This window comes from Podarcis melisellensis (assembly GCF_964234715.1).
Source record: "Podarcis melisellensis genome assembly, chromosome: Z".
NCBI classification, from domain to species: Eukaryota; Metazoa; Chordata; class Lepidosauria; order Squamata; family Lacertidae; genus Podarcis; species Podarcis melisellensis.
The window spans coordinates 18,860,237-18,921,184 of record NC_138547.1 but is presented as its reverse complement, the minus strand read 5'-3'; the positions used below and the strand labels follow the sequence as shown (position 1 = coordinate 18,921,184).

At 46.6% G+C, this 60,948-nt stretch overlaps 1 protein-coding gene across 3 annotated transcripts; it reads right to left on the bottom strand.

Annotated features, from left to right (window-relative positions):
• Positions 1-7,588: 7,588 nt before the first annotated feature.
• LOC309362265 (gamma-aminobutyric acid receptor subunit alpha-3-like) lies at positions 7,589-50,296 on the bottom strand. Of its 3 annotated transcripts, none has more exons than XM_081897882.1 (10): positions 49,905-50,296; positions 39,720-39,850; positions 36,355-36,479; positions 32,036-32,103; positions 20,816-21,036; positions 19,846-19,928; positions 17,794-17,928; positions 16,570-16,722; positions 15,637-15,848; positions 7,589-14,281 (listed from the first exon to the last, which is right to left on the bottom strand). In XM_081897882.1, exons 2-10 carry the CDS (start codon positions 39,806-39,808, stop codon positions 13,916-13,918), a joined length of 1,452 nt encoding a protein of 483 aa, XP_081754008.1. In that variant the 5' UTR covers positions 39,809-39,850; positions 49,905-50,296; the 3' UTR covers positions 7,589-13,915. The 3 variants fall into 3 exon arrangements, with proteins under 3 accessions (XP_081754008.1, XP_081754009.1, XP_081754010.1); XM_081897883.1 differs by lacking the exon at positions 49,905-50,296 and adding an exon at positions 48,852-49,116; XM_081897884.1 differs by lacking the exon at positions 49,905-50,296 and adding an exon at positions 48,601-48,815.
• Between the last annotated feature and the right edge of the window lie 10,652 nt (positions 50,297-60,948).

Sequence of the window (60,948 nt, the reverse complement as noted above, 5' to 3'; positions counted from 1 at the left end):
GGATTAGGTCCTTCCATCTCAGGCTGCCTTGTCCAACCCTAATTCCCTACCAGGCGAAATCACTCTTCAATTCAGTACTGTACAGTCCAAGAAAGAAAATAGCAGGCTGTTTTCTGTTAAAATATGAATTTTATTTGTTTGCTTCAGTTGGGTTTTGAGTGTGTGTGGAGTGAGTGCCAGAGTGATGTTTTTGGGCAAAGGAGGGGCTGCACGATCATCTGAAGTCACGTGTTCTTTGGGAAGCAGAGGATGAGGAGGAGAAGGCTCCAGTTGGAAAGATCTTCATCCACCTTTTCTGATTCACCTCAAGCATTCCATTGGGTTGTCATCATTAGTAGCAGTAGTATTTCATCCGCTCCTGCATATATTTTTTTAAACATTTTAATTGCTTTAACTTATTGAAAAAGCTAGTAGCTGGTGGGGAGGGGGGATGCAAGACTGCAAATCCTGCCAGTTAAATCCAACTGTACAAGTCAACAGCAAATGCTGAAAAATACAATTCATAAATACAAACAGGCATTTAAATGTGGGCACCAAAAGTGCTCAGAACACCAATCTCAGACAGGAGAGAAAGAAATCACAGTTTTCATGAGTACATCCCTTAAGACGGCAGCTAACAGCCAGTTCAGTAAAGAAAATACAACAAAATTAAGGAAATGTATCTTTTTTTCCCCCTAGTCACAAATTATTTACAGATGTGGTCTGAGGAGTAGTCAGAGGATTGTCATGCATTCAGCTGCTGCTGGCTCGCTTCTCTCTCTTAGCTGAGGAAAGACAGTCCCATAAGATGAGAGAGGAAACAAGAGGATGCCAGAAGGGAGCAGGTGCAACATAAGGCAGAGTTGGATCGGGACCTCCAGGATGTCCTGGCTGCCATGTTGATATGGATTGCCTTGGTGTTTCCTTGCTGGGCACCTTCAAAACTGCAGCTCATCGCTGGCAAAAGGCTGCACTGTGCATTGCCTCTGATGAGCCTGCAATGGCAGCTCCTCTTTCCCCAATAATTCCTCCTCTGAAGGCTGTGCTAAAGGACTGCCAACACCAGTATACTACACTGGATACAAGGGTGGGGTGGGAGTTGCTTAAGGCCCCATGGGTTGCATTCAGCATGCCAAGATCTCAGCGCCATATTTAGGCCAGTGCAGGCAGTTTTCCCTGCACAGGGTGTCGAGCTGAGGAGGTTAATAATAATGCCTATATTTATACAGGGATCTACTGAGAAAATCCATAAAAAGCAACTGCACCAAAAGGAATTATTGTGAAAATAAGTAATGGGGTGTGTGTGCCATATTACTAATGTCCACCCCACAATACCTTTTCGTTCCCTTGGACTCTGCCCCCTTTTCTTGAAATATTTTAGTCACACAGAGTGAGGAAGAGGAGTAAGTTGCCACTGGCTAGCTCAGGTAAGAGCCTTAGTTAAGCACAACCACCAAGGCCTGATCTGTTTCTGACGCTTAACATATTCTTTTTAAAAATTGGTTTTCACAAGATCAGACTCTGCACTTTGAATTTGTAACCTTCCATGCTCACTTAGGGATTTATTTTATTTTTAAGCTGGCAAACTCCAAGGTTACACCATCCATCTTTCATATAAAAGAAAAAAGGTAGTACACTGTGAGAATCCAACTAACTCCTACTCAGAGTAGACCCACTACTCTGTAGATGGGAATAGCTAAATAAAGTCCATTGATTTGAATACACCTTCACTAAGAAGGAGTTATGCTGGATATAACCCACAGTCAGTGCACTGCAATTTTCTTCTTCTTCTTCTACTACTACTACTACTACTACTACTACTACTACTACTACTATTAGTGTGAGAAAGAGGTGGAAAGAGTGACAAAGGCAAGGTCCAAAAGCAGATTCTTATTGAGGGAGAATACTGATTTCAAGGTGGCAGGGTACTGAAGATCAAACACTCCCTAGGAAGAATAACAGAGCTTGCTCTATCCAGGCATACATTCCACCATCAGTTTTATGGATTCCATAAATTACTGGCCGGGTCAGAATAATGGGAGCAGAACATGATAAAAGGGAGGAAGCTGGATGTTGCAAGCAGAGCCTTCCAAGGATCCTTAGAATATAAAAACATAAGGTAAGCCTGTTGGATCAGGCCAAAGGCGGCCCATCTGGTCCAGCATCCTGTTCTCACAATGAGCAGCCAATAGGAAATCTGAAACAGGACATGAGCACAGGGCCAGCCAGCCCATGAGGTATGAGTGAAGCAGCCACTTTGGGCAGCAGAAGCTGAATAAATGGTGTCCCTCCCACCAGTGGAGAAGCAGCACTGGTAGCTACACTGGATTCTGGCAAGATCTCACCAAAATCTTGTGAGATCTTGCAACAACTCTAGGATAGCTGAGACTCTTAATCTCAGGGTTGTGGATTTGAGCCCCATGTTGGGCAAAAGATTCCTGTATTGCAGGGGGTTGGGCTAGATGACACTTGTGGGTCCTTCCAACTCTACAATATGATTCTAAGAGCACACCAGAAACTTCTGCTGCTGCTAGTACCACATCTCTGACAGTGGTTGGGTGGGAAGTTCTTCTGCTTCCCAGGTAAGGGCAGTGGGGTGGCATGGCCAAACATTATCATTTCACCCCAAGGGGTGAAATACACTGCCCCTGCCTGATTGCAACACAACTCTCCCCTTCTGGAGTTTCCAACAACTGGTAGTAAGAAGGATTACTGCCTCAGACTGGAAAGGCAGAGCACAGCTAGTAACCACTAATAGCCTCATCCTCCATGAATTCTTATCTTCTTTTACAGCCATCCAAGTTGGTGGTCATCCCTGCCTCCTGTGGGAGGGCATTCCATAACACACAACTAGGGCTGTCTTAAGCATATGTCTTAAGCACTGGGGTGCAAAGATCTGCCTGGTGTCTGTCCCCCCCGGTTGCCCAGTCCCAGGTGCACAGGAGGGCGGAGCCAGCTGGCCGCCTCAGCATCTCGCAGGCTAGGTCACCCCTGAACTTGCGGTGCAGAGCCACCCACAGCATAAGAGCCCACTGCAGCGCTCCGACCGATGAGCAGGCTCTTCCCTGGATTCAACTTTCGGGCCCTGGACTCTTGGCCTGGCACCCCTGAGAGCCTGCACCTGGGTGCCTCACACCCCTAGCACCTAAGGGTAAGACGGCCCTGCATACAACCAAAGAGGAAGGATATGAACCTCGGCCCATGATGAGAAGAAACTTGACATGGATTATGGGGCGTGAGAAGCTGATCCTCTGAGAATCCTAGCATGAAACGCTTCTGATCAGAGAAAGAAAGGAACACAGAAACAAGGCTACATTTGAACAAGGTTGTTTAGCCCAGCACACTGCCTCCCCCCATGAGACATGATCTTTATGAACTGCCCCATGAACTCACCACACTTGCACCTGGATCAGAGGGTGCCACAAGTATGGGATGAACACAGGCTGGGGTAAGAATAATTCAGAAATCAAACAGACTGGTTTCCAGAATTTTCTTGTAATGTAGCACTTTATAGGAAGAGTTTGCTAAGTTTGTATACCACCCTTCATCCAATGATCACAGGGTGGTTCACGACATAAAAATACAAGACAAGAACACAAAACACAGAAATGGAATTGAAACCAAAACAAATCAATAACTCCCCTCTGACAAACACATTTAAAAGGCCATAAGTTGTTAATCAGCTGAAGAGCTGGTTATAGAGAAACATTTTTTTATCCTATGTCTATTGATAGGCAATGAGGATGCCTGGCAAACCTCCCTGGGGAGAGCATTCCCCAAACAGGGAGCCACTGCAGAAAAGGCCCTCTCTCATCTTGCTGCTCTCCGGATATCTTGTGGAGGGGGCACACAAAGAAGGACCTCAGATGATGGTCACAGGGTTTGTGTTGGTTCATATAGGGCAGGGGTCAGCAAACTTTTTCAGCAGGGGGCTGGTCCACTGTCTCTCAGATCTTGTGGGGGGCCGGACTATATTTTGAAGGGGGAAAATGAATGAATTCCTATGACCCGCAAATAACCTAGAGATGCATTTTAAATAAAAGGACACATTCAACTCATGTAAAAACACACTGATTCCCAGACCTTCCGCAGGCTGGATTAAGAAGGCGATTGGGCTGCATCCGGCCCCTGGGCCTTAGTTTGCCTACCCATGATATAGGGAGAGACAGTCCTGGAGGTATTGTGGTCCTGAGCCATTTAAGGCTTTATAGGTCAAAACCAGCACTTTGCATTGAGCCTGGAAACTAATTGGCAGCCAGTGCAGTCGATGGGCCAGGATTGGCGTTATATGCTCAAACTGCCTTGCCCCAGTGAGCAACCTGACTGCTGAATTCTGCACCAGCTGAAGTTTCTGAACCTCCAGCCCAGGTAAGATTTTGAAGGCTTGGGGAGTGAGAAACTACCCTTTTTATGGCCAAACAACCACTTCCTACCCTTCTTAGACGTGAAGCGTAGAATACTTAGGCAGCAATTTTCACCTGCTAGGATTTCTGCTGTGCCTTGAGGGTTTTTGAAAGTCACGTTGTGTTCCCAGCTAGGACTACCAGAGAGCAGCATCAGTGGAAAGGGTGACCCTCCCAGGCAACAGATTTTATTGACAGGTGCCAGCTGCTCCACCCAACCCTACCCCACCGTGTCATTGGCCCAGGAAGCAAACCGCTATTGAACCATGACTGCAAATATGGTTCTTTTCTCCTCTGCTTTTCCTGCTGCCAAAAGTAGGGCCCTGTGTTTTCATTGCTCCATTCTAATTTCAGATTTTGTAGATTTACTACACAAACACACAGGGAAAGCATTCCAAAAAGCCTGACATTTCCCCAGCCACAAAGACAAAGCACTTTCTTTCCCCCTGCCTGCACCACCCCCAAGCCAGCTGGTAGCGTTTGGCTGCCTGAGAAATAACAAGGTCAAACATTAAATATTTATACCTTGCAGTTATCAATATCATACCAAGTCATGGCCTCCTTCCAGAACACCACCTGTCACCATTTAGCTTCACATTCACAGAGCGGGTGTATAAGCTTTCATGAATGTTGCTGCTGCCGTTGCCAGCACCCCAGGCCAGAGGCAAAAATTAAGACATCTTTGTTACCTTAGAGGCAGCAGCCACTAGAAAGGCCACCTCAGCATGGACTCTTAGTCTTTATGCTGAATGGGTATAGGTGGCTTGGTGCTATGACTGACGCTCCCAGCAAAAATTTACTTGCTTTGGAAGGTGGGCTACTCTTTACTGTAGGGTAACCAGCTTCATATAACCAGTCAAATTAGTGCATGAACCATAGAGGAAGCTGTCCTGCCAGGCTTAACCAATGACATTTCCATACACCCTGGGAAGAAATCGTTAACCAAGTCCTTTGTGCACTCTCTCTCTCTCTCTTTCTCTGTGGAATTCAGTTCTAGAGGTCATAGAACCATAGAATCATAGAATCTTAGAGTTGGAAGGCATCCCAAGGATCATCTAGTCCAACCCCCTGCAATGCAGGAATCTCAGCTAAAGCATCCATGGCAGGTGGCCATTCAAGCTAAGTAAGCTCCCTCCTCCATGTGACAGCCCTTAAGATATTTGAAGATGGCTATCATATCTCCTCTCAGTCTCCTCTTTTCTAGGCTAAACATATCCAGCTCCTTCAAGCACTCCTCATAAGGCTTAGTTTCCGGATCATCTTGGTTGCCCTCCTCTGCACACATTCCAGCTTGTCAACATCCTTCTTAAATTGTGGTGCCCAGAATTGAACACAGTATTCCAAGTGTGGTCTGACTAAGGCAAAATAGAGTGATACTATTATTTTCCTTGATCTGGACACTGTACTTATGATGATGCAGCCTAGAATAGCATTAGGTTTGTTTGTTTTTTGCCGCTACATCACACTGTTGACTCATGTTAAGCTTGTGGTCCATCAAGACCCTGAGATCTTTTTAACATGCACTGCTGGGAAGCCAGGTGTCCCCCATCCTATATTTGTGCATCTTGTTCTTTCTGCCTAAGGGCATAACCTTACATTTGTCCTTATTGAAATTCATTTTCTTAGCTTGCACCCAGTTCTCCAAGGTCATTTTGAATTCTGATTCTGTCTTCTATGGCATTAGCTACCCCTCCCAGCTTGGTGTCATTTGTGAATTTGATGAGCATCCCCTCAATTATTTCATCCAATTTGTTTATACAGACATTGAACAACAACGGGCCCAGGACAGAACCCTGCAGCACCCCACTTGTCCCTTTTTTCCAGGATGGCAAGGAACCATGAATAGTACTCTATGGGTTCAGTTAGTCAACAGCTACAAATGCACCTAACCTACCTTGTTCCAGTGGCGTAGCGTGGGGGGTGCAGGGGGGGCCGTCCGCACCGGGCGCAACATCTGGGGGTTAGGGTTAGGGGGCACAAATCCATGGGTTAGGGGGCGCAAATCCATGGGTTAGGGGGCACAAATTACTTGCCTTGCCCCGGGTGCTGACAACCCACGCTACGCCACTGCCTTGTTCAACACACATTTTACCTCACAAGGATATCAGACCTGTTCGTGAGGTCTGGTCACAAGTTCCCAGGATCTGCTCTGAGCTACGTTTGACTGCTGCTGGTTGCTAACTCCTCCCTCAGCCCGGCTTTCTCTCAGCTGTAACTCCTCCCCATCAGATCCTGTGTTCCCACAGAGCAATCAACCACACACACCCTCAGGCTCCAAAAGACACACCCTCACTCTCTTCAGTCTCCCCCAGCAAACCTTGTCCTTGATTGCAAGGTTTGGTCGCAAGCTCCCAGGTCTGAGCTGGTCTTTTACCAGCCTGTTTTGCTTCAGACCAGTCCGCCCATGCAATGTTTTACTGCCCGTGAATCTTTTCCTGACTGCTGTATGGAAAAGCACATAAAACTGACTTTTGAAACTTTTAAAAGGGGACAATTTGGGGGTTCACTGGATTAGCACATTTAAAAGGTTTTACAGCGTATATTTCCATGATTTTCTCTGCTGCATGTTTTGCAATGCTAAATCTCTGCTGGAGCTCTCTCACCAAAGAGTACTTGCCTCAAACTTGAGTCTTAGCTGCCAGGATTCCAACATTTACATATTCCTTTCTTTAAGCCTCCTTGTTTTTGTCTTTTTCATTTGATCTACAGTCTATTCCTGGCCCTCTTTCTTGCCCCTTGCCCCTTCCTCACCACTCTGTTGTTTCCCCACCACTCTGTTGCCCTTCTGTTGCTTCCATATCACAATAGAGCCTCACTTCTAATTCTTGCAATCTTAGAAATAAGCTGTCCCCCCTCCCTCTCTTTAACTTTGATTTTAGCTGTTTTTATGAAGAAGTGGTTTGGAATTTATGGCACGTTCTACACTCAGAGCTCCCTTTCATGGGCCTCTTACATATACACTCCATCTTCATGTGAGTGTGTGTAAACCAGAGTTGTCTTAATGATTTGACATCTTCATAACAGGAATAAGGAATAAGAGGAGAGGTCCTCTTGTGGATCAGGAATTGGTTAAGTAGCAAGAAGCAGAGAACCTCCTCCTTGCTCTGCACACCAACTCATGGCTCCTCCTTAGGGTTGGCTTGCTTTATGTTGGAGTGACCCAAATGTTGTGGTGGTACCCCAGATTCCTTTTTGTCTTTCTTCACTCTGTGTCCTCCTCATAACCCTCTCTGCTCTTCTAAGTCTTCTTGTTTTTCGGACCATGCCATATCATCAATCATACCCCTCCCTGTCATTCCATTCCATTCGCTCTTATGCTTCATGCAAAGATAGGCTGATCCCCTTCAAAAGCCCGATAACTGATTGGGCAGCAGACATAAGGAAGTCAGGTGGGTTACTGAAGTAATCTATTTGCAAAAATAGAAGTCAGGCTGGAGCTTTCCATCTCTTCCCACTTCTCTCTCTTTCATGATAGGCAAAGAAACTGCTCCAAGAATGCCAGGCCAGGCAGCAGCTGCCTGAGCTGCTGTCTTTGCTGGATCGCTCTCAAAAAGCCAGAACTCCAAAGAGCATTTGCCAACTCTACCCAACTGGCTCATCTGAGCTGCTCCCCCCCCCCCCAAAAAAAAAACAAAGCACAATCCAGGAACTGCTGTTACAGAAGAAGACATGCAAGGCTTTAGGGGGCACCACAGGCTTAGCATTCTCAGTGACTCCAACCTCTCCATGAGACTCTCAGGAGCTTCCCCAAAAATGTACCCTGGGGTGCTGCATCAAAGAGACAGAAGAGACTGGGGCTTTTCCTTCCCCCTGCCACGCTTTAAGCTCTACACTGGATGCAGAGCAGCTGACTCACTGGGCCTCTGAAGCAAAGCAAAACTCCAACCTGAGGATCACATTTGCCATTTCAGCTTATGCACTGCGATGCCTAATGAGATTTCCTGAATGCCTTTGGTTGTTTATCTCATATGTTTGCACAATAATTTAGAATGGTGATACATTAAGCAGACATCAAAGGAAATGTATGGCAGTCAGATCTGTAGGTGGCAGTTACATGGCTAAGAGAGTGAAGAGGCTCAGGAATTCACATATCCTGCCTCAGAATGGATCACAAGGATGTCCATCTGCATCCAAGCAGAACCTGTTGCTTATCAACCCTCCAGGCAGGTTGCTGGTGATCTAAGACTCCTTTATGTAACGCCTTCTCCCCAGAGATTACATTTTGCATTACAGTTTCTTTGTTCCCATGAGGTTTCTGGAGGTGGGTTGCTTTTATGGGATGATATTTATTGGGTTTTGTATATGCAAACCAGCCTTGCTGGGCTGGACAGCCCTTTTCCACTGAGGAAGACTTCACCCCAAGGACTGGGTCTCTATTTCCCCTGTATTTTCATGAAATGGGCTTTTTACCAGGACTTAGTTGGAAGCCAGTGGCCTCCTTTGGGGGTGGGGAGCAATATCCATCTAGATCAGGGCGGCCCAACTTTCCATACTAAGTGGGCCACAAAAATACTTCAACACAAAACCTGCAGGCCACACACTGCCTTGTGTGGAAGGGGGGAATGAAGCCAAAATTTGACACCCACAAGCCTGCCTTCCCAAAACTGGCTAAGTGAGGTGCTGGGCTTTGGGGAGGAGGCATGAGGCTCTAGCAGGGTACCAGATCCTGCCCATCTTCTTCCCAAAGCTGGGAAGGTGCTAAGTAGGCTCTGGGAAGGAAGGAGGAGGACTCTGTCAGAGCCCTCATACCTTCTTCCCAAAGCCCAGCACCTCACCTTGCTTACCTGACTTTGGGAGGGCTGAGGGGAAGGGGTCAAATGTTGCTGAGGGCCACCAAAAAAAAAAAGGCCTCAGGGGCCACATTTTGGACTACCCTGATCTAGATGGTCTATTAAAATAGAATGCATATCCCATGTGCCTCCCTCCAAATGAATCATCCTACAATCAGAGAGAGAGGGAGAGGGAGAATAAGGATGCTGGAGAATAAGGATGCTGGCATTCTAATCTATTCTATTTTGTGCCAGATTGTGGATGCACATTTCAGGGTGAAAATAATGATTGTAGTGTGGATGAGAAGCAGGACTCCCACCTGAAAGAATGTGCCAATGTGCCTCTGATTAACACCTGTGCTTCCTAATCCAGCAAGTACTGCAGGTGTAGAGAACACCTTTCATCTATGGAGCTTTCTGCACAGGATGAAGGAGACTCTGGTCTATCTGCAAGCCACCAGTCTGAGTTTGTGGCAAACATTATTTCCAGATATTTTAAGACCCAAAACTTCCCATGAGAGGTCCAGGTGAGGTCTCTCAAGCTTTTGTCCTACTCAGTCATTGCCTTGGGCAGGCGCACACCCTGCCTGCATCAACTGTGCAGTTTTGAAAATAATTCAGTTACGAATTTATGCCATTCCCAAGGACAACTTCTTTCAGGCTCTTTTAACTCTGCTAAACCTGCTGCCTCAAGATGCTCTTCCTTGACATTCTTTTTTGCTCTCTACATCAGATTAAGTTTGGCACATTGAGAGGTGTGGGTTCAAGATTAGAGTTTCTTTAAAAACACAGTTCAAGCATGCAGTTCTGGCAGGACAATGTGAACCCAAAAGGAAAGTGCCTTGGAAGAAAAGAGAAGTGTAGCAAAGAGAGGGTGAGTCTAGTCACTGTCGCACCAGTAAATTATGCAAAATGAAGGCCTTTCTTTGTGCTTGTCCTATGAGACAGGCCATGGTTATTATGGCCATTCTGCAGTTGGGTAAAGGGATGCTGATTATAGAATCAGGCTTACCCAGCTTTGATGCTCCAGTACAAGCCCTTGGCTGGTGTTAAGCCAAGGCTTGACAGGGCTGCACAAAGCTCTGGGGCTGCTCTGAGTAGCAGGAAAAAATGGGGGAAAGTGACACGGGATGGGGGGAGAAAATAGCATCCTTCTCTGATATTTAGATTTATAAGTAGTGGCTTCAAAAACAATTCTCCCCCTACTATTCTCAAGGATTTTCACAGTGATACGATTTTGTAAAGACTTGATATTATTTTGTATAAAAAACAAAATAATAATAAAATAAAATGGCTTTTCAAATTTTCAAAAAAAACCTTCAATAGTTGCACCACAATACATCACACAAGACGTGACAAGCTGAACATTTTAAGCCCCAACAAAAGGGAAATTGAAAAGCACCAGGATTTCCCTGAGAGTTGCTTGATGCATATTGATTCAAAACAAAAACAAAACCCTTTTCAAGACCAACATTCTTCTTATAAGGGGAGAAATTCCTCATTCTACTCTAAATTGGGCTGGGGCTTCCAGGGGAAGCGAGAGACTCTGGTTGCCTTGGACAGCTCCTCTCAGAGACAGTAAAGAAGGTGGTGGTAGCATTTGAGAATTTGCCATGTGCAGCTCTCTTCTGTCCATTCCCATTTTCTTCTCTCTTTAAGGAATCCCACCTACATCGGCACACAGGTCCAGGCGGGGAGAGAAGGCTTGCTTCCATGAATGCCACAAAGGACACCCAGCAGCAGATACCCATCATGGCAAGGATGTGAATGAGTGAGTGAGTGAGTAAGTGAGTGAGTGAGTGGCTGCTCTCTTCCTGAGATATATGAAGTCTTGTGGAGGCCAATGGTATGTGCATATGTGTGTGTGCAATATGAGATAACCAGCCTCATATACCCAACATGATTAAGTCTAATTATTGCATGAAGGGGTTAAGAACATAGAGTAACCTGTCTATCAGGAAGCTCAACATGTGAGGAGATCTGAGCTGGTTGTTGCAGCTCAAACTGCATGGCTCTTACAAGCCACTCTTGATTAATTTAGGAACTTTTACCACTTAGTAACTAAGCCAAGTCTCCTAGCCCTTGTGGAAAAGCACATGAATGTGACCTTTAGAGAGTGTGTAAGTAAACCATTTTTAGCTTCTCAAATGTGTGAGAAGGTAGGGAAAGAGAGAAGTATTGGAACTCACAAGGGCATATGTTAAAGGTCTACAACCCTTATGTTTTTTAAATCTCTGCTGGGGGTCCCTCACCAAAGAGTACTAGCCCCAAACTTGGATCATGGCATCCAGGAATTCTATTTTTCCTACCTATATCTTCCCCCCTGAATGAACATGCAAATGAACACAACACCCCCAGTGTCTTTGCCCACTGCTGCCAAGCAAAGACCAGCACTCCGACTTCCTATTTCTCCTCTTTGTCCAACAGTTCAGTTCCTTAGAGGGACAAGCAGCTGAGAAATTTCCATCCCCTCCCAAACCTCAGCCTGCCAAGACAGAAGAGGCTGACTAGCCTTCTGGCTTCCTCCAAACTAGGCCCATTTTCATGAGGTGGTTGAAGTAATATCCCAACACAACATTTTAAAAGAAGCATTTCTCATGCTCCCAAATGTCAAGATATTGTAACAATCCACAGGGATCATTATATTCACAAAGAATGAAAGTAGAAATGCAGATGATAATCCACTCCTTCACACAAACCATTGAGGGGGCTAGAAACCCTTTGGGGCACAGTGTGCACATTTGTCCCAGCACCTCACCCCGAACACAACCAAAGAGGGAAGCGGGGGGGGGGGTGATGATGAAAGAATGAGAACTGCAGGAAGGGTCAACTCTGCCCCACCTCCCTTTAAAAACAAAATCTAGAAATCCAAGTCCAGAAAAATGGCAGATAACTAACACACCGGTGCCTCTGAATCAGGCAGTGCAGAACTACAAAATCCATTGTTTGGAAAGAGAGGTTTTGAAAGCATCTCCAAGGAAACCAAGGGATGCCAAGACAGTGCAGAGAGTGGGATAAACCTATTCCTACTGCTGTCAGCACCTGTAGCTCAGGCTCACTCTTAAACAAGGTTATTTAAACTTGCCAGTTTCTGAGAACAGAACCTGCACAAACTCCATGGCTGTCCTGACTGTTTGCAGGCCAAATTTGCATCACCTTGCATCTATCCCTTCTGCTGCCCATGGTGGCCATCACCACCCCATGGCATTGTTCTCCAGAACAGGAACATCTTTCTCCTTGAGCAGGTATGAGGAGTCTGTGGTAAATAGCATTGCAGACAAAATAAAAATTCATGTGTTGCTAGACAAACAAAGGGTTAAGACACATGGAGACGGGGCATTCTGTGAAGTCATATCCCCTGCTCTCCTAGGTGGGGGAAAGTAACAAAAGGAAAATAATCCTTACTACTTACTCCCAAAAGTTCAGGTTGTTGTTTTCCTTTACCATGTAACTAAAGAGAGAAATGCTTCTCTGTGCTTTCCTGGACAGATTCCATTATTTATCTCAACCATTTATTTTGTAATTGAAAAAATATATTCTGCCTGTCTTATTTCACTGCTGCTTACTGCTGAATCGAGTCTGAGACATTATGAAAGTAAACAATATTTTTATTCTTCCATGACAGACTTCTTTGTTATTCTTTTGTTTATACGGATAAAAGGGGGAAGGTCCAGTCAGCTAGAACACCCTGGACAATTATTAAGGTTAAGCAACCTTATCCCAGAAGTTTCCACATTTTATACCACAAAGGGATGGTAATTTTAAACTCTGCTAACCAGACGATAAACTCACACAAGTGAGCACGAGCAAGGATAAATAATGAAGAATATCTCATCCTATGCTCCAAACCCATCTAACACCCCACAGGCTTACTTTTGTTCAGGGGTTATAAAGTTTGACTCAGCAAACTAGCCACCCATAATTTGTGGTTGCCACCAGTCCCCTCCCCACTGGTAGGCACGGAGAACAGGGTCATCTCTCATTTGTGTGGGGTGTGGAAAAGGAAAGAGGGTCTGGTTGCTTTTCCCTACTTAAAAACTGCAGAGGGAAGGAGACACCCAGGGCAGGAGGGATCTGTGTGGTTCTGGGAGGCCTCATAATCAGAGGGTGGGGTGCACTGTTCCCTATCCCCCAAATCCACCCAATATTTTCAAACTACGACTCCCAACATCACTGCTTGCTGGAGCTGATAGGAGTTGCAGTTCAGCAACATCTGAAGGGCCACAATTTCCGACCCCCATCACTGGAGGAAAGAAGCACAGCAGAAGAGGAACCACCAAGACAAACTCACCAAGGGATGAGAAAGGTGACCACTGGAGACACCAGGGCAGACCATCAGAGGTCACTAGAAGGGAAAACGAAGCTGCCCTGCATTCCTCAGCAGAATTTAGCATGAAATGAACTGGGAATGAAGCCAGCTCCCATTAGCGTGGGGCAAGCAGGGGACTCTGGGGAGAAGGATGTCAGACTCACCACGCGGGAGGCACCACTTTTCTATTACACGTCCTCTCAACACATACCTCCACACACCTCCACAACAACAACGAAATAGAAGAGACCAAACAAGTAACAAATGAAAAGTTCTTGGGGTTATCCTTGTAAAAAATCACAGTTTGATTTGCATGGGGAGAAGGAATAAGTCAGCTGATAAAATTAATAAGAAGATAAAATTAATATAGAACCAGCCGGGGGACAAAGGAGCCCCCACAGAGACTCCTCTGCCTGGGCCACATGGACAGATGGAAGAGGGGTGAGGGGCTTGCTTCATTCCTTGGGGATCATGCCCTTGATAGCCGACTCCCGGTTGACGTACGTCGCCCAGTACACCATGTTGAAAATGGTGAACAAGACCGGAAAGACGATGCGGGACATTTTGTCTACCTTGCTGACACTGTTGTAGGTCTTCTTGTTCTCAGGGGGCTTCTCTTCCAACCGGGCCACCTTTGGGGGCGCAGCAGCAGCAGCAGCAGCAGCAGCAGCAGCAGCTGTGACAGGTGTGGCTGTAGTTGCTGATGCGCTCTTGGCAATGGTGGGCAGGCCTGGCTCCTTGGTGATGTTGAGGGCATACGTTGTGCCAACAATGTTGTAGGTGTTATTGGTCTTCTTTGCCAGCATGACGGGCTCTTTTTTCTGAGGAGGAATGAAAAAGTCTTTGGAAACCAGCCCAGAAACAGCTCCCAGAAACACTTGCTACTGCAGAAATAAAAGGCTTGCAAAAAAACAACAACCAGATGAACTTGGTGCAATTCAAAAATGCACCACGTCAAACCTGGATCAGAGGGAAGGGGAGCATCTGCTTTGCATGCAGAAGGTATCAGGTTCAATCCCCAATGGCATCTCCAGGCAGGGATGGGAGAGATCCCCAGCCTGATACCCTGAAGGGTATTGTCAGTGTATGCAATGCTGAGTCAGATGAACCAACTGTCTGACTCAGTATAAAGCAGCTTCCAATGTTCCTAGAGTAAACCACATTGTGAGCTGCAAATGCTACAAGTCCTTGCCAAACATGGCATCTCCAACAGGAAATTTATGGCCAGTGAAATCTCAAATCATGTACGTGTGCTGCCTCACACCACAGGGAATCTGCAGGTAGGGCTCTTCTCTTCTCTCCCCCTCCCCCCTTTTAGAACAGGAGCAGTATCTATGTGATTTCTCAACCCCTTTATACAGCAGGTCATCTGTGTAATTCCAGGTGACATTTAACACATTGCAGGGCTTGAGATCATCTCCACTGATGTGGGAAGCCAACTGGCCTTTCACAGGTGAAAAAATGCTTCTGGGTTATAGTTATTCTCAGAGCTCCTTTGGTGATGCGTAAAAGCCATACAGGATAAGCAAAGGGGGGATAAGGGGCAGCAGCAGCAATGGACTCCCTCTTTCTTTCTTTCTTTCTTTCTTTCTTTCTTTCTTTCTTTCTTTCTCTCTCTCTCTCTCTCTCTCTCTCTCTCTCTCTCTCTCTCTCTCTCTCTCTCCTCCCTCCCTCCCTCCCTCCCTCCCTCCCTCCCTCCCTCCTTCATTCCCTCCCTCTCTGGGCTGCAAAACATTGATGTTTAGCTCTGTTTGGAGTAAGGCAGAGGTTCTCAAACTTTTGGGGGCCAATCCCCCCTTCGTTCCATGAACTTACCCCCAGTGCCCCCTTCCCTACAAAAGCACTATTCAGAATAGCAGTTTGCCTAACACACTAAGGAAGATAACAACACCATATAAGTCAAAACAGTGACAATTAATTGCACATTTATTCAAAATCCAATTAAAACCTTTTCATTTAATTAATTCAACAAAACTGATGAACTTGATCCAGTGATAGCAGCTGATAGTCATTTACTCCTCCTGCACCCCCTGCTACCCCCTAGGGAATCCCACCCCCCAGGGTGTGCTACCACCCACTTTGGGATCAACCAAAGTAAGGTTTCAATGCCTCTTCTTGTACGTCAGGTTCTGATTGCTCTCCCTCTTTGCTTCTCTCCAATGACTCCCTCTCTCACCTTCAATTCCTGGGCCTCCAGAACCTTCTTGCCATCCCAGGACCAGCTGCGTTTAGTGAAGTAGTTGACGGCAGCAAACTCAATCAGTGCAGAGAACACAAAGGCATAACAGACAGCCATGAACCAGTCCATGGCCGTTGCGTATGCCACTTTGGGCAAGGAGTTTCTTGCACTGATGCTCAGGGTGGTCATGGTCAGGACCGTGGTGACTCCTGTGGGAACAAAACCAGAAGAGGCACTGCTGAAATGGGGCCACAGGAGGTTTTCTCCCTCTTGAGGGCAGTGGGGGATCCATTGAACCTCCTTGGGCTGCTTTGTCACAGCAGCCACTGCCCTGGATGCGCCAAGAAAAGGTGGAAGGAGCCAGTGCCGCACCTGAGCACAATCCCATTGTCAACACCAGGTGAGCTGTGTCTAATTATACAATTATGTTGCAGAATTAAATTAGCAAGACATTTAAAATAGGGCGATGGGGAAACTGTAAGGGCCCTCCAGATGATGGACTACAAATCCCATCATCATCACTATCCCTGACCATTAGCCACTCTGGCTGCTGGGAGTTGGAGTGCAGCAGCATCTAAATGGAACCCACCGGTTAGCCACCCCTGATTTAAAGAAGAGCTGGTTCAGCATCTTGTTGTCACAGCAGCCAACTGGATCCCTGCCTGCAGTTCACAGCAACTGATAATCAGAAGCACTACTGCCTCTGACAGTGGAGGTAGGACATAGCCATCATGGCTAGCAGATATTCCTGGGGGGAAACCTCAGAGTTTAAGCCTTATGCAAATGTCTGTCATCAACATGAAGGGAGTGTGGCTGACAGGCAAGAAGGTCCCTGCTGCTGCTGCTTCTCTCCAGCACCAGTCTTGATGCTCTCCCCGTCTCCCTGTTTCCTCCAGTCAGCCCTCAGACCATCCTCCATCAGAAACTCACCAAACACTGTCCGTGCTGGAACACTCTCTCTGTTGAGCCAGAAAGAGACTTGGGAGAGGATGACTGTCATGATGCAGGGTAAGTAGGTCTGGATCACAAAATACCCAATCTTACGCTTAAGGTGGAAGTAAGTGGTCATCACAATGTAGGTTCCTGCAGTGATATGGAGGGGTGGGGGGTAGAGAGGGATACAAGGGGTTTTTTATTTGCCTTTTTTCTTTTCTTTTCTTTTTTTTTGCATCCTTGCCAGTAAACAGGATTGTTGAGATACAGCCTGCAATGGAAAGCAATCGTTTTTGTTTATATTTATTAAATTTGTCAAGGCAGCTTACAACCAGACAAACAAACAAACAAACAAACACTCCATATAGATTAAACCCCACATACATTAAAAGCAAGGGGAGGGAATACATTTAAAGCATCCCACCCACTTCTTAAAGGTCACAGATAGTTAAAGGCCAAAGGCCTGATTGAAGAGGAAAGTTTTTGCCTGGCGCCTGAAGATATGTAAGGAAGGAGGAAGGTGGGCCTCCCTGGGGAGAGTACTGCACAAGCAGGGAGCCACCACTGAAAAGGGCCGTTCTTGCACTGCCACCCTCCTCAGGGTTGGCCCACCCAGGAAGCAAGGTAAGGGGACCACCTTGAGGGGATCTACAGATCCGACCTCCAAGGAATGCATCACCAACTGCTGCCACCACCACTGCCTTTGCCACTGTGGCACCAATGGCTGTGGCATGCTCCTTGGAAGCTGGATCTGCTTCCTCCTTGGCAGCACCTTCCCCAATGCCACCTCTATAGTGGCCTATTTGTGAATAGGAGGGGCTGCAAAACAATGCACATAAAAACTGACCCTGCCATTTTCACCTGAGACCATTCTCTGAGTGCCCCATCTGTGGGAGGTCCAGAGAGTAGGGACAGAAGAATTGGGAGTTTTCAGTTGTAGCCCCCCGCCCCCCACTTGTGCAATGCTATCCCCAGGGAGGATTACCTGAAGCCATCATTACATAGCTTTAGGTGCTAGGCAAAAAAAGCCCCGATTCCTCTTTTACCAGGGCTTGGGCTTTTTAGTATTGTAAGCCTCGTTAAACAAGTGAGATGTTTAGTCCTGCCTTTGCGGTTGCTGCTCATCATGGGGAATCATAGAATTGTAGAGTTGGAAGGGATGCCCAAGGGTCATGTAGTCCGACACCCTGCAGGAAACCATCCAAGGAGGCTCTCCATTACCTGTGCTGGATTCAATGGAGTCTCTCCCCACATTGTGGCCAAGGAGGTCATACTGATTCAGGCGGGAGCCTTCCTCGGCCACCTCCACTTTCCCATGGGTCCAGGTATAGATCACCTCTGTCTTGGTGTAAGCATCTGTGGAGAAAGCAGAAAGGATGGGATGGAAGAGGTTTAGCTACACCCTGGCAGCTCCTGCCCAATGAGGAACATCTCCAAAATGGTGCCCAGAATGGCTTCCAAAGGTCAACCCCAACTCCAGGAAAAGAGACACCCATTAGAAAGCTGTATCTGGCACAGAGACGCCTGACTGAAACCCTGCACTCCCTCAAGGTGTGGGAGGGAAGGAGGCTGCCACCTAGGATCTTCCATGCCCTAGGTGGTTCCATGCCCTAGGTGGTTCCATGCCCTAGGTGGTGGTTCCAGTGGCTTCCATTGGCCTCTCCGATAACCAGGCTACTGGACCACTGGAGATATTTCTGGACTGCATCCCATGCTGAAGCATCAGTGGGCACTCAAGTTAGCCAAAGCAGGTGGAAAATATTAAGCCCACACTCAGAGGCTTGTCGCAGAAGGCAACCTCAGTGGGGGCCTGCAGGCACTGTGACAGCACCTCCTTTCCATGGGGCTCTGAAGCAGCAGAAGCAGCAATTGGATAGGACCTGCCCACTTGGGAGGTTCAGTTGTGCTACTCATGTGTTGCTCCAATTAGACCTGGCTGCTCATGGCAGACAAACAGAGGCCACAAAAGCAGCCATCTGTGGCCAAATGGAGACCCAAGGAGAGGCATCTAAGGCACCATGTCAAAGAGATACCAGATGTTTGCCAGGCTGGCCACACCTGTGGGAACCAGACTCTTGGCTCGACACACCACACAGTGAAGCTGGCAGTGGGCTACCTCTGTCTACTAAATATACTTCCACTGGTTCAGCAGAGGGGAGCAGGGGGCGTGTCATAGGGCCACCAGGTCCAAGAGATCTCAGAACCAGTATGGCAAAGCAACATTGATCCCCTTTCCATTTTTTTTAAAATAATATTTATTATTTAAAATAATATTTATTACATTGATCCCATTTCCATATCATGTGCCAAGGAAATCTTCCCCTAGCTGGTTGATCAAATATTGATTTGGGTTCAATTTATTATTATCATTATTAAACAAAGCACAACATTTGCAGTTATTTGATGCTTTCCTTTAGACTGGTCTGTATGCATGTGAGCTTGTGATTTCTTATACTGCAGGGCATAGAGAGACATGTGAAATAATAGGGAGTGGGAGGCACTGTGGTCTAAACCACTGAGCGTCTTGGGCTTGCCAAGTGGAAGGTCAGCGACTCAGATCCATGGGATGGGGTGAGCTCCCAATGCTCTGTCCCAGCTCCTGCCCACCTAGCAGTTCAAAAGCACACCAGTGCAAGTAGATAAATAGGTACCACTGCGGCGGGAAGGTAAATGGTGTTTCTGTGCGCTCTGGTTTCCATCACGGTGTACCGTAGTACCAGAAGTGGTTTATCATGCTGGCCACATGACCTGGAAAACTGTCTGTGGACAAACGCCGGCTCCCTCAGCCTGAAGCAAGATGAGCACCGCACTTCATAGTTGCCTTTGACTGGACTTAACCGTCGAGGGGTCCTTTACCTTTACCTTACCTTACATGTGAAATAATTGTTTTAGATGATGATGAGTGGATTACAAGAATTCAAAAATACAATATTAGAAAGAATTAAGACAATTAAGGGGAGCATGGTATTCTACAGGAAGGGGTTTTTCTAGAGACTGCTGTCCTACAATCAATTTTCACCCAATTCTGTATAAGGTGGAGATGTAAACCACAAAGTTCTTTTATCTGTAAGGAAAATATTACCTTAAAATGACAGCTTCACTTTGGAAGGCCACTTTGAAAACAGAGGTTCATAGCAACGCAGGATGTCGCATAAGCTCACACTCTCAGGGATGTTTGCTCACCTGATAACTAGCCTGCCAAGGACCCGTACCTGCTGCCTTCAAGCCAAGAATGCAAGGAGACTTTGCTTGTGCTGTCAGGAAAGTACTTACAGCTCCCAAACTTCAGTGGACAGGCATGCACATCCATTGGGAAGTCCTCCAGGTGCATCGGACACTCCGCATGAATGGTCAATCTACAAGAAACAATGACCACTGCCAATGGAATATCCAGGTGTTAAACCAACCCTGTTCTCCCACAGCAAGCAAGGAGTTTCCTAGGCAAACTCTTGGCCAAATGGACATTTCCTGAGAGCGAGTTGTGCTCCTGTAGCCCACTGCTTTCTGAAATGATCACTGTAATCCAAATGTTCACATCCACACATTTCCATGGGGGATTGCAATGCATACTCTTAAAGCTGCATAAGCAGCACATGCTTCTCCCAGCACAAAGGGACACAAAAGCATTGCAGGATTGGGAGTCATTAAACTGCAAAAAAAATACCAAGGACATTCTGCTGAAGCTTTATTCCTTGTGAGTTGGAGTGACAAGTCTTCTACAAGACCAAGGGAGGAGGAGATGGACTGAACCAGGGGTTTTGAACAACATCCTGCAAATCATTAAGACCGTCAGTAAAATGAGAAAGTGCCTACTAAGTCAGGCCAACGGCTCATGTGATATGATTATGCTGACAGCTCAGACAGGGAAAGGCAGAGATCCCCACCCCCACCCCATTCTGCACTTCAGGTTCCTCTAAGCTGTCGGGATTGATCCAGTGGCTGCATACTTTATCATATCCTCCTACTACCCCTGAGCTATGGTCTCCAGAAAAGTTGCATGGCAGCTGACTCTTCCCAGTGGAGCCTAACCTGCAGTGTCTGTGACACACTCAGGTTGGTTGTAGGGCTGTGAAGATGCTTGGGCAGCAGGAGATGCTAGTCAAGCTGCAGGAAGGCCAGAGGAAGATGCCCAAGGTGAACCCTCTGGTGCCCATTTCAGCTGAGAGGCTCAATCCCTTCCAGGAGGTGATGGCGGGTGCTGAGTAAGGAAGACATGCCTTTGGGAAGCAAAACCACCACCTACCTCATGGTGTAGAGGAGGGTACCATTGTCCACCAGTCGAAGAAGCTTGTTGGGTGTGGTCATGTTGTGAGCCACTGATTTCTTGCCATTGTGGAAAAAGGTGTCGGGTGTCCAGATCTTGCTGGCCAGCAGGTTGTTGAGGGGGAGAATCTTCATGGGGCCATCAAACTTTAGCCTCTCATCTCGCCAGGACTGCCGGAAGAATACATCAATTGTGTACTCCTGCCAGAAGAGAAGGTGCAGGTTTAGATTTTAAATAGTTATTTTGCAGATGGTTCACTACATATGCAGAAATATTTCTAAAAAAATAAAATAAAATAAATCCTTGGTCAAGTGGACTTCACAAAGTTAAAATACTTTGGTCTTGAATGTTTTCAGCCAGGCAGATTCTTGTTCCATCTATCTATGGGGCAGGGGAGTTCCCTATCTTGTATACTTACCTACAGCAGAGTTAGATCCACAGGTGAAATATATAAGAACATAAGGACATGAAAATATGAGAACTCTGCTGGATCAGGCCAAAGGGGGTCCTACCTAGTCCAGCATCCTGTTCTCACAGTGACCAACCAGATGCTGATTATGCAAGTGGGATCCAAGCACAAGAGCCCTCTCCCTGCCTGGGGTTTCCAGGGAGAGGGGGAGAGGGAGAGAGACAGAGAGATTCCTTTCCAGCATAATTGTTGTGGGGCTACTTTCTGCCAGAGAGCCTGGGGGGGGGGACTGAGATAGTCCTTGGCATTCTGAGCCCACCAATGTGCTCACATCCTTCTCTTCCCACCGACATGGGAACCAGATGTGTGGTGAGGTCTGCCCTCAGCATTTCCACTACTTCTTCCATTTGCCCCATAGTCTTCCCCCCTCTATACCTCTCCTCCAACATGCACTCATTCCCATCCTGCCAAGCTCTGCCTGCCTGCCTGCCTGCTGCTGCTGTGTCTGTCTCTAATCTGCTCCTGGCAGCCACCTTTCCTCCCTGCTGCTAATCTTGGCTCTTCTTTTTTTGCCTTCTCAGCAATGCCCTAGCCTGCCTCCAGGAGGATGACATAGATCTGCTAGTAGAATTTAGTCAGATCTACAGATTAAGCTGCTTTCACAGCCTTCCCCTCTACCCAGGAGCCTGGAATGCAGATGAGGGAAGGGGGTGTCACAGATCTCCAAAAAGACAATTCTCCTCTGAAGGAAATAGTGGCAGTTAAAAGTGACACAACACAGTACTGTAGAAGGATCATCTACTGAGAGAAGGTGTGGACTTAGGAATAACTTAAGAAGAGCCTGCTGGATCAGGCCCATGGCCCATCAAGACCAGCATCCTGTTCTCACAGTGGCCACCCAGATGCCATGCACAAGGGCAACACACTTCCCCTATGTGGTTTCCAGCCACTGGTTTTCAGAAGCATTACTGCCTCTGACCATGAAAGCACAGCCATCCTGGCTAGTAGCCACTGATAGCTCTCTCCACCTTCATGAAAGTGTCTAATCTTCTTTTTAAAGCCATCCAGGTTAGTGACCATCACTGCCTCCTGTGAGAGTGAGTTTCATAATTATGTGAAGGACTTTCTTTTAACCATCCTAAATCTTCTAATTTTCAGTTTCATTGGATGTCCAGGAGTTATAGAGTTATGAGAGAGAGAAATTTTTCTCTGTGTACTTTCTCCATGCCATCATTTTATAAACTCCCATCATGTTGCCTCTTACTTGCCTTTTCCCTAAACTAAAAAGTCTTCTTTCTTCTTAGAGGAATTGTACCATCCTCTTGACCATTCTGGTGGCCCTTTTCTGAACCTTTTCCAACTCCATAATATCCTTTTAGTGGTAAAGCAAATGGATCTGTGCAAATGTGGCCACACCATAGATATGCAAAATGGAGTTATGGTATTTGCAGTTTTATTTCCAGTTCCTTTTCTAATGAACCATAGCAAGGAATCTGCCTTTTACACAGCTTCATATAGAGGAGGAAGGGTGATTGCAATTCCTCTTTTCAAGTCAGGGCTGATCCTCACTTGCCTGTGCTCTTCAATTTAAGCACATATCTGTGCTTTAAAACTCCCTTTCCTACTGCTTTCTCTCTCTTTTGGGTCATGGTGCTTTCCCCAAGAAAACCCACGCTTTACCACTGAATCAGACCAAACAGCAATCTGTGGGGAACCCGAATTGACATTTGACCTGGTTCAGCATTAAAGAGTGGGTTTTCCTTAGGGAAGTGGTGCGGCAAAAAACCCAAGCACTCGGACACAGACCAGGAAGGTGTGGACCTGTGCCTAGAAAGCGTGGGCAAGAAGGTAAGAGTGGATGAGCTATTTAGTTAGAACTAAGGTGTTTGATACTATGGTCCAGAGCACCTTCTATAAAGATTGGAGTTGTTTCTGCAGACAGGGCACCACTGATTAATAGGCAAATATGTCTGACAAACCAGATACGGCTGAAAGTGGAAAACACAGCTTAAACACACTCACACACACTTGAACAGGAGAAGTAAGTGGATGAATCATAATAAAAATTGGCCCTGAAACTGGAACTGTACATTCCACAAGCATTGCTTTCTTGAGCTGCAACCCAAAATAGGAGGTAAGGGAACACCCAGCTACTTAAAAGGAATTTGAATCTCCAGGGCCTGATGAACTTGCAGATGTACTGTAATCTCAGAGCCTCTGTCTATAATATTTGAGAATTATTGGAGAACAAGTGAGGTCCTTGCAAACTGGAGGCAAGCAAATGTTGTCTCCATCTTGAAAGCGGAGGGAGAGGACCCAGATAACTGCTGACAGGTCAGCTTAACATCAGTTCCAGGAAAGGTCCAAGAACAGATAATTCAACCGTCAGTCTGTGACCACTTAGAAAAGGATGTTGTGATTACTAAGACTCAGCATGGGTTTGTCAAAAAGAAATCATACCAGATGAATTTCATTCTTTCTTTGATAGTTACAAGTTTAGTAGATCAGGGGAATGTGGTGGACATAGGGTATCTCAATTTCGGTAAGGCTTTTGATGAATCCCCCCATGATATTCTTGCGTAGAAGCTGATAAAATGTGGGCTGGATGAGGTAACTGTTAGTTAGATTTGTAAAAGGCTGACTGACAGAACCCTAAGTGTCCAGTATGCCTGAAGGAGCGACTCCACCTCCATCGTTCTGCCTGGACACTGAGGTCCAGCGCCAAGGGCCTTCTGGCGGTTCCCTCACTGTGAGAAGCCAAGTTACAGGGAACCAGGCAGAGGGCCTTTTCGGTAGTAGCACCCGCCCGGTGGAACGCCCTCCCACCAGATGTCAAAGAGAAAAATAACCACCAAACTTTTAGAAGACATCCAGCCAGATGGGTGGGGTATAAATAAATTATTATTATTATTATTATTATTATTATTATTATTATTATTATTATTATTATTATTATTACTACTACTACTACTAAGTGTTCATTATTGGTTCCTCATCATCCTGGAAAAAAGTCACAAGAGGGGTATCGTAGGGTTCTGACCCAGGCCCGCAGTAGTTCAATGTTTTTATAAATGTCTTGGACAAAGGAATTGAAGGGAAGCTCATCAACTTTGCAGATGACACCAAATGGGAGGGATAGCTAATGCCACAGAAGACAGAAATGGGATTCAATATGACCTTAACAGATTTGAGAACTGGGCCCAAACTAACAAAATGAATTTCAGTTGGGACAAATGTCCGCTTCTACATTTAGGCAGAAAGAACGAGCTGCATAAATACAGGATGCAAGACACAAGGCTTGCCAGTTGTACATGTGAAAAGGACCTAGAGGTCTCAGCAGACCCCAAGGGTAACATGAGTCAATAGTGTGATGCAGCGGGGTGGGGTGGGTAACTAATGCTATTCTAGGCTATATCAACAGAAGTGTTGATCAAGGTAAGAAATAGTACCAGTCTATTCTGCCTTGGTTGGACCAGACCTGAAATACTGAATCCAGTTCTGAGTGCCACAATTTAAGAAAGATATGGACAAGCTAGTAAGTGTGCAGAGAAGGGTGACCAAGATGATCAAGGGTCTGGAAACCATGAGGAATGGTTGAGGGAGCTGGGCATGTTTAGCCTGGAAAAGAGGAGTCTGAGAGAAAATAAGATAGCGCTCTGCAAATATCTAAAGGGCTTTCCTATGGAAGATGCAACAAGCTTGTTTTCTCCTGCTCTGGAGGGTTCAAACCAATGGCTTCAAGTTACAAGAAAGGAGATTCGGGCTAAAAATCAGGAAGAACTTTCTGACAGTAAGAGCTGTTCGGCAGTTGACTGGACTCCATTGGGAGATTGTGGATTCTACTTCTACTGAGGTTTTTAAGCAGAGGTTGGATGGCCATCAGTCATGGATACTTCAGTTGAGATTGCTGTATTGCAGGGGGTTGGATTAGATGACCCTCAAGGTCCCTTCCAACTCTACAGTTGTATGATTCTATGATTTTACTTATTTTAGGTGTTTTTACTTTACAATGGCACCTCTGGTTGCGAACGGGATCCATTCTGGAGGCCCGTTCACAACATGAATAGAACGCAACCCGCAGCGGCACATCTGCACACGCGCGGGTTGCGATTCGCTGCTTCTGCGCATGCGCATGATGTCATTTTGCACGTCTGCATATGTGCAAGCAGCGAAACCCAGAAGTAACCCTTTCTGGTACTTCTGGGTCGCCGTGGGATGCAACCTGAAAAAACGTATCATGAAGCAGACGTAACATGAGGTATGACTGTATATGAATTAAAGAGGTTGGATAAAGTTTAAATGATCGTATTTTCCCTTTCACGTCTCCTCAAATCAAAACGAATATAGAGAACTACTGTAAACAAAGGCCTGTTCAAGCCCTGTGTTGAGCAAAAGATTCCTGCATTGCAAGGGGTTGGACTAGATGGCCCGCGTGGGTCCTTGCAACTCTGCAGTTCTATGATTCTTTGTGTGAGCGTGAGAGAGCTGATCCCAACTCTCCTCTGAATTTCATACTCTTGCCCTACCCCTCCTCTCAGTTACACAAACACTGAAACTGAATAGGAAGGGCAGCAAAGTTCTTTCCAAGCACTCCAAGCACTCCCCCCCCCCAATGATTCATCAGTGGTATCAAGGACCCAGCAACAAGTTCAGGCAAACAAAACCTTCAGCAGCAGTTTCTGTGGCAACGCTGGTGCAGCTGGTAAGTGCAGATGGTGCCCAAGACATGACCAGTTGTTGCTGCTGCTGCTGCTTCCTCCTCCTCCCGATCCAGGCTGCCCTACTCTTCCTCTTGACAGATACTGGGCATTCTGCCCCCCCCCCCAGTTCCTTCCCCTTTGGAAGAATAGAAACACCCTAACGAGCAACAAGTCAGTACTTCTTCATCTCTGATGCCCCCTGCTATGGTGAGCCTTGAACCAGTACAGCTGCTTTTGAAGCCTCCTTCCTGTAACTAAAACCTGCTGACCCCAAATGGAGCATTCAGGACCAAGGCTATCCCAGCAAGCAGCTTCATGTGAGGAGTCATGGACAGACTGACTCCCTGTTCTCCAGCCAAGGAAGACAGCGTGACTTCTGGATCTGAGCCTTCTTGCTCCAGTGCTCCAGCCACCCACTCACCCACCCACTCATCCACTCAAAGTCTCTGTCACACCAATATCCAGCAGTTCTTCTCCCTCCCCTCTCCTCCTAAACAGGAGGTGATGGACCAGGAGGAAGAGCCTGGGGCTATAGTAGATAGCTTGATGAAGATATCAGCCAGTGTGTGGCAGACATGAATAAGGCAAATTCCATGCTGGGGATTGTTAGGAAAGGGGTTTAAAATAAAACTGCCATTATCATAATGTCCTTATACAAATCATAGAATCATAGAATCCTAGAACTGGAAGGGACCCAAGGGTCATCTAATCCAACCTCCTGCAATGCAGGAATCTCAGCTAAAGCATCCATGACAGATGGCCATCCAACCTCTGATTCAAAACCTCCAAGGAAGAGGAGTCCACAACCTCCCAACGGAGTCCATTCCACTGTTGAACAGCTCTTACTGTCAAAACGTTTTTTTTCGAATGCTTAGTCAGAATTTCAATTCTTGTAACTTGAAGCCATGGGTTTGAGTCCACCTTCCATAGCAGGAGAAAACAAGCATGTTCCCTCTACCATGTGACAGCCTTTGAGATATTTGAAGATTGCTATCATATCTCCTCTCACTCTCATCAGTTCCAGGCTAAACACACCCAGCTCCTTCAAGCACTCCTCATACGGGTTAGTTTCCAGACCCTTAATCATCTTGGTTGCCTTCATATGCACACGTTCCAGTTTGTCACGATCCTTCTTAAAAGATTCAGTTACAGATAGGTAGCCGTGTTGGTCTGCCATAGTCAAAACAAAAAAAATTTCCTTCCAGTAGCACCTTAAAGACCAACTAAGTTAGTTCTTGGTATGAGCTTTCGTGTGCATGCACACGAAAAGGTATCTTCAGAAGGTATCTGAAGAAGTGTGCATGCACACGAAAGCTCATACCAAGAACTAACTTAGTTGGTCTTTAAGGTGCTACTGGAAGGAAAAAAAATTTGTTTCTTCTTAAAAGAGTTAAATTTAGTGTTACTGGAGCTGCTACTTTTCCACTTGCTCTGGCTTATGATTCTTTCTTTCTCTGTCACAATCTCTTTTCTCTCTTCACACCAAAGCAAAGAGCCATAATATATTCAGTCACCCAAGTCTAATTGAAAATAATAATAGTAATGTCCAGTTCAACCAAAACAACAAGGCATGGTCACAAACAAAGTTTCCTCATGGCTTGGCCAGGGTAGCTGACCAATAATCCCTGTACTAAAGGGGTGTGTGAGTGGGTGTTTGTGTGTGCAGGAGGGAGACCAGCCATGCCATTGGATGGAGTGATGTGACTGGCTCACGTAGCTGATTTGGGTTGTCATTCAAAAGGTATCACATTCTTATCCCTCTTTTTACTATTGGGTGTTGACTGCCAGGGAAGGGAAAATGCATTTGTCGGATCTCAGGTGGCAAAATAACTTGACTGGCCTTGCAAGGTACTACCTCTGTGCATCTTGGTTGGGGAAGGGGCATTTGCTGCCCCTCCCCAGGCAACAACATGCCTTGAGTCAGCCCTGTGCCCTTCTATCTAGAGAGGGAATAGTGTCGGCAGCATTTCTTCAGTTCGGATGCCAACCCCCACAAAAAAGAAAATACCCAAAGGGGCATCACATTTCCCATGCATGGATGACAACTGTGGAACCAAAACAAGCTTGTGTGGATGTGGCCATATTATTCTTTACCAGCCCACCTTGTTCTGAGCACCATTTTCAAAATCACACAGCGGGGGGGGGGGGGAACCCCGTTCTTCAATACCTCCCATTTCCCTGTTCTCCACAGTTCATTATACAAGCTTCCTTATTCAAATATGCTCCACCTTAGAAGTAATTATGAGAGACTCCCTGAGGCTTGGATGACTGAATATATTATGGCTCTTTGCTTTGGTGTGAAGAGAGAAAAGCGAGTGTGACAGAGAAAGAGTCAGAAGCTGGACCAAGTGGGAAAGTAGCAGCTCCAGTAACACTGAATTAACTCCTTGCCCCAGAGGAAGAGGGCCTTGTAAAGCCAGAAAGAGCCCATTGATGGGGAACTCCTCAAAATGGGATATTATAATACATTATTTCCCAGCCCTGCTGGGCCACTCACTCCAATTTCTGCCTGATCCTTTGGAGTCCAGCTCCTATGACTGAGCAGCTTCACAGTCTATATCCATGGAAGGTCATAAGAAGAGCTTGCTGTATTAGGTCAAAGTAGGCCCATCTCACACAGAATCCTGTTCTCAGAGTCACCAAAACAGTTGCCTATTGAGCACAAAAACACTCTCCCCTCCTGCAGTTTCCAGCAACTGGTATTCAGAAGCATCACTGTCTCCAAATCTGAAGATGCAGCATAGTCATCATGGCTAGTACCATTGATAGTCTTATCCTCCATTAATTTGCCTAATCCTCTTCTAAAGCCACCCAAATTGGGGGGAAATCATTGCCTCCTGGGGGAAGGAGTTTCATAGTTTAACTCTGTGCTATATGTAGGAGGACTTCCTTTATTCTATCCTGAACCTTCCAACATTCAACTTCATGGGATATCTAAGAGTTCCAGTGTTATGAAAGAGGGAGAAAAACTTCTCTATCCACTCTCTCCATGCAATCCCTGATTTCATAAACTTCCATCATGTAACGTCCTTACTTGCCTTTTCTCTAAGCTAAAAAGTTTCTTGTTGTTGCTAGTTTCTATACCACCTTTTACCCAAGGATCACGGAGTGGTTTGCAATATAAAAACACAAAATACAAACAAAAACAATATCCCCATTTAAAAGCCCATAGTTTGTTTAAGTAGCCTAAGGCCTGGGAGAAGAGGAATGTTTTTACCTGGCACCTAAAGGCATGTAAGCAGGGCACCAGATGAGCCTCCCTGGGGAGAACATTCCACAAGCAGGGATCTACTGCAGAAAAAACCTGTCCTTATCTTGCCAACCTCCAGACCTCCCATGGAGGGGGCACGCAATGAAGGGCTACAAATGATGAACACAGGGTCCAGGTTGGTTCATATGGGGCAAAGTGGTCCTTGAAGTATTGTGTTTAGCGTTTTATAGGTCAAAACCAGCACATTGAATTGGGCCTGGAAACTAATTGGCAGCCAGTGCAGTTGGGCCAGGAATGGCATTATATGCTCAACCCATCTTGCCCTGGTGAGCAACCTGGCTGCTGAAGCAGCTGAATTTTCCAAACTGTCTTCAGAGGTAGCCCCACATATAACACATTGCCAAAACATAGACCACATAAGTTAGACTATCCCTGTCCAGATAGGGGTGCAGATGGGCCACCAGCTGATGCTGATGGAAGGCCCTCCATGCCACTGAGGCCACCTGAGCCTCAAGGGACAGCAAAGGATCCAGGAATACCCACAGTTGTAGAAAAAACAAATTAATCTCTCTCAAAGAGATTTTTACTGCTTACATCTTACATGATCCTTTTGTAAGGAAACCAAGTTCTTTATTTTTAAGTCATGGGGGTATTCTTCTTTATTTTACTGCCAAAGGATGGAAGCTTATTTGCTGTAACTCCTGAAACTCTGTGCATAAAACACTTCACTTATTTGCAAAGCCAAGTGTCTTTATTCTAGCCATAAATATTTTCATGGGGAACATTTGTTTAAAGGTGGTTGAGGGCAGAAGCAAATCTAATCAAGTTTTAATACGTTTGGAGCAATTGCCATTCTGCTGTCTCTGTTACAAGAGATTAAGAATCTCTCTTCCCAAACTCTCTCTCCAACATCACCCCTGTGGTATGTGGCTGTCCTGTGACTGGCTGGGCTTAGTGACCTGTCACTTAAAGTCATCTGGGCACAAAAGACCTCTTATTGATAAGAGGACTCTTGTCCTGGTATTTTGTTGTCCCTCCTGCAGCTGACGTCGGAAGCCAAAGGTGACTTAGTACATGCCCAGTTTTAAAATTCTGATTTAGCATTTTATATTCAATTTGATTGTGCACACTCATTCTCACTCTCCTTTCCCTATTTTATATAGTCTGAAATCAGTAGCTGGGACTTGGAATTCTGCTGCTTGTCTTCCTCTTCCTGAGCAGCCCACCAGAAGGGCTGTGGAAATGGCATCCCTTGTCCTAAATGGCAATATGCATGGGTTGTGGAGAGCACAAGCAGAATAGGACACTCAATTCTACCGGGCTACCATAATAATGGTCTAGACTGACTCCATCATGCAGAAGTCTCACCAGCATAGACTGGTGGCTCTGTTTTGATCTTCCTGTGGAAGACAAATCCAGTTGCCAAGGAAGGAACAGCCACTCCCTATAGTGTCTCTCCCCTCCCCCTCCCCTGGTTCAATGTGCTTGGAGACCTCCAGACTAGCATGGTCACATTCAGAACACAAAAGGAAAACAGGGCATGGAGCCCATAAAAAGCACCTCTCCTGGTGAGGAGGGTCCCCACCCACAAAGCTTGCATCATCCTTTATTAATTGGGGAATCCCAGGAAGAACTAATTCCTCACCAGCATTTTCTGTGGTTTGGGGTTTTTGGGCACAGAAGCAACTCCGTGTGCTGCTTTCTGACAATGATTTAGGCTATTTCATTTAGGCATGCAGCTGTGGGAAGAGAGGCCTCAATTCAGTCCTTAGGACTTCTGCCAGCTGTGTCCCCTCAACCTTCCAGCCATCCCTCCCTTCACATTTTCCTTGTGATAGCGAACACTTTGAATCTCCTTCTGCCCTTTTCTTCTTTGCTGCCAATGGAATAAGGATCAGCTGCAAACAGGTGGCTCTTCTAGTGGGCATGCCTGGTAGAGAAAGCAAGAGCTGCCTACCTGCCCAAGCATAAAAAGGTGCTTAGCTCCCATGACAGCTTGTCCTTCATTTCCCTTGCTACCCACTTTGGGAGGGAACAGGGGTGAGGATGGCTATTTGGAGAGGCTGAGAGGACACACCAGCCGCACTGACCTGGGAAGAGCTGATACTTACACTTTGCCATCAGCAGCTGGTACATGTCCATTCACCCCCACAAAGGGACCTTGCCTGCCACGACCAGATGCAAAGGTCTGGAAGGATAAGGATTCATGCAGGATAAGGCTATCAATGACTACTAGCCATGATCGCTATGTTCTACCTCCACAAATGTGGGAAAATGATGCTCCAGTCAAAATATAAAATTCCATGTTTGCTAGGTGACCAAAAGGCTAAGGCACATAGAGTTCCCTGTAAACTCCTAGAGATCAGTCTGTGAGGTCACATCCTCTGCTTGGAGAGGCAGGAAAGGTAGCAGTAGCAATATGATTCTTATTCCTTCCTTCCTGCTCGGAGAACGTTCTTCTTCTCATCATGCAACTGTAGGGATAGGGTGCAGGGTCTGTGTGCTCCTAAAATCATGTATTTTGCAATCTAGGAGTATATTTTTCTGGACTTATTTCACTGCTATTTTCTGCATGAATCAAATCTGCAACTTTTTTGTAACTAAACAATATTTTTATATTCTAAAATAACAGATTTTTATGTTGTTATTTTGTTCAGAAGGATAAATAAAGGGGGAAATGCAATCTGCCCAAGACATCCTGGATAATGATAGAAAGCTACACAGTCTTTTTCCCCTAGTTTCCGTGTTAATACTGCAAAGGATGGGATTTTTAACTCTACTAAACTAGATGCTAGTATTATTCAAGCATGTAAGTGAAAGGATAATTAATAAATAATCAATCCTATCCTACCTTCCAAATCCATCCCAACAGCACCTACCATGTCTGTGTCCGAGACGGGCCCAAAACTTGTTACATAAATGTTGGTCTTGACTTCAGTTACTGTATCTGGAAGAAGCAAAAAGGAAGAAAGTAATTAGGGGTTATTCGCATGGTGAATGTTTCTCTGTGTAATTTCTGCCTTAGCTTTTTTTGAAATCTCCAGGCTTGCTGCTTCCCTGGATTACAGTCGAATGATCCACTTTTGTGCTTAGTTGTGGTGGACACTGAACAATGACCAATTCCATAAAGAAACACAAATGGGGTGTGTGGGACTCTAATCAGGGCCCTCTGGCATTCATCAGGGATGACTTCCTACAAGTGCCTTTGTCCTACAAGCACATAATGCCTTCTGCAAAAATAGAGTCATTTTGAGCTTAGACTCCAGGAGCTCAACAGTGCCTTTGGAGAAGCATTTAAATGAAACACTCACTCTATTCACAAAACAGTGATTTTATTAATGCTTTGGATTTGTTTGTAAATGCAAGTAGTGGCTCTCTTCACAGGCTTCTCTCTCAGGTGAGGTCACATATTTGCAAATCCTGATGGGCAGGTCCTCCCAACAGATGCCTCCCTCCCTCCATCCCTTCTCCTCTCCTCTGGTTGCTCTCATTCACAGAAAAGCACACCTCTAGCCCCATGATATCTCAAGACGCTAGTGCGTTTTGAAGTCTCCCGAACATCCACCCCTGCAGTGAGAAATGAAGTTAGCACCACTTGATTTAAAGGCTTAGAGCTGTTTGTTGACATGGGCTAATCTGTTGCCAAGCCATAGTTCAATTGAAATAACCAAAGCCGCACAACCCTGTCAGGGCTGCATGCCTGTCTGGAGCTGAGAGGGCTCAGACTGGGAACATCTGAGTCTGTGTGGGCTCCTTCCTGGACAAGGATGACCAGCCTGCATGGTGGGTGGGGTGAGAATACTGAGCTGCCTGGACAGGTGGCACATGAAGTTCATGAAGAGGTCTCCAGGTGCACATCCCACATAGAGCTGAGAAGGAGCCCACTGCACCACCCTTCTCTGCTCAGGGTAGACACTGATGCTTTTATGATATCAGGGGCCATTATATCAGTGCCTAGTCTCCTCTCAAAGCTACTTGCCTGCCTAGAAATTAACTTACTCCATGCTAAGGAAAGGACAAATCAAGGCTAGGTGCAGAGGATCAAGAAGGATCAAGGCATGCAGAGCTGAAGAGCAACAACTGAATGTCAGTGCACATAGTGAGGAGGGCAGAGGAGAGCATAGAATCCTAGAACTGTAGAGCTAGAAGGAACCAAAGCGACATATAGTCCAATTCACTGAAATGCAGGAATTGCAGCACTATCAAAATTGTAGCACTGTCATAATCAGGTGCTTTGGAAGACCTCTGGGGACAGAGAGAGGTGGGGAACTAGTTTTGCAGATAGATCTTATGGGCCCCAGGAAGCAAATTAATGTGAACTGCAACCTCAAGTATAAGTGGAAGAAGCAACATTAGACAACCGGGGACCAAATCTAATGGAAGACTTTTTTTAAAATGTCATAGATGATTTACATATAATATGCTGTACTACCATGAGGTCAATAGTGAACATGGTTTTCTTACTGCACCAGCTGCAGGAGAAATGCCAAGGGCAGAGGTGCCCCTTCTACATTGCCTTCATAGACCTGATTAAGGCCCTTAGCTTCATCAGCTGAAAAGGACTCTTCACAGAAATCAGTAAGATAGGATCCCCACCTAATCTTTGCAGTGTGATCATGTCCTTCCACAAGAAAATACACAGCAGTATCCAGCATGAGGGTTCATCCTTGGATGCCTTCCCTATAAAGAGTGGTGTGAAACAGGGCTTTCTAACAGTAGGAGTTGTGAATTGAGGACCCTCCACCCACATAGGATTATAATAAGACACACAGACACATTATTTTAGGTTAATGGGCAAAATTAGGCCACAACTTTTATTGGTTACAGCAAGGTCAATACGCAAAAAGAAGCTGACCTAAGAGGTAAGGAGGGCGGGAGATCTGAAGAAAGCAGGAACAGACTGGGAGCAGAGTGCTGCTGCGGCTGTTTAAAGGTGTTTAGCACCGCCCACCAGCCATCCCTATTGGTTGGCTGGAAGGCTTGGCCATGGCACCAGAAGCAATCAGGAGCAGGGAGCCAAATACGCCTCCCCCCCCCCCCGCTCAAAACCCCTCCCCTCTGGGAGGAGGAGAGGCCCTGTCCAACAGTGGAATGGACTCCCTTAGGAGGTTGTGGACTCTCCCTCCTTGGAGGTGTTTAAGCAGAGGTTGGATGGCCATCTGCCATGGATGCTTTAATTGAGATTCCTGTATTGCTGGGGGTTAGACTAGATGACTCTCGGTGTCCCTTCCAACTCTACAACTTTATAAGGTGTGTGTGTGTGTGAGAGAGAGAGAGAGAGAGAGAGAGAGAGAGAGAGAGAGAGAGAGAACAGTGCTTTTTTCTAGAAAAATATGTGCTGGTACTCATGAAGTTGTTAAAGAAAAATGTCACACTTTTTAACCCAAAAAAAACAAAGAGGTGCCAGTGCTGTGTACCTTTGAGTACTTCCTTGGGGGGGGGGGAGGAGTTAGTTTGTTAGATTGATCCAAAAAAGAAATTGTGGAAGATCCTTCCAAATCTACAATACTGTGATTTTGTGATAGGTTCCCACGAGGCCCTGGGTGCTCCTCTTGGCCACAGTTCTGTAATGCCCTAGTGTGTCTCATGTATTGTCATTTGGTGGACTTGCATTTTGTCTTCTGGGAGCTCTGAGTGCTCATTTCATGAGTTCAGGGACCAGCATCACACTCTGAGCCATTTATTCCCAGTCTAGCTGCTGCTGCTGCTGTGGCACAGAATGCAAAGAGCACATGGGAAAGACACTCTTGCCTGTAGCTGGTTTTACATCCTCATTGATCACCATTTCAGTACAAACCAGATAGGAAGTACCCAACCCACACGGATGCTAGATGTGGCAATGAGATGCTGACAGGTCAGTTGTAGCAGGTGGCACCTTGCTTCCAAGTTCCCGGAAGGACCCACCAGTGGCGGAGCTTCATGCTTCGGCACAAGGGGTCGGAGAGCAGGTGGGGTGGGGCTGGCATGCGTCTCGGGGTGTGGCACAGTGCACGCAGGAGCGTGGCATGCATTCTGAGGGTGTGGCACGCTGCCTGCAGGGGCATGGCACCCAGCACAGGCGGGGGAGCAGCCACAATGGCACCCCACCGGGATCATGCTGCCAGGGGTGGTTCGCTCCCCCAGCACTCCTCTTCCTCTGTCAGTGGGACCCACACCTTACTGCCACCTGCTACTGGAGGTGGGGAGACAGAAGCATCTTCCTGGCCTGCCTAAGCAAGTGAGCATGTGCTACAATTAAAGCTCAGTGGCGGAGCATCTGGTTTGCATGCAGAAGGTCCCAGGTTCATTCCGCAATGGCATCTCCTGGTAGGGCAGAAGGCACCCTGTATGAAACCACAGATGTACTGGCAGTCATTTTAGACAATACTGAGCTAGATGGACCAATTGTCTGTCTTGGTTCAAGGCAGCTTCCTATGACCCTGTGAGCAGGAAGCAAAATGTCAATGACTGAACTGAAACGTCTGGTCTTGCTGCAGGAGGGCTGATCATCTCTCTCTTCTTTCATACCTTCATCTCCTTCCCCCATTCAGAGGCAGATTTAGAGCAGTGTGACTGCTTGCACTGCACTGGGTGCCAAGCCTAGGGGGTGTTGCAGGGTGTTGCAACTATGACATACCAAATTGAGCAGAACGGAAGGCAAGGGGCAGGGGTGCTGAATTTTGGCCTCACACAGGGCACTGCTGAAATTTGAAAAGTCCACCCCTACCCCATTCAAGGGCTCTGTAGGGAGAGCAAGCCGGCAGAGAATGTGCATGAATGTAAGGGTAAGGATGAGGCAGCCACATGAAGCAGCCTCTGTTGGATCAGAAACCGACATTTCATTATCTTAACTGTTGGGCCGAAGGACTTCAAGTAATCGGCTGGAGAGGATCCCAAGAAACCACAAATCCCCAGCAAGAGACTCCAGGGAGCCCTAGGATTAATAGCCCCTCCCAAGGAGGAGTTGCTTTTGCCAAACTGGGGGGGGGGGGCCTTCCCTTATGCAAGCAGTCCAAGGAGGCTGTGGGGCAGGCAGCTTTAAGTGGAAATGCAGTTAGATTGGAGGGATGGTCCATATATTGCATGTTTGTTTATTTGTTTGTTTGTTTGTTTGTTTGTTTGTTTGTTTGTTTGTTTGCACCCACCAAACCTTCCCCCCTGCTGTGACATCAGGAAATGCCATCAAACTTGCACAGACAATTAGCTGAAGTAGACTGACCTCCAAGCCCAGGTCTCAGTCGGTTGTCATATCCATCCAGCAGCCGGTCCAGGATGCGTGTGAAGATGGTGATGTTGTCTTTGTTGTCATCATCGATAATATCTGGGCCATGCTTTTGAGCGAGTCTGCCATATCAAGGGAGAACAGGAGGGTTAAGGTCTGTCACTTCTCCAATGATTCTCTGTGTGTGCTCACATACAAAAACACACACAAAAAATCCCATCGCTGGCCTGCACTGATTTTAGGCCTTCTCTAGATTTTTCTGCTTTTTTCCCTTTAATGGACGTGGCCCTGCCTGCACATGTCCTTATGTTAACTCCAACTGGACACAGAGTAGCTGTTAGTCACGAGAGGCCCCTCCAGGCATCCTTTTTAATTGCACATTCACACTGCTTCACATTCCAGTCAGTGCCTTTCCCATAACTGAAACCTTATAACTTTTTTTACACCACAAATTCTCTGGTTTATTTCCCTCTCGCTTTTCTTGCTCTATAGCCCCTCTGGACACCAATAATGTGTTAGCACCAAGCAAGCATTGCAGAGCAACTGATAAGGCGGAATAAATTCGCCACTAATGTGCCAAGAGCATGTGGCAGAGACAATACCTATGGCAACAAAACAGTAGCCTTGAGGGGCCCAAGGTTAGAGGTTGCTTTGGGAAGGCATAGTGAATCAGTCTAAGTCCACCTCACAAGATGGGGCAGCTGTTACTCCTTCCTCCACCCCTTCCATTTTTCTCTGGGTTGGCTATTTGGAGGGAGGGAAGCACATGGGTAACCATAACCACCACCACCACTTTTCATTAATTCACTTGGATCAGTGGTCAGCAACCTTTTTCAGCTGTGGGCCAGTCCACCGTCCCTCAGACCATGTGGTGGACCGGACTATATTTTGAAGGAAAAAAATTGAATGAATTCCTATGCCCCACAAATAACCCAGAGATGCATTTTAAATAAAAGGACACATTCTACTCATGTAAAAAACGCTGATTCCCAGAATGTCCATGGGCCAGATTGAGAAGGCTATTGGGGCACATCCAGCCCACGGGCCTTAGGTTGCCTACCCCAATTTTGATGTTAGATCTGTCAACCAACCACTTTGTCATATGATTGCCTTCAACTATTTTCTGACTGTTATTTACTTAGTGTAGACCCATTGAAATGAATGAGCATAACTGAGTTGGGTCCATTGATTTTAGCAGGTCAATCCCAAATAAAACTTAGTTGAATACCACCCTGTGTTTACACCTGATTGGTGGCTAATCTATCATTAGCAATAAATGGCAGTGGCAATTGCCTGTCCTGCATGGAATGGCAAAGAACAACTGAGGCTTCCAAGGGCAAACTGTGCCTTTAATCAAAAGCTTCCTATTTCCAGAATTTTATTGCTTGCTGCTCAGTGTTACTAGGAGATTTGTGATAAATGGGAAGGAAAAGCAGATGAAATCATTGCTACCAGGCTATGAGCTGTAGCTGCCAAGTCTTTGCTATGCTGGGCCAGCTAGGAAGAGGATTGGGTTTCCTACAAAAGTGCTGACATAACCGTAACTCTTGCAGTTGTGTCTTGAGCAATGCTAATGTGTCCCATCACTCTTGGATGCCTCTGCTTGCTCCAAGCGTGCAGGTAGAGAGAGGAAGGAAGGTGCAGAGTGTTGCATTTATGCTGGAATCTTCTCTAGGCAGAAGAGGATGCCCAAACCTGTTTGTTCACATAGGAGAAGAGTGCTTGTCACACTCATTTCTTGCCTTGGCCTGCAGCCTCCTCACATGCTCATCTTTCTGTCTTGTCCCCCACCCCCATCCAGGCATGTGGATTTTCATTTATTTATTTGTCATACTTGCTCTTTCCCAGAGATAGGAGTGGCACACTTTTTACATGTTTACATTACAGAAGTCTCACTGAGAATTGTTAAGTTGCATTTCTTACTGTGTTAAAATGCCATCATCACACAAACTGATTACAAATTAGCAAACCATCAAATCAACAAACAGGTAGGAAATAATAACTAAATAATTCTGTGTACATTGCCCACCAATGACAGTAGAAAGGACTATGCCTCCCAAGAGCAGCTGCCAGACAAAACTAGCTCACCTGAGCTCATGGGCAAGTACAACTTGTACTCTCTATTTGTATTTGGGTGTATGTGTGCGTGTGTGTTTGAAGGAGTTCTGTTCCAGCACATCATGAGCTGGTTTTATTATTTGCAGCCCAACTTGGATCTGTTCTCTTAGACAAAAGTATCAAAGAAATGTACTCAAGAAATAACGTTTGTGCTACCATCTTCATGAAGGCACCAGTAGCATGGGAACACTGTTTAATCATTTTATTTAATATATAAGTGGTTTACTAGAAAAATGAAAAGCAGCAATAAAAACAGTTTAAAACATTTAAAGATATTTAAAATTAGCAGTAAAAAAAAAAGATTTTAAAAGGTCAACGTCTACATGCTTTAAGCAGATGCTGAAGAGAGCACAGAGAAGGTGTCCAATGTGTTGAGTTGGAGGTGTTGGGTTGTGTGTCTGTGTGTGCTGTTTTTTTGTTTGTTTGTTTTTTTGCTGAATGAGATACAAAGCTAAAATTCTTGTGAATGAGGTACCATACAGTCTTCTCTGACCTGGCACCATCCAGGGGTCCACGATGGCTGGGGCTGTTGGCAGCTGGAAGACATCAGTTTGGTGATGGGGAAGACTGTTGTCCTAGGCACTCTAGGCCAGAACTACCACTCCTCAAAGGGTCTCCCAATGTCATCACTTAGACAGGAATAGAAAGCTTAAAAGGAGGGGGGAGGGGAGGGAAGTCAGGCAAACACTCTCTGGGGAGGTCTCCCAAAATGGAAGGAAAGGGGCACTTGCAACTCCAGGTGATTCAAACCGCTGCTCTCTGTCCCTATGGTTGCCAGCTGCTTTTTGTTTGCTCCTTGGAGTTTTCCAGATACCTGGTTAGTCAGTTGCCTGCAGCTGCCTGCTGTGTATGCAGGATTCCATTTTGGACCCTGGCACTTCAACTGCCTCTGGAAAAGTCCTTACCATTCTGGCATGGGGAAGATCGCCTTGGCAAATTACTCAGATCAACCATTCTCTAGCACAGTCAGGAGAAAAGCTGGCATGGAGAGTGGCTGTGTGGGGCAAAATGGGATTATTGTTAGATGCCTTTGCTGCAGAATCAAGCTGGGGATTTTCCTGGTTCCAAAGAGCCATGACCAAGTCTTAGAGAGACAGAAGGTGAAACTTAACCCAAAGCCTCCCTTACAGCCTTCCTCACTGCAATTGGATGTTGCAGGTACAGTGAGGGAGAAGGAGTGCCCCCAGACCCTTCCTCACTCCCTCTGTGCTATATAATAAAATCCCATCCTCTTGCCACCTTACCCTTCTGCAGGGAGAGCATAAACCAGCAGCAGAATGCCAAGGCTAGTCACACAGAGTGGAGGTATGGCCCAGACCCTTGTCAATGCCATCACTTCAGGGTGCAGCAGTGCTAGCCAGCAGAACGTCCACACCTGCCAAGGAGGAAGAGAAAAGAAAATGGTCAAGGGGACCAGCCACTCTCTTTGATGATGCAGGCATTGGGTGCACAAAGGTCAGTTTGTGGTGAAAGTCCCTGAGGTGCTTTATGGGCCTCTGACTAAACAGCTGATAGCTGCAGCAGGCTCAGAACATCAAGGGGAAAGGAAAGCACCAAGAGGTGATGGACCCAACTGGGGCTTAGCCTAGCCAAGCTAGTTTCACCATGGCCACCTGTGGGAGGAAGTGTGGCTTACTAATCTCAGCCAACTGGAGCCTCTGTAGAAAACGTGCCTGCCTTTTTTGGTCTAGATCAGGAAATGAAAGAGGTCTTTCCTTAAACAATATCTGTGACATCTCATCCTACAAAATGACATGACTCAGGCATCTCAGTAACCACAGTGGTTTTGAAATGCCATACAAATGCATGTATTTATAAGAGCAAAGGCCACATCTCATCAGGACGGTGATCCCAATACTTCTAGCACACTGTCACTGCATTCTCCCGGTAGGAGTCTACATAACATGCCCAGCCCAAGTGGTGACTGTACACCGAAGCTCCTCACAACCAGGCAAATTCTGGCCCTTCTTTTCCTTTTGAGATCATTTCAGTCAAGGGCTCACAGTCAGTGGCTCTAGTCCAGTTCATTCCTGCTATTGCTCTCCTGGTCAGTGAAAATAGTCAGCATGCCATATGAGAAGGTATGTGGTTTTCCTGGTAGTAGTGACAGCAACCACTATGAGGAAGGAACAAAGGTGAGAGAGGGAGGGATCTGGGCTGCCATGGTAGATGGTCACAGCTTGGTTTTGGTAAGAAGTATTGGGTTTGGGTGGCGCTGTGGGTTAAACCACAGAGCCTAGGACTTGCTGATCAGAAGGTCAGCAGTTCGAAACCCTGCGACGGGGTGAGCTCCCATTGCTCGGTCCCTGCTCCTGCCAACCTAGCAGTTCGAAAGCACGTCAAAGTGCTTTTGATAAATAGGTACTGCTCCGGCAGGAAGGTAAACGGCATTTCCGTGCGCTGCTCTGGTTCACCAGAAGCAGCTTAATCATGCTGGCCACATGATCCAGAAGCCAATAAAGCACAGCAACCCCAGAGTTGGCCACGGCTGGACCTAATGGTCAGGGGTCCCTTTACCTTTACCTGTTGGGTTTGGAGATTTTTATTTTCTGTTTTGTGCTGGTAAACATTTTGCTACTGGGCTGCACCAGGCCATGTGGCATGACTTTGCCATTTACTGCAGCATTTGCAAGACTGCTTTGCCCAGGGGTCGGGGGGGGGGTGCACTTGTCCATTTCCCCCCAAAAGAGGAAATGCACCACCACCACTATCATCATAAAAAGAGGACATAAATGTGCAGATGCAAATTTAGAAATATTTCATTACTGTAATTTAAATAGAAATTCAATACATCCAGGGAACTGTGCGACTGCTCAGTCTGTGGTCTAGGTGTTCCCAATCAACTGGCACTATGGAATCAATCTGCAGTTTCTGCCTGCATCTGTCTATGGTGATGAATGAGGGCAGTGGGATGTGCAGTTGCAGTGTGGAATAGGGCAGGTGGGGAGGAAAGTGAGGGAGAAGCTGCTGGGTGAGGTGCAAAGTGGAAGACAAGTTGTGAAGGTTTTTATGGACTGAACCAACTGAAATAGGGGAGCAGAAGTAGGGTAATGTGACTAGTATATTATCAATGCAACCTTCCAATAGCAAATTAAGCAGCTAAAGTATTTGATGGGGATGAGTATTAATGGATAGAAGCACACTGGTAAGACTGAGACTAAACATCAACACTTACTTTATTTTTAAAAACCATTTTGGCTCATTTGAATTTCTCCTTTAGGAAATATTGAGGAAGAAATTTCCTTCTACTAATGAGTAGTTCTTTTTAAAAATAAAATGAAGAGTAAGCTCTTTTTAAATGCAGGGTGGTATTTTGGTTTGTAAAGGGGAGATCCAGCCATGTTAAGCCTGTCTTGTGGGGTCTGCAAGCAAAATGTAGACAAGAATAGGGCTAGTAAACGAATTCTTGAACTTCCTAGAGAGGATCCTTTGTGTGTGGTCACTTGCTTTGTATTTCCTTCTGCCTGTGAAGAGACTCTTTTTTTCCACCATGCCTCTGAGCTGACCATACCTCTGGTTATCACTAAAGCAAAAAATTGGTATTTTTGTGCCTCATTTTTAAAATTTGTATTTTTAAAGTAATTAAGTTAATTTAAAAAAACACAATATGTTTGGTTAAGTTTAATTTTCTTTCGTTGGATGAATTTAAATATTGTCCTTTATGATTTAATGTTAGCGAGTATTCAACAAATATTCACCTTTTTAAATAAAATCCCCTGGGTACACACCATAATGAAATGTGTGTCTCAGGATTGTGTCCAGCTAACCAACCTCCTTGAAACACTTGTGGGTGCCAGTGAGACATTGTCTGTGTATAAATATCTAAAAGGCCACCTGCTTCCCTACAGACCCTCTTGGGTGCTAAAACTGGCAGGGGAGTGGCCCTCTTGGTGAGAGAGAGCCTTCTCTGCAACAGCCCCTAAGTTGTGGGACTCCCTCCCCACAGAGGTGCACCTTCATAGTACAGCTGTAGAGAGTGCTGCAGATGCATCTCTTAAACTCTGTCCGAAGCTTTGCTGCTATTTTGTATGTTTGGGTTTTACAGTCATCCTCAATCATGCTTCCCCTATCATCATCCCTCATTATATGCCTTGGGAACTTGTTGAAATACTGGGTATAAATCAAATACAGTAAATAAACTGCTTTTGTGGCATTTCAGTTGATCCCTTTGGGAATCTTTTTTTTCTTTTTTTGTGTGTGTGCAAAAATTTTAGTAAGCTGAACGTCAAACTATCCAAGCAGTGTCCCAAAAAAGAGGAGGAGGATAATGCATCATATGAAACACCAGTGCATAATAAAAGCAAATTTTAGATGTATTCACAACACTGGTTGCAGACAGATTAACAACAATAAACCAGTAAAGCCTGTGTTTCACTATGCCCCCCCCCCCGCACATGTCCCATTAGAGAGCCCTTGCAAATCTGTGGCAATACGAAAACATAGTTCTCTCTATGCTCCACAATTCATTACTGAGATGGTTTGGGGGTCAGTTGAAAGGAGGCATTTGAGTTTGCCCAAACCAACATCAACACTGAGATCCTAGAAGGGAAAGGACTGGGGAAATTAAATGTGGCCACTTTCTCCCACCCATCCACCCAAGCTCAATTGTTCTTAAGTGGAAGAAGTGTTGTCCCTAAGCAAGAAGGACCAGCAGCTCCTCCCAAGACAAACTGGGGAAGTCATGACTGCCTTTTGGAAGAAGGAAAAAGGACAGAGTATCTCACCCATGATTGAGTGCACCCATATCACAGATGATGCCCTTAACTGGGACAGGTATATGAAAGACAAATGCTGTTCTTGTTTTTTAAGGAAATAAGCTGTGCTGCTTTTATTTTTTTTAAAAATTCCTTCTCGTTTCTGTCTTTCTTTTCTGTACCTGATTTCTCACTGTTACTCTCCTGAAGGCACTCTTTAGCGTGCCTATCTCTAAGGAGGTAATTTATACCAATTCACCATGTCTCATAACCTCGCACTAAAGTAAATGAACAACAAAAAAGACAACCCCAGATTTTCTAAGCAACATTTTGAAATTCTCAGAATTTGGAAGCCCAGGTGCACAGAGCTCATCTCCTGGGGAGTGGGGGGGAAGGCATCAGTTCTGGTGATGGGTTAGGTTGGGGTAGGGTGAGGGAGGGAGGGAGAGACACCAAAGGAAAGGCAATTTGGGGAATACTGGCATGCAAAGCTGCAGTGTTCTTGACAGCATCAACACAGGAACATCTTCCACAAAGAATGTCACTCAGGACCGGCCCATTCAGAAGAGCATCAATAATGCAGGTCCCCAAGAACTTCAACACTTGTAGTTTATGCTGAGCCCTGAAAAGCTGTAGAACAAAATGTGGAGAATGCTACTAAGAAATGCTAAATGCTGAGGAAGCCGAAATCATGCACCCAAGTGGATAATATTTGCACCCTATAATTTTGTGATTTCCCCACAAGTCCCAACCACTCCCCAGGGGTCGACTTTGGTAATATGGCACCCTGTACAAGGCCAACATTTAACACACACATCCAACTTTCCTGTATCCTTCCCAAAGCTGGGCAAATGTTAACTAAGCTTTGGGAAGGATAAAGGAGGACTCTAGGACCCTGTCAGAGCCCTCACACCTCCTTCCCAAAATAAGTGCTTACAAGGCTTTGGGAAGGAGGCAGGAAGGTGCCCTCTCTGTTCGGCACCTTGTGTGTGAGGAACCAGTCATGCTGCCCTAAATCCGCCACTGCATCCCCCCCTGAATATTAAAAAACCCACACTATTAGTGCTTTTTCTTGTCTAACAGACCCACAAATCTAGTTAGCTGAGCAAAGCTGTATCAAGAGGTGATGAATTGCAAAGGCTCATCATCACACTTCAAGGGAATCTGTAAGGCGAGCTGGGGAGGAGTGGAGCTTTCCTCCAAACCCACCAAGGTCCAGCTTTCCTTCAGCTGGAGCACCTGTAGTGGGAAGATTATGAGGCTGCCCTCTTTATTCCTTTCTCAGCCTCTCTAGTAGGAAATGAGATTTGGAGGGAGTAGCATTACCTGGAATTTGTGACAAGTGAATGCAAAAGAGCACAGAAAGAGCCCTCCTGCACAAGACCACCTAGTCCAGCATCCTGTTCTCACAGTGGACACCCATGAGAAACCCTCAAACAGGACCCAAGCCCAGAAGCATAACTGCCTCTGATGGTGGAGGCAGAGCAGAGCCATCATGGCTAGCAGCCAATGACAGCCTTATGTTCCAAGAAAAGTGAGTTTTGGTACTCATGGTAATTAGTCTTAATAGCCACCTGATCAGGGGAAGGAGGGCTTTGTCTGACTCAGGAATCCAGCTGAGTGAGGTCCCCCAGATTATCCCCATTACGTGCTACCTTGGCAAACACAATTAGATGAATGAGTTTACTTCTGTTTGGGGATAATGCAGACCTCTGACTATGTGGGTGCATTTAGCAGATGCTGTTTGTCATACAACCAAGTAAGAAATGTGACAACAGTTCTTTTTTCCTATGCTTCCTCACTCTTACATATTTCAGTTTGTTTTAAGTTTTGGACCAAGCAGAACAAGAAGAACCAAATATTGGAGCATCATGCTATCCTTAAAGTCTTTGAGATGCTGTGCCTATTGACTCTATACGTAGGAAGTGGTGGCTGGTATGGTGGAAGGCAAGGAGACCAACCACAGGTGGAGCCAGAGCCAATGGCAGGCAGAGTCAACTAAGGGTTTGTCCACACTTCATCTTGTCCTGCTGCTTTCTCCCCAAGGAAAACTGCTCTGGAGCAAAGAGAAATCTGGGTTTCCCCATGATTGCCATTTGTTGTATCACTAAAGAGTGGGTTTTCCCTTGGAAAGCAGTGGGGTAAAGGGGAAAACAGTTCATACTCATGCTTTCTGGGCATGGGAAAAGCAGAAGTGTAGACAAGTCCTAAATCTAGTTTTGTTCCCATTTTGCTCCTCCCTGCTGAGTTCTACAAGGGTAACGCTGAGACAGAGGAGAAGGTGGAAGAGGAGGTGTCATCCTCTGGACTGGAGGGTTAACTGAGACTAGTGAGCCAGTGCCCTATCTGCCCTAATGGAGCCGCCCCCACTGCAGTTGCTGGCGGTGACCAAGCAGTCTGCAGCTTCCCTTCCCTTGCCACAGATCCCAAGGGATGTTCCACACAAGAATTAAAGAGCATCCAGCAACTGGATATATCCCTGGCCTTCTGGCACTTAAAGTCACCCATGAGCAGAAATGGAAATAGATCAGAACCATCTGGCTTTGTTACATCTTGCATCCAGCTCAAAAACATATCTTGAAAGGTAGCAACTGTATCTATGCTGAAGCCACCATGCACCTTGAAATCTTTTCATCACATCAAGCATAGAATCCGGTCCCAAAAATAAAAGCAGGCAAGGCGCATTGTGATTCTAATGCCTTTAGTGAGAATTGGATGCCCAAACAGAGCCTTTATCTGGTGACATATGCCTGAAGGTGAGGCCAATGTGCAAGCCAGAGGCTGAGCAAACAGCATTTTCACCAAACAAAAATAAGACACCAGTGTGTGTCCTTTTCTTCCTCTAAGAGAGGACATTGATTCCCAGCCAAGTCAGTGGATCAATCTCCACCTGGGCCCACTGACAGCAAAGCAACAGCAACTCTGCACAGGTCCCAGAGTGCAACTGCTAGTCCAGGATGTTGGGTGGGGGAGCAAACACAGGCCAGCCAGACCCACAACCCCTGCCATTGAAGATAAGCAGCTCTGGCCAAAAACCACCCCACTCACCACCATGCTGCTGCACACATAGCAGTCATAGTTCATGCTCACAGATAGTGCTGAGCTACCAGATGTTTTGCCCATCCCACCAGCCCCTCCATTTCTGCTCTTGACCGTCCTTCCTTAGGAAGGATGCTTAATGGAAGGGAAAGGGCACATTGTGGACTTGTGGGTAGTCCTGCCCCTCTTGCGGTTGGAACAGTAAAATAAGCAGGTCAGTTGGGTGGGGAGTCAGGTGGGGAGGGGAGGGGGAGCCATAGCCTCCAACTCCCCCACCTTTCCAACTCCAGGGGTCCTCTGCCAGCTCTGTGGGGGGCAGGGGGGGTGAAGCACCTTCCCTGAAGCTGAGCCAGGCAAGTGGGTGCTTGACAAGACAAGAAGCACCCCTTTGAACTGGGGCTCTGCTCCCGGCTCTGATTCATTTCCCAGATGTGGGGGTTGTCCAGGAGCTCTTTTCCAGAAGAGCATTCGCTGATGCCCTGGAAATGGGGTTTGGCAGAGAGGCAAAAGAGGTGAGAGTGGCAGCGGTGGCAGCAACAGCTCTAATAAGAAAGCAAGCGAGGAGGAAAGTGGGCGTCTTCAGCAGCTGGCTTATTTACTATGCGGTCTCCGTCTGTGTGTATAATTATGCCAGGATTCAGTCTGTACATCGAACTACTTGTTGTAAACATTTGGCAGGGATATACCCACAGAGAGAGTAGGACGGGTTTTCTTGCTGGAGACACAGCAAAAGGATGAGGTTGAGGGGATTCAAGAGGACAGCCAGGGGCATGCAGGATGGAATGGAGAGAGAGAGAGAAGCTGGCTCGGGAGGAAAAGAGATCTCTCTCTCTCTCTCTCTCTCTCTCTCTCTCTCTCTGTGTGTGTGTGTGTGTGTGTGTGTGTGTGTGTGTTTATGTGTGTGAGAGAGAGTGAGTTGGATAAATGACTGAATGGGAAGGTAGGCAAAGGGAGCCAACACACAGCAATGGGAAGGTGAATAAAGGCAGCAGAAAGAGCAGCTTCAGGGAAGAAATGCATCAGCAGACAAAAAGCAGAAAGCACTGGATGCAGCAAGAGCAGCCCACCCCCACCCCCGTGGCCAGGCCAGCCACAGTCCTCCAAGGCAGGTTGCTATTTTGTGTGCTCCTCAGTTGTAAGGAACAATCCTATGTACGCTACCCTCTGCAGGGAGGGGAAAGGTCATATCCTCCAGATGGATGGGCAGGCATTCTGGGTGGCCTGATGTGCCTGTGGTGGTCAATGGCAAGAGGGGAAGAGAAGAATGTGTCCTCTGAAAAGAACAGCAGCCTCATGCAGGCACAAAGTGAGAAGCAGTATGTTAGTGAGTGTATGTGAGAGAGAGCATAGGCAGTCACACATGGGGGACTATCCTATTTGTGAATACTATCCTATTTGTGATGATAAATCAAAGTCATTGTACAAAATGATCACTTTCTGGCTAACCCCTTGCTTATTTCATCACCAAATAACACACCAGCAAGCCCCTGCTTTCTGAATCAGGTACTTCCTGGTACTATCTAAGGGCTAGCAGCCGCACCAGCCCCACCACCCAGTGCCCATCTCTCCAAAGTCTGGACTCTCAGTAGACACACCACTGCTCTTGCTGTTCATTTGGCCCTAGAGCTGCCAGAGGACAGGGCAACTGAATCCTGGGTTGCTGGGTCATTTACCACACTGCCCATGGCAAAGCCAGAAGGGGCCTGGGACTTCCTGAGATTTGCACCTGCTTTGGAACTTCCATTGTGAAGGTACAGACCTTTGCCCAGGCAACCATGCAGAACCGCTTGAAGTCACTAGGCTCTTCTGTGTTTGCTGCTGAATGCAAAGCCTCCAGAATCCTGATAAGAAAACTGAATGGAGCAAAATGCTGCTGGAAAGTTCATCTGTTTCTGCTCAGCCTTTTTCAGTTTGCTACTGGGGCAGCAGGAGCAACCTCAGCTGGCACACTTGAGAGCCCAGCCATCCAACTCTCTCATCAGTCACCTGTGTGAAGCTGTGAAGTCTGGGCTGCTGGTGGTGCTGTTCTCTACTCCATCCTGGGTGACCCAGAGCTATTTTTAATTCCCTTGGAAGCTGTCTGTGCTAAAGCTTAAGGTCATGGGCACATTCATCCCTGGACTTTCACACACACCCCTTCCCGTCTCTCCCGCCCCCGCCCCCAAATGCAGCCTCCAGAGGCCTGGCTCTCTTGTCCTCCCCTCCCCCCCACCTGCAGAGCTGCTGCTCCTTTCCTCTCCCACCCACTCTGCCTGTATCCTAACCAGCCTCGCCCACCCACCATCCCCTGCCCTTCAGCCTCTGCTCACCACAGCTCCCACCTAAGGCTAAGCCGTTCCTTCTCTGGCAGGGCGCAATGGTCCGGGGAGCCTGCGGCCCTCACAGTTCTCACCCCAAATCTCAGCGGTCTCCAAATCCCAAGACAGGGAACGTTTCTGGACTGGGGAGGGGGCGGAAAGCGCCACGACAGGCGGTGGGCTCAGTGGCGTCATCCACTGCCTTTGCCTGTTCGGCGTAGCCCTCCAGAGTCGTCCTCCCTGCGAGGCGGCTCCTTCCTCCATGCAGCCCGGGGCTATACTGACTGAGAAGAACCGAGAAACGCTCCCTCCCCGTCCTTTGCAGCAACACATTAATCAGCCGTACCCAGAGGGCTGTCCGGCTGGGGAGACGCAGAGCGTCCTGGAAGCTGCGGGCGGGCAGGCGAGGGGGTGGGCTCCACTCCTGGGCAATCCAGACAGTCCCCCTCACCAGCCAGCGGGCCTGCCTTTGGAATGAGGGGCGGGCGAGCCCCACTGCATGCGTTCATCTCCTCCCTGGATAAGCCACTGCCGCCACAGTCAGCTTCCCGCCACCTGAGACAGAAGCGCCAGACGCTCGGGGGCGCAAAGGCAGGTCCACCGGGCCCTTGGAAAAAGCGTCAGCCAGGAAGATAAAGACGCGCGCCTCCCATTCAGGACCGTGGACAGCGCCGCGCCACACGCGCAGAGACCCTCCCAGTCTCCCTTGCAGAACTGGCGGGGCCCCTGCTTTTTGCTAGAAACCCTCAGCAGCTCAACCCCCAGACTAGCGGACGCGCGTAAATCCAAGGCTTGTAGCGCTACGCCTCATATGCCAACCAAGGAAAGGAACGGATAAAGCGGCTGCCGCGCGCCTTTGTCCTCTGGGCTAACTCGTTTTAGCAAGAGGCCGGCAATGTGCGTTTTGCAGGCTGAGCTGGGGCCACGTCAAGCTCCAGAATATTTGCAGGGCCGCCCGCAGGGGCGGGAGAAGAGACGGCCTTTGTGTGTCCCCCCGCGCCCCTGCCACACACAACCTCTCTTTCCCCGACCCCTCCCCAGTTCCTAGATTGATCTCCTCCTTTGCAACTTTGCTGGGCGTTTGCTGCTTGCGCTGCACAGCGGGAGAGCAGAGAGGGGCCGCAAGCCAGCATTCTGCTCGCCTTTTGGCTTCGGGACCGGGAGAGCCAGATAGTCACCGCACTCGATCGCTTCTCTCAGGGCCACCCCTTAGCTGTACCGAGGAACCCACGAGCCCACTCCCACGCAGAGGAGGAGCAAATAAAGGCGCTCCCGCTCGGTGGCGAGGCTAGGAAGAGCTCCGACGGCTGCTTGCAAGCGGGTGGCTTATCCCCCACGACCCTCGACGCCAGCCCCATCCCAACCCCGAAGAGCAAACAGCCGAGGGCCAGGTCCTTACCTCCTGCGGAGCTGCTGCTGGATCCAGAAACCTACTGGGGCGGCACTCGCGACTGCTCTCTCTCAGTCCTGCCTTTGCGCCCCCGAGAGTCTGGCGCTTCTGTCTCGGGTGACGAGGAGCAGACTGTGGCAGCGGCTGATCCAGCGGTGGACAGATCCAGAGGAGGAGATGAACGCATTTAAACCTTGGGTGTTTCGGCTGACGCGCGAACCTCGTGGTCTCTCCGTCTTCCAGAGGGTTGCAAGATCAGCCTTCTATCGCCACTCTCTGCTCGCCGTTACCCTGAGACTGACAATATGAAGGAAAGCAAGGCAGCCTCCTCCCTCCCCTCCTCCTCCTTGGAGGAGGGTTTAGCAATACTGTATCTCCCTCCCGTCTTCCCCAAAAGCAACAAACAGAAAAGGCGCATCAATGGCGCACCATCTACTGACTAGAAGCAAAGATTGGGGAGGGTCTTCTTTCCAACCGCTCTCTTTTCTGCCCACACCGCTAGAGGCAGGCGGCTAGCCTCATGGTGGGTACTGCATGGCCCACCTGGGACCTCCGTAGACGAGAGAGATCAGCAGGGGTGTCTGGGCCAGTCCTTCCAACAGGTTCCTTCACCCTTTCACAATGCCCACTGGTAGACCCTAAAGTGTCAGCCAGACCCCACAGACCACCTTATCTTCTATAAAGGAGAAGACACTTGTTGCCCAAAGGCCTGGTGGATGGGGAAAATCTGCCTTGAACATGGGTGTGTGTGCAGAAGCAGGACAAATAGAAAAGCCAGATAGAGGCAGGGTGTGGACTGATGAAAGAGCAATCAGTGGTGCAGGGAGGAGGGGAACTGCTGGAGGAGGCTGTGGACTGCCCTGGTGGGCAGGATCAGGGTGGCTGTGGCTGCAGTCTGTGAGAACATAAGAAGAGCCTGGCTGATGGATGAGGCTAAAGTTCTCACAGTGGTTGACCAGATGCCCCCAAGGGAGGTCCACAAACTAGATCTGAGGGCAGCAGCCACTCTCTCCCCAAGATCCAAGCTAGAGCAAAAGCAGCAACTTCCACTGGAAAGGCTGAGCTGACAGGAGGATACAATGCAAGGAAAGGCCAAATCAAACAGAGCAAGATGGTATACAGTGCTTTGTTGCCTGATCTCAAAAACAGCATTTTAGAGTTTGCTTCTCTCCAAACACTGGAACATGGACAACCAACAGAGGAGGGTAAAGTCAACAATAGTAGCCACCCAATATCAGTTGCCTGGGAGCAAGATCAAGAGCAGGAGTGGGGAACTGTACTCATATCCTCATGGGCTTCACACTGGGACACATGGCTGGCTAGTGTGAGGACTGGGTGCTGGACTAAATGGACCCCCTTTGATCTGACTCATGGCTCTTCTTGTGTTCTTAAGGAGTTGTGAGAGCCAACCAAAGGAGAATCTTCAGAGCTTATCATAGGCGGAGCTTGGCAACAGTCAGCACATTGTTAGAGGCCAATGTTTACATGGGTGGGAAGATGGCCCCATCAGCCATGTTTAACTCCAAACAGTGGAATTGCTAGAGAGAGGCTGCTGAATGTAAAAACAGAGCAGAAGCAGAAGGAAAAACATAAAAAGGCTGCCCATAGGGGCTCACAGCAGCACCAAGTCGACCATGACATGCACTAAGGCTTCATCCACCCTAATTGCTCTTTCCTGAAATCAGCAAAACTTAATGGAACCTGAAATAAGGCAGCCTAAGAAAGAAATTTCAAATGACTTTGCTGTAAAGAGCAACAACTAAAAATATCTTAACCATATCAGACTCAGAAGATGTTGGGGGAACGAGGAAAGTGGACTTATGTTAATGCTGATACCTATGGGAAAGGAAGGTTCCCCTCTCCTACCTCAGCTCCTTCTCCACAGAAGGAGCCGAGCCACACCTCAGTCATTTCTACATGGGTTTCCCACCTCAGCAGAACCAAAGCAGGGAGATGGCAAAGAACAAGGCATCAGCAAACTAGGCCAAGTTGGGTGCCTGGATCACTGACATTTGTTCAAGAGTTGAGCCCTTAAAGAACTCAAACGTGAAATCCCACAGTCATAAAAATATCCAGTGCAACATTAAAACCAGACTTTATCTTGGGTTCCTGGAGGATAATCAATAGGAGTCTTCCCAGGGTGTTTGGTTTGATGACAGCATTGGGGTAACCAGCCTGAACATAAATATGGTCACAGAGGGGAGCAATGAATGGTGCTCAGTGACCTCTTTGGGAGGGGATACTTTTTAGCCTGGCCACCTGCTGTGTCCCTTGAGCACTTTGTGGATTTCCATCCATCCACAACAGATTAAGTGTCAGATTGAACAGAAACAGAAACTGCAACTTCTCTACATAATGGCAAAAAAGAGATCGGAGTTGGTTTAGGGATCCCAAAATGTTAAATGGGCCTCACTGACCAGCCCCAGATTCCTCTATCTGTCTGTCATCCAGTGTCCTCTGCTTGGGTAGAAGTATGTCCTTCTCTACCCCATGTAGGAATGTATTTGGATCTTGGGGTATGGAAAGCCGTCCACCCCTGAGAATGCAAAAAAAACAGCAAAGGCTTTTGTCAGCCACCCATCCTGCTTTCCTGCCAGGTGTGGGAAGTGGGGACTTTAAATATGCTTGGCCGTGCACACCCCTCTCTTGGCTGAATGTAGTCTTTGCCACAGATGGTCCCTAGGTGCACTCCTGCTGCCTGCCCTGAAATGCTCTCCAATCAACTGCAAAATAATTGCCTTTCCTTGGCAGATGCAAGGCACAGGAGACTCATCACAGCATCTGTGCCAGTCCCCAAGGGGCCAGCAGTGCAGATGCAAGGGTCAAGCTCTCCCCTGGGCCCAGAGATAGATGCTACTGAAGTTGAGCACAGCAGCACTGGAAAACCTCTTGGAGGCAACAGCCTCTGAGGTCAGCTTTGCCATGTGCAGGTTTCTGCAGGATAACAGTCTCCTGGGGTTACCATGGGCCATGAGAAACTGAGCAGGGCCCATAAGGGAAAATAGCAGCGTGCGCACACACAATGCTGGGCTCCTCTGAAAGCAGCAGTGGTGGCAGGAGGAAGAAGCACCTGGCCCAAATCATGCAGTGAAGCCAAAGGCACCAAACTCAGCCTCATAGCTATGCCTAAGCTGGGACTGGAAAAAATTTGGGTGGGAAATTGCAAGGAAATCCCTCCATTTGAATTATATTGCATATATCCTGTTCCACATTATCAGTTCCCATAAGTGTACCCATGGGGCAAAGGATAGATTTGTCCCAAGGAGCAGATTAACTCACCCCCCAACCCTTTCCCTAAAGGTCTGTGGGGTTCAGGGTAGGGGTGGGTGGGGATCCTATTTCCTTTCAGGGATCATAAAAAGCCTATAGCTTTCCATTTTTTTCCAGGGACAGGTCTCATTTTTTTCAGGAGTGGTCTTTTTCTTTTTTTACTTACAGGCAGTAGGACACCCCCACTCTCTCAGAGAAGCATTTACAGAGAGCCACCTAGACCCAGATTGACATTCCTTCTCTGCTAGATAAAATTAGCAATGGTGGTGGAAAGGGATGAGCCTACAGGTAAAGCACCTTGTCCAAATCATCCAACAAAACTGCTTCAGATTTTCTGCTTCCATTGAGAGGAAACAAGACCAGGCCAGTCCCAGGCCAGTAGATGATGCAAACTGTGCTCCTAGTTCCCCTTGGCCCGAGAATGTGTCAGTGACTTTCCTGCTCTTTGCACCCCCTTGGATTGTGGGCCATGGCTGGGTTGTGGGCAATGGAGATTTCTTCTGGGTGGAGCAGCTCCTCAGAACTCCACAGCTGGCTGCCTGGCTGGCTGCCACTATGGGGTCAAGGACAATGTTCCACATACCTGGGGAAGGCAAATCTTAGATTTGTAAACCATGTGAGAGCCACCCATGAAATAATGTCAGAACCCCAGATAGTGCTATGGGGCCCTTCCCAGTGAAATCCATGGGCTTGCTTGTGGCTGCATCATCTGGGACAGGTCCTCCCCATAGTGGTTCTGTCTGCCATCACAGGATCATAGCAGGGGCTGGGCTGGCACTGGGACCTCTACAGAAAAGAGCAAACTCATATGTGACACAGCAGGTGCCTCTTGCCTTTGTGTCACCAACACCTTTTTTAGACAAGCAGGTCTCAATATGACACACAGTCTGGACTTGTTTTCACTACTTTTTCTTAAGCAGCATTCAGCAACTAATTAGCAGATTGTTTTAAAAATAACCTCTCAGAACATTCACACCCAAGTGCTGGAAATTTGGGTCAGTTCAGAGACTTGTAGTTTGGTTAGAACACAGGAGAGCATGTTTGACTTTTCCCTGGCAAGGAGGCCACAAAGGTGGTCCTGGCTCCTCTCTCATGGGGCATCCTGTAAACCTCAGCCACCAGCTTGCCCTTGGTTTGCGGCAACCATAAGAAGAGCCTGCTGGATCAGGCCAATGGCCTATCTAGTCCAGCATTCTGTTCTCACCGTGCCCAGCCAGATATCTGTGGGAAACCAGCAATCAGGACCTGGACACAAGAGCACTCACTTGTCCCGTGGTTTAAGGCAACTGCTGTTCAGAAGCATTGCTGCCTGCTGCTTCCAACTGTGGAGAGCAGAGCGTAGTCATCATGTCTAGTAGCCATAGATAGATCTCTCCTTTGTTTTCTGTTCTGCATAGTTTTATCTTGGTAGATAAGGAGAGTTGCTGGGCAAGCTCTCCTTGGGGATCCTTCCTTCCATCTCTGATTCTAGCACCACCTGAAGTTCAAAGAAACCACTGAGTCTCTTGGGCTTGCTAAACAGAAGGTCGGTGGTTCGAATCCCTGACAGGGTGAGCTCCCATTGCTCTGTCCCAGCTTCTGCCAACCTATCAGTTTGAAAGCATGCCAGTGCAAGAGAAATAGGTATCACTGCGGCAGGAAGGTAAACGGTGTTTCCGTGCATTCTGAGTTCTGTCACGGTGTTCCATTGCACCAGAAGTGGTTTTGTCATGCTGGCCACATGACCCGGAAAGCTGTCTGTGGACAAACTCCCTTGACCTGAACCGAGATGAGTGCCCACCCCAAAGTTGCCTTTGACTGGACTTAATTTTCCTTTTACCACCAAAGTCCACACTTCCACTTTTCCCTCTTCTTCTTCCAGCTTCTCCCTGCCTCTCTGCCTTGCACTTTGTTGAATGGATTTGGTTGAGTAGGAGAAGATATTTTATTTATTAATTATCCTTCCTCTTCTCACTTTTGTGAGAATGCAAATACCTATTTAAGCAGAATAAAAACTGTAGGAATGGGTTTTGACACTAGGAGAGGTTATATTGCTTAGTTATTATCCTTCCTTGCTCATGTTTGTGAGATCAGCAGAATACCATCCTTTGCTGCTTAAACTTGGAAGCTAAGACAAGTTGAGTTAACCTTCTGCAAACAATAACCCAGGATGCTTTAAGGCAGACTGGATTTTCCTGGTATTACCCCTTTTCTCCCCCTTAAAAACAATAATCACACACACATTGACTTATGAATAAAAGTAGTGTTTACTTACTTAATCTAGATCATGAAGCAGTAGTTACAGTAGCAGAATGAAGGAAAGTTTAAATCTACTACCCAAGTTACAAAAGTACAAGGTAGAACCTTACAAAAGAACAATATGAGTGGACTCTCTGTGCCCCTACCACAGCAAAAAGACTGATACTGATGAATTGGAAAAAGAAAAATGTGGCTCACTTCTATGATTGGATTGGAAACTTATACAAGCTTGCAACATATGAACAACTTGCACATAAACACAGACTTGCAATGGACAAATTCAATGATACAGTGGTACCTCGGGTTACAGACACTTCAGGTTACAGACTCCACTAACCCAGAAATAGTACCTTGGGTTAACAACTTTGCTTCAGTAGAGTGATAGAAAAGATTCAAGAATTTGGGGAAGTGGCAGGATTTAAATTAAACAGAAATAATACTAAGCTATTAGTATAAAATTTGAAGGAAGAAGAGAAAAAAGAGTTGATGCAAAGTTCATAAAAAAGTAAAATATTTAGGGATATGGTTAACAGCAAAAAACATAAATGTTTACAAAGACAATTATGAAAAAGTGTGGTCTGAGATAAAAAGGAATTTAGAAATTTAGGAAAAATAACAGCGGTAAAAATGAAGGTATTGCCAAAAATGCTTTTTCTGTTCCAGACAGTCCCAGTAATGGTGAAAGATGATTGCCTCAAAAAATGGCAGAAGGATATTTCAAAGTTTGTCTGGGGGGAGGGGGCAAAAGGCCAAGGATTAAACATAAGATACTTACAGATATAAAAGAAAGAGGTGGGTTTGCCCTCCCAGACCTCAAATTATACTATGAGGCTGCATGTTTGGTATGAATTAGAGACTGGATAAAACTGGAAAGGAGGAAGCATTAGATTTGGAAGGACATGATAACAGATTTGGATGGCATGCATACTTATGGTATGGGAAAGTGAAAGTCCACAAAGGATTCTACAATCATATAATTAGGAGATCACTAATAAGGGTGTGGGAGAGATATAAAGACTTAATAGAACAAAAAAACATCATGGCGGTTATCACCAATTGAAGCTTCATTACTCAAACTGCTTGGCAAAAAAGGGAAGTGGCCTACATACAGAGATTTGCTGAAGGATCAAGAAGAGAGATGGAAGCTAAAAGTTTACTGGGAAATTAAAGATCATTTTCTGAGTTGGTTACATTACAGACAACTACATGAGATGTACAAGGAGGATAATAAGAAAGGGTTTAGTTATACAACTTCTAGATTTCAAAAGGAAGTTATAGAAGAAGAAGTGAAGCTGTTGAAGAAAGCATATAATATTTTGCTAGAATGGGAAACAAAAGATGAGGAGCTCAAAGTGGTTATGATCACATGGGCATAGGATATAGGATATAATATACAATTTGAAGACTGGGGAAAATTGTGGAAAATAAACTTGAAATTTACAGATTGTTCTCTCTTGAAAGAAAATTACATGAAAATGATGTATAGATAGTATATTACACCAGTACAGATCGCAAAAATTTATAAAACCGGCTCAAATATATGTGGGAAATGTAAAGAAAAAGCATGGACCTTTTATCATATGTGGTGGGAATGCAGATAATTTTTTTTAAAAAGGGAAATGATATATAGTCATACCTCATGTTACATTTGCTTCAGGTTGAGCATTTTCAGGTTGCGTCCCGCGGCGACCCGGAAGTACCAGAACGGCTTACTTCCGGGTTTCACCACTTGCGCATGCACAGACAGACAAAATAACATCACGCGCATGCACAGAAGTGGTGAATCATGACCCGTGCATGTGCAGACGTGCAGGCGAGGGTTGTGTTCTTTTCAGGTTGCGAACAGACCTCTGGAACGGATCCCATTCGCAACCAGAGGTACCACTGTATAATGAATTGGGAAAATGTTTAAAATGACATTTGTAAATAAACCAGAAGCATTTTTGTTAGGGATTGTAGGACAAGTCCTACCAAGAAAAACAAAGAATTTATTTATGTATGTTGAGATTGCTAATAAAAATGATTTTTTTTAATTAAAAAAATAACTTTGCTTCAGGATGAGAACAGAAACCGCGTGGTGGCAGCGGGAGGACCCATTAGCTAAAGTGGTATCTCAGGTTAAGAACAGTTTCAGGTGAAGAACGGACCTCCAGAATGAATTAAGTTCTTAACCTGAGGTACCACTGTATTTGGAATCCATTCTTAGAAATACTGTAATAGGTTACGATCTGGCAAAGTACAATAATAAATTTGTAAAGTAAAAGGAAAAACAAGATGAAAGTTCAAGTGTTGGAGCTGGTCAATTTGGAAGCATGATGAAGAAAGAGACAGAGAGGGGAAGGCAGGCAGGCTGGCAGGCAGGCTGTAGTGTCACAACTTCTTGCCAAGGCAGACAAAGGAAGTGATCTCACAGAGTTCTCTCCAGCAGTTTGTTGTTGTTGTTGTTGTTCTCTCAGAAAACCTCTATGAGCCTCAGCCTCTTCATGTGTGCATCTGGCAAAACATGAATTGCAGGCAGTGGCGTAGCGTGGGGGGTGCAGGGGGGGCCGGCCGCACCGGGCGCAACATCTGGGGATTAGGGTTAGGGGGTGCAAATCCACAGGTTAGGGGGCACAAATTACTTGCCTTGCCCCGGGTGCTGACAACCCACGCTACGCCACTGATTGCAGGCTTGACTGCAATAATGTCCCACAAAAATCACCACCCATGCTCAGCTTATCTATAGAAACTATTAGGGCAAATTTCCATAGCCTTCTAGGTATCCAATGTTGCATTAGGCGGACTTGGATTATCTTCTCCCTTTTTAGGTTTCCCTCTTAACCAAGCAATCAATCTCAGCCTCTTTAAGTAAAACAAGAAAACAAAAAGGTTCATCATATCAGTAAAGTCTTGCCAGAATTCAACATGAAAATCAGGCAATAATTCTTAAACTTTATAAAAGTCCATAGTCCAGTTCAAAATGGCATGTGAGATCTGGAGGAGAGCTTACATACATCAGACCTCATTGCAGGTAAGGAAAAGGGTGAGTAATGGCAGGAAGGAAGAGGTGCGGATTAGTCCATTGTCTGTTCCCACCACTAGGTTTGGGGGTATGACTATGATATCCCCACTATAAAGGTCTTCTCTATACAGGTTCTGAAACTCCATGGTGCCATTGCCCCTGTTTGTGACTAATAATCATGCATTCGTGATTTTGGCTGAACATCCTCCCACACACAAGAAGGCCTTTGCCCTTTCATCAATGCTGCATCACTTGGGATACATTCTTCAGTGCTGTTCTCTGCTACACAAAGGCTCCTGGCTCATCTGACATCTGATTTCGGCCACCCACGTGGCATTTCCTTGGCTTACCTTCTTATTTGTATGGATTCCTTTTTGAAACAGCTTGAACTGTTTGCTCCCTCAGAGCCAGGTCACCCTGACAAATTTCTCCACATGTTTGTATATGCGTGTAGAGGGGCTGTCATATAGAAGGGAGTCCAGAGACATTTCCATGGCTGTTCTATTCTCCCACACACACACACACAGCAGCCACAGTGATGAATGTGCCTGGCATCATAGGTATGAATGTGGTTGCTTAAACACCTGCATGATTCTATGGAGGAATCTGGCACGTTCTTAATCAGTTCTAGAGTTTTATATGTCAACTTGGTAGAAGTGCATAAAATTAAGCGTGGTAGGGAAAAAAGGGTTTTAATCTGTTTTCAGTCTATTGTTATTTTAACTTTTCAATAGTCTTAAATTATTGTTCCTTTTTCTTTGTGATGGTTTTATTGCTTTTGGAAACTGCTTTGGGGTTTGTGTGTGTGTGTGTTTTATTTACAATCAAGTGGTGCCTAGATTTTGTGAAATCAAATAAATAAACAATAAAGGAAAAGTCTTACTTCTAAAGGCAGTTATGTTTCTGAATACCAGTTCATAGAAACCAGGGTTGGGGGGAGTTCTCTTGTGCTTAGTTCCTGCTTGTGTGTTTCCCTTTAGGGCATCCAGTTGGCCACTGTGAGACCAGGATGCTGGGCTAGATGCGTTATTGGCCTGATCCAGCAGGGCTCTTCTTACATTACACTTATGCTTACCATTGGCTTTTCTGGCAGAATGAATGAAATGAAATTGCTGAAGGGGCAATTGTGCAAAAGTCAAAGCTTTGGATCAAGCAGTGGCATATCATGGGAAGGGACCACAGGGGCATTTGCCCCAGGTGTAAAATTGTTAGGGGCACAAAATTTCAACACCTGATGCTGCCTCAATACAGCTGCATGTTTCCATTGCTGGTCTCCATTGAAAATGGCTTCTCCATGCAAATCAAGAAGTGATCTCTTCAGACCATGGAATGACTTCGTATCTCTGCAGCTGCAATCTCCTGGGTCACATGGATTCCCTTAGGCAGTTGAATGTGTATGAGTATTCCACCTGTTTCCCTCCCTCCCACCTACCCCATCCCTCCATGTGGCCCGGGACACTGGCAACCCACGCTACGCCACTGGAATCAAGTCTGATGGTTACCTACGGCTGACTGTGGCCCTTGCTTGCTGGCCAGCCCCACGGATCCCTTAAGAAGCATATGGTTGTAAGGGAACAAGACAAAAGGCCAGTGGTTCTGACGGGTCATTTTTCTTCTCAGCCTGTAAAGGAAATCATCCAAGCATTGAAGAAGCCAAGGACCTTTGGCACCTGGATGTTTTATGGTGACCCATTTAATAAAGGCACAAAGGCACAGCTCTGAAAGAGTGGTGAGGAGGCTGCCAACGTGTGCAGTAACAGCAGCTCTGTACTGGCAGGAGTGCCAGGAGAGGCTTAAAATTTATATTGCAGGGGGGATTCGGGAAGTCATGTGCATAGCAAAGTATGGTTCCATTGTTGTGATCTCTTTACAGCCGACTCTGGCTCTCTATCAGAGAGCCTCTATCAGGCTCTCTAAAATCCTGCATTTTCTTTTCTAAAATCCTGTGGTGGGGCCTGGCAAGCCCTTTGACATGCTGAGGGAGACCTCTGACTCACTGAGCATTGCCCCCTCCCACCACAAAAGAGCTGCATCAGCTTGGAGCTCATCTTCCTCCTGCCCATACGTGCATGCGCACACGCGTGCAAACACACACAGCTGTAATTGCTTTTTGCTTCTGAATCAGGGGATGCGCTCATCGTCAAAGGCAGCTGCTGCCAAGGGCTTCATTAGCCAGTCTCCATAGTAACCAATCTACAGCTCAACTCAAGGAGACCCCCAGCTCTCCTTGCCTGGCTAGAAGTCAGATACCCAGCTCAATGTCCCCATTCAGAGAAGCAGATATTCCACAACTCACAAGCACAGCGCTTAGTCAAAAGATCACACACTCTCCAGCTCCAGATTAACAGGACTGCAGGGACAGGAGCAGCACACCCCGATTCCACAATCTCCTCCTCATCAGCATGCCCTGGAAAGGTGGGGATTTCCCCTTTCCTGCAGCTTTACACTTACAGCGTTTGACCAATTCCATCTCTCCACTACTGTTTTCCCAAAAGAAGTTCAACATTTCACTGGTTTGTGATTAGCAATGCCATGGGAGTAGGG

Coding starts and splice junctions, on each gene's coding strand:
- LOC309362265 (XM_081897882.1), bottom strand. CDS start 39,808: ATGGCATTGACAAGGGTCTGGGCCATACCTCCACTCTGTGTGACTAGC. Junction 19,929..20,815: donor ACCCTCCTCTACACCATGAG/GTAGGTGGTGGT, acceptor TGTTTCTTGTAG/ATTGACCATTCATGCGGAGT. Junction 16,723..17,793: donor CTCCATTGAATCCAGCACAG/GTAATGGAGAGC, acceptor ATATCACTGCAG/GAACCTACATTGTGATGACC.